Source organism: Triticum urartu, chromosome 5A (genome assembly GCF_056163025.1).
Source record: "Triticum urartu cultivar PI428250 chromosome 5A, HENAU_Tu73, whole genome shotgun sequence".
NCBI lineage: Eukaryota > Viridiplantae > Streptophyta > Magnoliopsida > Poales > Poaceae > Triticum > Triticum urartu.
Genome location: NC_141877.1, coordinates 617,369,037 through 617,441,125, shown reverse-complemented (window position 1 = coordinate 617,441,125; position 72,089 = coordinate 617,369,037). Strand labels below are relative to the sequence as shown.

The 72,089-nt window shown below is 46.3% G+C and overlaps 3 protein-coding genes across 3 annotated transcripts; all 3 read right to left on the bottom strand.

Moving 5' to 3' along the window:
• Window positions 1-47,586: 47,586 nt before the first annotated feature.
• On the bottom strand, window positions 47,587-48,539 carry LOC147973396 (photosynthetic NDH subunit of lumenal location 3, chloroplastic-like). The gene is made up of 2 exons (XM_087522066.1): window positions 48,205-48,539; window positions 47,587-48,125 (listed from the first exon to the last, which is right to left on the bottom strand). The coding sequence occupies exons 1-2, from the start codon at window positions 48,482-48,484 to the stop codon at window positions 47,731-47,733; spliced, it is 675 nt and encodes a 224-aa protein (XP_087378192.1). The 5' UTR covers window positions 48,485-48,539; the 3' UTR covers window positions 47,587-47,730.
• Window positions 48,540-49,227: 688 nt separating this feature from the next.
• On the bottom strand, window positions 49,228-53,031 carry LOC125527925 (uncharacterized). The gene is made up of 4 exons (XM_048692426.2): window positions 52,817-53,031; window positions 50,865-51,491; window positions 50,378-50,553; window positions 49,228-50,285 (listed from the first exon to the last, which is right to left on the bottom strand). Exons 1-4 carry the CDS (start codon window positions 52,819-52,821, stop codon window positions 49,684-49,686), a joined length of 1,410 nt encoding a protein of 469 aa, XP_048548383.2. The 5' UTR covers window positions 52,822-53,031; the 3' UTR covers window positions 49,228-49,683.
• A 1,866-nt stretch (window positions 53,032-54,897) lies between these two features.
• Window positions 54,898-58,043, bottom strand: LOC125527924 (purple acid phosphatase 2). The gene is made up of 5 exons (XM_048692425.2): window positions 57,487-58,043; window positions 57,187-57,387; window positions 56,965-57,076; window positions 55,460-56,165; window positions 54,898-55,363 (listed from the first exon to the last, which is right to left on the bottom strand). The coding sequence occupies exons 1-5, from the start codon at window positions 57,664-57,666 to the stop codon at window positions 55,177-55,179; spliced, it is 1,386 nt and encodes a 461-aa protein (XP_048548382.2). The 5' UTR covers window positions 57,667-58,043; the 3' UTR covers window positions 54,898-55,176.
• Window positions 58,044-72,089: the final 14,046 nt, after the last annotated feature.

Here is a 72,089-nt window from a genome sequence, read left to right as displayed (position 1 = left end):
GTTGCGTAGAGGGCACCGTACTATCAAGAGGGAGTCCGCTGGGGTATTGCATGGGTGGAATCATCACGTACACATCAGCTTCTCACCCTCCGAGCATCTCCATTCCATTGAAGAGATCTCTCCTCTCTTCCTTGTCCTGTCTGGGTCCAAGCGGTAGTACCGCGCAACCCAGCGATAGTATCGCTGAGGAGCCAAGCGCCAGTACCGCTCCACAGCGGTAGTACCGCCCGTGGCTCCACAGCAGTAGTACCGCTGGGGTGCCTGGCACCTCCGCCTTGTCCTCAACATCTTTGAGAGATTCTCTCTCTCGCGCGCGCGCCCCAGCGGTAGTACCGCACTGCCAACGGTAGTACGGCCGAAGGGTCACAAGCGGCAGTACCGCTCCACAGCGGTAGTACCGCCCGTGATCCCGATGCCGTAGTACCGCTGGGCAGTCTGGCTCCTACCGCCTCAATTCGAGAGGTCTTTTTCTCGTGTCAGGTTTTGCGGCACTAGTTGCGGTTGTAGAGGCGGTAGTACCGTTCCAGGAGCGGTAGTACCGCCCCTACCACCGCGGTAGTACCGCGTTTGGGCACTTTCCCTACTAGTCTCCTCAGCGCGGCAGTACCGCTGGCTGGCGCGGCAGTACCGCTGTCCTGGCGGTAGTACCGCCCCCTCTCAGCAGTAGTACCGCCCTGTGCGGGGCTGGTTGGTGGGGGGGGCAACGGTTGGATTGTTGCCCCCACTATAAAAGGGAGTCCCCTTCTTCTCTTTGACTTACCTCTTCCTCCCCCAATCTCCATTTATTGCTCAAGCTCCATTAAATGCTCCAAGCTTCATTTTTGCCCGATCTATCTCTCTAGCCAATCAAACTTGTTGATTTTCTCGGGAGTGGTTGAGAAGGCATCGATCTACACTTCCACCAAGGGATTTTCGATTCCCCCACTCATCCCTAGCGGATCTTGTTACTCTTGGGTGTTTGAGCACCCTAGACGGTTGAGGTCACCACGGAGCCATAGTCCATTGTGGTGAAGCTTCGTGGTCTTATTGGGAGCCTTCGATTAAGTTGTGGAGATTGCCCCAATCTTGTTTGTAAAGGTTCGGTCGCCGCCTTCAAGGGCACCAATAGTGGAATCACGGCATCTCGCATTGTGTGAGGGCGTGAGGAGAATACGGTGGCCCTAGTGGCTTCTTGGGGAGCATTGTGCCTCCACACCGCTCTAACGGAGACGTACTTCCCTTCAAAAGGAAGGAACTTCGGTAACACATCCTCGTCTTCACCGGATCCACTCTTGGTTATCTCTTACCTTTACTTGTGCAAGCTCTTTATGTTTCTTCCCTTGCTTGCTTGTATGCTTGTTGTTATTGCATCATATAGGTTGCTCACCTAGTTGCACATCTAGACAACCTACTTTGATGCAAAGTTTAATTTGGTAAAGAAAAGTAAAAATTGGTAGTTGCCTATTCACCCCCCTCTAGTCAACCATATCGATCCTTTCAATTGGTATCAGAGCCTCGTCTCTTTATTAAGGACTTTACCGTTCAAAGAGTATGGTTGATACCGTAGACGGTGTGGAGGAACACTCCGGTGTGAATCCGATCTCGTCTACAGGAGATGGGGGAACCTCGGTCTCTCGTGAGGAGTTCAATGTGGCCTTGGAGACATTGAAAATCTCCAAGACGACCGAAGTTGAAAGCATGTTTACTAAATTTCTTGAGAGGCTTAAACTATCCACCGCACCGTTGAAAGTGGGTGACCCCGCCAACAAGGTGACGGATGCTATCCCCGACAAGGGGGAAGCTAGTAGTGAAAAGGCTCCTTCTTCTAGTGGTAAGAATGGCACCGACATCTTTGCCCATGTGGAACCACCACTTGTTTATGGTGGACCGGTTCCTTCCACTCATTTGAATCATGCCGGTCCTCCCCCTAAGATTGTGAAAAATGAGGATTTTGATTCTTGGGTTTACCACTTTAAACGTCATTTAAATCATGTGAAACACTAACCTTTGGAGAATCATTGAAGAAGGTTTCTATCCACATGATCCAAGCAACTTCACTCCTCAAGAAGCCGCGGACAATCAATTCAATGAGAATGCTCTCTTCATCATTCAAGATGCAATTCCACCCGAAGACCTACCTCATCTTCGTCCCTTCGCCTTGGCCAAAGATGCATGGCATTGTGTTGTCTCTCTCTACCAGGGAAGCGCAAGTATTCAACGCTCCAACTATGAAGTGGTACAAGATGAGGCCGATGAGTTTGCAATGAAAGAAGATTAAGAACCTCGTGAGCTTTATCGGAGAGTAACCAAACTCGCGGTCTCACTACGAGATCACGGGAGCAAGGACACGGATGACAATTGGATCAAGCGCAAATTCCTCAAGGCAATGATGCCCTATCACAAGGCCATGTCCTCCGTCATTCGTCAAAGACCGGACTTCCACACTTTGACCTCAAGCGAAGTGTTGGATGAGTTCGTGGCCATGAACATTTTTGACAAGACCGCCGACAATGCGGTGCTCCGGTCTCAACGGGCAAAGAAGCCTAACCTTGCATTGAAGGCCAAGCTCACCGTTGAAGAAGAAGAAGAGGAAGAAGAGGAGAGCAACCCCGAAGATACGAAGTATGCATATCATGAACACATGGCACTTGCTTTAAGGCAATTTTGGAGCAAGAAAAACTCGAGGCCAAACTTTAGCAAAAACAACTCGAGTGGCACGAGGGGCAAGCAACGTGTAAGGACGTGCTATAATTGCGGCAACGTGAGTCATTTTGTTGCGGAATGCCCGTATGAGAAGAGGGAAGACAATGGTGGCAAGCTCATCCGAAAGGAAAAGGCCAAGTCGTTCCCCAACAAGAACAACTTCACCAAGAAGACTCCTCCCAAGGCATTGGTTGTACAAGAAGAGTACAATGAGGATGATGACGATGATGAAGATGATGAGTCAGTTGCCATGGCCTCCGTTGCCATTGCGACGACTTCACGTGTATCTCTCTTCAACTCACCCAATGAGAGCATCACCGCCAAGTGCCTCATGGCTAAAGCCACCAACAAGGTAACCCCCAATATCAAAACTACCATCATTAATCATCCTTCTCCGACGGATAGCATTAATGAACTTGAGGGAGCTAATGTGGAGGCTAACGAGTTTGAGGCCTTTATGGGCAAACTCAAGGGAAAATCCAAGAAGCACTTTGTTGCTCTCTTGGAACAACTTGGTGAAGCCAATGACATGATTGAGGCTCACGAAGACACCATCTCTAAGATGGAAGGGCATAGTCATGACTATGCCGATGAGATTTCGGATCTTTCCAATGCTCTTGAGGAAGAGCGTGGTCTTCGTTTGGCTCTTGAGGAGTCACACAACATTGATCATGCTAAGTTAAAGAAAGATTATGATCATGTCCTCATTGTTTCTCGTGTGCTAAATTCCGAGAAGGCCAAACTCAGGGTTGATCTTGCTAGACTCAAAGAGGAGTTTGATATACTTGACAAGGCCCACAAGGCCTTGAAGGGTATTCACGCTAGTCTCAAGGAGTCTCATGATCAACTTCAAGTGAAGCTAACTAAGGAGAAAGCAAATTTTCCTCATATGGTTTTAATTGATAATGCAAATGCTACTAACCCGTGTTGTGAGTATATACATCTTGTTGAGGAAAATGCTAAGTTGAAGGAGCAACTTGAGAGAGGTCTTGCGACTTGCATACAAGGCAAGAAGAACCTCAACGATCTCTTGATCAAACAAAAGGGAGTTGTGGCCAAGGAAGGGGTTGGGTACGTGCCCGACTCCAAGAACAAGAAGAAGAATGACAAGACCAAACGACCTCCTCCTCTCATGCAAACCTTTGTGAGGGAGGGAGAGAGTGCCCCCGAGGAGAAGAAGAAGAACAATGTCAAGAAGGGCAATGTCACCCCTCTCAACAAAGCCGGCGATTTTAACCCTTCTTATGTGTTATGACGTGCTAGTGATGGGCATGTTTATGCCAAATTTGTTGGTTCTCTTCATGAGTACATTGAATGGTCTATTTGGGTTCCTAAGACCCTTGTTACTAACATCAAAGGACCCATTATAAAATGGGTACCTAAAACCAAGCATTGATCTCTTGTAGGTGTTTGCTTCCGGTGGTGGATCGTGGTTGCTCGATAGCGGAGCTACAAATCATATGACCAGAAGCAAGGACTTGGTGGTGGACGTGCACAAAGTTCCATCTATGCCCACCAATGTCGAGTGGGGTGACGCCTCATCTTCTAAGGTATTGGGACTTGGCAAGTGAAGGAAATATGCCCTAGATGCAATAATAAAGTTATTATTTATTTCCTTATATCATGATAAATGTTTATTATTCATGCTAGAATTGTATTAACCGGAAACATAATACATGTGTGAATACATAGACAAACTTAGTGTCACTAGTATGCCTCTACTTGACTAGCTCGTTAATCAAAGATGGTTATGTTTCCTAACCATGAACAAAGTGTTGTTATTTGATTAACGAGGTCACATCATTAGTTGAATGATCTGATTGACATGACCCATTCCATTAGCTTAGCACCCGATCGTTTAGTATGTTGCTATTGCTTTCTTCATGACTTATACATGTTCCTATGACTATGAGATTATGCAACTCCCGTTTACCGGAGGAACACTTTGTGTGCTACCAAACGTCACAACGTAACTGGGTGATTATAAAGGAGCTCTACAGGTGTCTCCAAAGGTAGATGTTGGGTTGGCGTATTTCGAGATTAGGATTTGTCACTCCGATTGTCGGAGAGGTATCTCTGGGCCCTCTCGGTAATGCACATCACATAAGCCTTGCAAGCATTGCAACCAATGAGTTAGTTGCGGGATGATGTATTACAGAACGAGTAAAGAGACTTGCCGGTAACGAGATTGAACTAGGTATTGGATACCGACGATCGAATCTCAGGCAAGTAACATACCGATGACAAAGGGAACAACGTATGTTGTTATGCGGTCTGACCGATAAAGATCTTCGTAGAATATGTAGGAGCCAATATGGGCATCCAGGTCCCGCTATTGGTTATTGACCGGAGATGTGTCTCAGTCATGTCTGCATTGTTCTCGAACCGTAGGGTCCGCACGCTTAACGTTACGATGACAGTTATTATGAGTTTATGCATTTTGATGTACCGAAGTTAGTTCGGAGTCCCGGATGTGATCACGGACATGACGAGGAGTCTCGAAATGGTCGAGACATAAAGATTGATATATTGGAAGCCTATGTTTGGATATCGGAAGTGTTCCGGGTGAAATCGGTATTTTACCGGAGTACCGGGAGGTTACCGGAACCCCCCGGGAGCTGTATGAGCCTTAGTGGGCTTTAGTGGAAAGGAGAAGGGGCAGCCCAAGATGGGCCGCGCGCCTCCCCCCTCCCCTAGTCCTATTAGGACAAGGAGAGGTGGCTGGCCCCCCTCTCTCTCTTTCCCCCTCAGCGAATCCTATTCCAACTAGGATTGGGGGGAGGAATCCCACTCCCAGAGGGAGTAGGACTCCCTTGGCGTGCCCTCCTTGGCCGGCCGGCCCCCTCCCCTTGGCTCCTTTATATACGGAGGCAGGGGGGCACCCTAGGACACACAAGTTGATCCACGTGATCGTTCCTTAGCCGTGTGCGGTGCCCCCTGCCACCATATTCCACCTCGATCATATCGTTGTAGTGCTTAGGCGAAGCCCTGCGTCGGTAGAACATCATCATCGTCACCACGCCGTTGTGTTGATGGAACTCATCCCCGAAGCTTTGCTGGATCGGAGCCCGGGGATCATCATCGAGCTGTACGTGTGCTAAGAACTCGGAGGTGCCGGAGTAACGGTGCTTGGATCGGTCGGATCGGGAAGACGTACGACTACTTCCTCTACGTTGTGTCAACGCTTCCGCAGTCGGTCTGCGTGGGTACGTAGACAACACTCTCCCCTCTCGTTGCTATGCATCACCATGATCTTGCGTGTGCGTAGGAATTTTTTTGAAATTACTACGTTCCCCAACAGTGGTATCCGAGCCTAGGTTTTATATGTTGATGTTATATGCACGAGTAGAACACAAGTGAGTTGTGGGCGATATAAGTCATACTGCCTACCAGCATGTCATACTTTGGTTCGGCGGTATTGTTGGACGAGACGACCCGGACCAACATTACGCGTACGCTTACGCGAGACCGGTTCCCCCGACGTGCTTTGCACATAGGTGGCTTGCGGGCGACTGTCTCTCCGACTTTAGTTGAACCAAGTGTGGCTACGCCCGGTCCTTGCGAAGGTTAAAACGGAGTCAAATTGACAAACTATCGTTGTGGTTTTGATGCGTAGGTGAGATTGGTTCTTGCTTAAGCCCGTAGCAGCCACGTAAAACTTGCAACAACAAAGTAGAGGATGTCTAACTTGTTTTTGCAGGGCATGTTGTGATGTGATATGGTCAAGGCATGATGCTGAATTTTATTGTATGAGATGATCATGTTTTGTAACCGAGTTATCGGCAACTGGCAGGAGCCATATGGTTGTCGCTTTATTGTATGCAATGCAGTCGCGCTGTAATGCTTTACTTTATCACTAAGCAGTAGCGATAGTCGTGGAAGCATAAGATTGGCGAGACGACAACGATGCTACGATGGAGATCAAGGTGTCGCGCCGGTGACGATGGTGATCATGACGGTGCTTCGGAGATGGAGATCACAAGCACAAGATGATGATGGCCATATCATATCACTTATATTGATTGCATGTGATGTTTATCTTTTTATGCATCTTATCTTGCTTTGATTGACGGTAGCATTATAAGATGATCTCTCACTAAATTATCAAGAAGTGTTCTCCCTGAGTATGCACCATTGCCAAAGTTCGTCATTCCCAGACACCACGTGATGATCGGGTGTGATAAGCTCTACATCCATCTACAACGGGTGCAGGCCAGTTTTTGCACACGCAGAATACTCAGGTTAAACTTGACAAGCCTAGCATATGCAGATATGGCCTCGGAACACGGAGACCGAAAGGTCGAGCGTGAATCATATAGTAGATATGATCAACATAACGATGTTCACCATTGAAAACTACTCCATCTCACGTGATGATCGGTTATGGTTTAGTTGATTTGGATCACGTGATCACTTAGAGGATTAGAGGGATATCTATCTAAGTGGGAGTTCTTAAGTAATTTGATTAATTGAACTTAAAATTATCATGAACTTAGTACCTGATAGTATCTTGCTTGTTTATGTTTGATTGTAGATAGATGGCTCGTGCTGTTGTTCCGTTGAATTTTAATGCGTTCCTTGAGAAAGCAAAGTTGAAAGATGATGGTAGCAATTACACGGACTGGGTCCGTAACTTGAGGGTTATCCTCATTGCTGCTCAGAAGAATTACGTCCTGGAAGCACCGCTGGGTGCCAGGCCTGCTGCTGGAGCAACACCAGATGTTATGAACGTCTAGCAGAGCAAAGCTGATGACTACTCGATAGTTCAGTGTGCCATGCTTTACGGCTTAGAATCGGGACTTCAACGACGTTTTGAACGTCATGGAGCATATGAGATGTTCCAGGAGTTGAAGTTAATATTTCAAGCAAATGCCCGGATTGAGAGATATGAAGTCTCCAATAAGTTCTATAGCTGCAAGATGGAGGAGAACAGTTCTGTCAGTGAGCATATACTCAAAATGTCTGGGTATAATAATCACTTGATTCAGATGGGAGTTAATCTTCCAGATGATTGCGTCATTGACAGAATTCTCCAATCACTGCCACCAAGCTACAAGAGCTTCGTGATGAACTATAATATGCAAGGGATGAACAAGACTATTCCCGAGCTCTTCGCAATGCTGAAAGCTGCGGAGGTAGAAATCAAGAAGGAGCATCAAGTGTTGATGGTTAACAAGACCACTAGTTTCAAGAAAAAGGGCAAAGGGAAGAAGAAGGGGAACTTCAAGAAGAACGGCAAGCAAGTTGCTGCTCAGGAGAAGAAACCCAAGTCTGGACCTAAGCCTGAAACTGAGTGCTTCTACTGCAAGCAGACTGGTCACTGGAAGCGGAACTGCCCCAAGTATTTGGCGGATAAGAAGGATGGCAAGGTGAACAAAGGTATATGTGATATACATGTTATTGATGTGTACTTTACTAGAGCTCGCAGTAGCACCTGGGTATTTGATACCGGTTCTGTTGCTAATATTTGCAACTCGAAACAGGGACTACGGATTAAGCGAACACTGGTGAAGGACGAGGTGACGATGCGCGTGGGAAACGGTTCCAAAGTCGATGTGATGGCGGTCGGCACGCTACCTCTACATCTACCTTTGGGATTAATATTAGACCTAAATAATTGTTATTTGGTGCCAGCGTTGAGCATGAACATTATATCTGGATCTTGTTTGATGCAAGACGGTTATTCATTTAAATCAGAGAATAATGGTTGTTCTATTTATATGAGTAATATCTTTTATGGTCATGCACCTTTGAAGAGTGGCCTATTTTTGATGAATCTCGATAGTAGTAACACACATATTCATAATGTTGAAGCCAAAAGATGCAGAGTTGATAATGATAGTGCAACTTATTTGTGGCACTGCCGTTTAGGTCATATCGGTATAAAGCGCATGAAGAAACTCCATACTGATGGACTTTTGGAACCACTTGATTATGAATCACTTGGTACTTGCAAACCGTGCCTCATGGGCAAGATGACTAAAACGCCGTTCTCCGGTACAATGGAGAGTGCAACAGATTTGTTGGAAATCATACATACCGATGTATGTGGTCCAATGAATATTGAGGCTCGTGGCGGATATCGTTATTTTCTCACCTTCACAGATGACTTAAGCAGATATGGGTATATCTACTTAATGAAACACAAGTCTGAAACATTTGAAAGGTTCAAAGAATTTCAGAGTGAAGTTGAAAATCATCGTAACAAGAAAATAAAGTTTCTACGATCTGATCGTGGAGGAGCATATTTGAGTTACGAGTTTGGTGTACATTTGAAAAATTGTGGAATAGTTTCGCAACTCACGCCACCCAGAACACCACAGCGCAATGGTGTGTCCGAACGTCGTAATCATACTTTACTAGATATGGTGCGATCTATGATGTCACTTACTGATTTACCGCTATCGTTTTGGGGATATGCTTTAGAGACGGCCGCATTCACGTTAAATAGGGCACCATCAAAATCCGTTGAGACGACGCCTTATGAACTATGGTTTGGCAAGAAACCAAAGTTGTCGTTTCTTAAAGTTTGGGGCTGCGATGCTTATGTGAAAAAGCTTCAACCTGATAAGCTCGAACCCAAATCGGAAAAATGTGTCTTCATAGGATACCCAAAGGAGACTGTTGGGTACACCTTCTATCACAGATCCGAATGCAAGACATTCGTTGCTAAGAATGGATCCTTTCTAGAGAAGGAGTTTCTCTCGAAAGAAGTGAGTGGGAGGAAAGTAGAACTTGACGAGGTAACTGTACCTGCTCCCTTATTGGAAAGTAGTACATCACAGAAAACTGTTTCTGCGACACCTATACCAATTAGTGAGGAAGCTAATGATGATGATCATGAAACTTCAGGACAAGATACTACTGAACCACGTAGATCAACCAGAGCGAGATCCGCACCAGAGTGGTACGGTAATCCTGTTCTGGAAATCATGCTGCTAGATCATGATGAACCTACAAACTATGAAGAAGCGATGGTGAGCCCAGATTCCGCAAAATGGCTTGAAGCCATGAAATCTGAGATGGGATCCATGTATGAGAACAAAGTATGGACTTTGGTTGACTTGCCCAATGATCGACAAGCAATTGAGAATAAATGGATCTTCAAGAAGAAGACTGACGCTGATGGTAATGTTACCGTCTACAAAGCTCGACTTGTCGCAAAAGGTTTTCGACAAGTTCAAGGGGTTGACTACGATGAGACCTTCTCACCCGTAGCGATGCTTAAGTCTGTCCAAATCATGTTAGCAATTGCCGCATTTTATGATTATGAAATTTGGCAGATGGATGTCAAAACTGCATTCCTGAATGGATTTCTGGAAGAAGAGTTGTATATGATGCAACTGGAAGGTTTTGTCGATCCAAAGGGAGCTAACAAAGTGTGCAAGCTCCAGCGATCCATTTATGGACTGGTGCAAGCCTCTCGGAGTTGGAATAAACGCTTTGATAGTGTGATCAAAGCATTTGGTTTTATACAGACTTTCGGAGAAGCCTGTATTTACAAGAAAGTGAGTGGGAGCTCTGTAGCATTTCTGATATTATATGTGGATGACATATTACTGATTGGAAATGATATAGAATTTCTGGATAGCATAAAGGGATTCTTGAATAAGAGTTTTTCAATGAAAGACCTCGGTGAAGCTGCTTACATATTAGGCATAAAGATCTATAGAGATAGATCAAGACGCTTAATTGGACTTTCACAAAGCACATACCTTGACAAGATTTTGAAGAAGTTCAAAATGGATCAAGCAAAGAAAGGGTTCTTGCCTGTGTTACAAGGTGTGAAGTTGAGTCAGACTCAATGCTCGACCACTGCAGAAGATAGAGAGAAAATGAAAGATGTTCCCTATGCTTCAGCCATAGGCTCTATCATGTATGCAATGCTGTGTACCAGACCTGATGTGTGCCTTGCTATAAGTCTAGCAGGGAGGTACCAAAGTAATCCAGGAGTGGATCACTGGACAACGGTCAAGAACATCCTGAAATACCTGAAAAGGACTAAGGATATGTTTCTCGTATATGGAAGTGACAAAGAGCTCATTGTAAACGGTTACGTTGATGCAAGCTTTGACACTGATCCGGACGATTCTAAATCGCAAACCGGATACGTATTTACATTAAACGGTGGAGCTGTCAGTTGGTGCAGTTCTAAACAAAGCGTCGTAGTGGGATCTACATGTGAAGCGGAGTACATAGCTGCTTCGGAAGCAGCGAATGAAGGAGTCTGGATGAAGGAGTTCATATCCGATCTAGGTGTCATACCTAGTGCATCGGGTCCAATGAAAATCTTTTGTGACAATACTGGTGCAATTGCCTTGGCAAAGGAATCCAGATTTCACAAGAGGACCAAGCACATCAATAGACGCTTCAATTCCATCCGGGATCTAGTCCAGGTGGGAGACATAGAGATTTGCAAGATACATACGGATCTGAATGTTGCAGACCCGTTGAATAAGCCTCTTCCACGAGCAAAACATGATCAGCACCAAGACTCCATGGGTGTTAGAATCATTACTGTGTAATCTAGATTATTGACTCTAGTGCAAGTGGGAGACTGAAGGAAATATGCCCTAGAGGCAATAATAAAGTTATTATTTATTTCCTTATATCATGATAAATGTTTATTATTCATGCTAGAATTGTATTAACCGGAAACATAATACATGTGTGAATACATAGACAAACTTAGTGTCACTAGTATGCCTCTACTTGACTAGCTCGTCAATCAAAGATGGTTATGTTTCCTAACCATGAACAAAGTGTTGTTATTTGATTAACGAGGTCACATCATTAGTTGAATGATCTGATTGACATGACCCATTCCATTAGCTTAGCACCCGATCGTTTAGTATGTTGCTATTGCTTTCTTCATGACTTATACATGTTCCTATGACTATGAGATTATGCAACTCCCGTTTACCGGAGGAACACTTTGTGTGCTACCAAATGTCACAACGTAACTGGGTGATTATAAAGGAGCTCTACAGGTGTCTCCAAAGGTAGATGTTGGGTTGGCGTATTTCGAGATTAGGATTTGTCACTCCGATTGTCGGAGAGGTATCTCTGGGCCCTCTCGGTAATGCACATCACATAAGCCTTGCAAGCATTGCAACTAATGAGTTAGTTGCGGGATGATGTATTACAGAACGAGTAAAGAGACTTGCCGGTAACGAGATTGAACTAGGTATTGGATACCGACGATCGAATCTCGGGCAAGTAACATACCGATGACAAAGGGAACAACGTATGTTGTTATGCGGTCTGACCGATAAAGATCTTCGTAGAATATGTAGGAGCCAATATGGGCATCCAGGTCCCGCTATTGGTTATTGACCGGAGATGTGTCTCAGTCATGTCTGCATTGTTCTCGAACCGTAGGGTCCGCACGCTTAACATTACGATGACAGTTATTATGAGTTTATGCATTTTGATGTACCGAAGTTAGTTCGGAGTCCCGGATGTGATCACGGACATGACGAGGAGTCTCGAAATGGTCGAGACATAAAGATTGATATATTGGAAGCCTATGTTTGGATATCGGAAGTGTTCCGGGTGAAATCGGTATTTTACCGGAGTACCGGGAGGTTACCGGAACCCCCCGGGAGCTGTATGGGCCTTAGTGGGCTTTAGTGGAAAGGAGAAGGGGCATCCCAAGATGGGCCGCACGCCTCCCCCCTCCTCTAGTCCTATTAGGACAAGGAGAGGTGGCCGGCCCCCCTCTCTCTCTTTCCCCCTCAGCGAATCCTATTCCAACTAGGATTGGGGGGAGGAATCCTACTCCCAGAGGGAGTAGGACTCCCTTGGCGCGCCCTCCTTGGCCGGCCGGCCCCCTCCCCTTGTCTCCTTTATATACGGAGGCAGGGGGCACCCTAGGACACACAAGTTGATCCACGTGGTCGTTCCTTAGCCGTGTGCGGTGCCCCCTGCCACCATATTCCACCTCGATCATATCGTTGTAGTGCTTAGGCGAAGCCCTGCGTCGGTAGAACATCATCATCGTCACCACGCCGTTGTGCTGACGGAACTCATCCCCGAAGCTTTGCTGGATCGGAGCCCGGGGATCGTCATCGAGCTGTACGTGTGCTAAGAACTCGGAGGTGCCGGAGTAACGGTGCTTGGATCGGTCGGATCGGGAAGACGTACGACTACTTCCTCTACGTTGTGTCAACGCTTCCGCAGTCGGTCTGCGTGGGTACGTAGACAACACTCTCCCCTCTCGTTGCTATGCATCACCATGATCTTGCGTGTGCGTAGGAATTTTTTTGAAATTACTACGTTCCCCAACAGCAAGGTGGTCATCTCTCATGATCTCACGATCGAGAAGGTCATGCTTGTTGAGTCCCTTGCATACAATTTACTTTCCGTTCGTCAACTTGCAATCATGGGCTTTGCCACTTTCTTTGATATCGATACCGTGGCCCTCTTGTGGAGCAAGACTCCTAAAGTAGCTTTTGTTGGGCATGTCGAGAACGGTCTATATGTGATTAACTTTTCGGAGCGACCCACTAAGACCGCGACATGCCTAATGGCTAAAGTTGATGTGGGATGGCTTTGGCATCGCCGTTTAGCCCATGTCAATATGAGATCTTTGCAAAGTCTCCTCAAGGGGGACCATGTCCGTGGACTAACGAATGTTAGTTTTGCTAAAGATCGTGCTTGCAGTGCCTGTATCGAAGGAAAGCTACATGAGAAGGCTCACCCTCCCACGACTATCATTTATTCAAAGAGGCCCTTGGAGCTCCTTCACATGGATCTCTTTGGGCCCCCATCCTTCGATAGTCTTGGAGGTAGGAAGTATTGCTTGGTGATTGTGGATGACTACTCAAGGTACACGTGGGTGTATTTCTTCAAGAGGAAGAGCGAGACCCAACAAACCATCATTGACTTTGCAAATGAAGCACAACGTCAACACAATGCAAAGATCTTGACAATAAGAAGTGACAACGGCACCGAGTTCAAGAACTACACCTTAGATGAATTTCTTAGTGATGAGGGAATCAAGCATCAATATTCCGCACCATACACCCCTCAACAAAACGGTGTTGCGGAGAGGAAGAACCGGACGTTGATGGATGCGGCAAGGACTATGATGGCGGAGTTCAAGTCTCCGTACAACTTTTGGGCCGAAGCCATCAACACCGCGTGTCATGCATCCAATCGGCTCTACCTCCGCAAGGGCTTGAACAAGACTCCATACGAGATACTCACCGGTAATAAGCCCAACCTCAAGTACTTCCGGGTATTCGGGTGTAAGTGTTTCATTCTCAAGAAAGGTGTTCGGTTGTCTAAATTTGAGGCTAGAGCTTATGAGGGCATATTTTTTGGCTATGCTACAAACTCTCATGCTTACCGTGTCCTCAATAAATCCACGGGACTTATTGAGGAGACGTGTAACGTGGAGTTTGATGAGAATAACGGCTCCCAAGTGGAGCAAAGTGGCACTTGTGATATAGGTGATGAAATTCCTCCCCAAGCCATAAGAAGAATGGGTGTTGGCTTTATCCTACCCATTGAGGAACCCCTTGTGGCCGAAGGAGAAGGACAAAGCTCCACTCAGGTGGAGCCATCACCAACCCAAGGCCCACACGCTTCCGAAGAACTACATGAAGGCTCTCATCCTCAAGAACATGACCAAGGGCAAGATCACGCTCAAGACGGTGTTGACACATCAAGTGATGCCCAAGGTCAAGTTCTCTCCTCCGAGCAAGTTCAAGAACAAGAACAAGCCCAAGACGACGCTCAAGATGATCAAGTGACCACTCCTCGTCTCACCCCCAAGGAGGAATTAGAGCGTCGTGCCACCAAGGTTGCTTCCAAGCTCTCCACCAAGGATCATCTCATGACAAATGTGCTTGGAAGCTTAAGAAAGGGGGTAAGCACTCGTAGACAATTAGCAAATTATTGTGGGCATCACGCGTTTATCTCTTGTGTGGAACCCCACAAGGTCTATGAAGCGCTAGAAGATCCGGATTGGCTCAATGCCATGCATGAAGAACTCAACAACTTTGAGCGCAACAAAGTGTGGAGATTGGTGCCAAGACCAACCGGGAATCACAATGTCATTGGAACCAAGTGGATATTTAAGAACAAGCAAGATGCCCATGGGATTATCATTCGCAACAAGGCTCGTTTGGTAGCACAAGGCTACTCCCAAGTTGAGGGTATCGACTACGGTGAAACCTTTGCTCCCGTTGCTCGTCTCGAATCCATTCGCATGTTGATTGCATATGCTTCTCATCATAACTTTAAGTTACAACAAATGGATGTGAAGAGTGCTTTTTTTAATGGTCCTATTAATGAATTGGTTTACGTCAAGCAACCCCCCGGGTTCGAGGATCCCTACTTTCCCGATCATGTGTATCAACTCGATAAGGCGCTCTATGGCCTTATACAAGCCCCACATGCGTGGTATGACCACCTTACCGAGTTGTTACAAGACCATGGTTTTGAAGTTGGGCTAATCGACCCCACTCTTTTTACTAAGAAGTTCAAAGGGGAGTTATTTGTGTGCCAATTATATGTTGATGATATTATCTTTGGTTCTCCTAACAAAGCTTTCAATGAAGAATTTGCCGCTCTCATGACCTCAAAGTTTGAGATGTCCTCCATGGGAGAGTTTAAGTTCTTTCTAGGGTTCGAAGTGAAGCAAAGAAGAGAAGGAACCTTCATCAATCAATCCAAATACACTCAAGACATGCTCAAGAGATTCAAGCTAAGTGACGTCAAGCCGGCTTCCACTCCAATGCCCACCAAGTGCCAACTTGACTTAGATCACAATGGTAAAGTGGTGGATCAAAAGGTATATCGTTCCATGATTGGATCCTTGCTTTACCTTTGTGCATCTAGACCGGACATCATGTTGAGTGTGGGAATTTGTGCACGGTTTCAAGCCGCACCTAAGGAAAGTCACTATGTGGCGGTCAAATGAATCTTTTGATATTTGGCTCATACCCCAAACTTTGGCTTATGGTACCCAAGAGGATCAAACTTCAAGCTTGTAGGGTACTCGGATTCCGATTGGGCGGGAGACAAAGTGGATAGGAAGTCCACTTCCGGAGGGTGCCAATTCCTTGGTTGCTCTTTGGTAAGTTGGTCTTCCAAAAAGCAAAGTTGTGTGTCTTTCTCATCCACTGAGGCGGAGTATGTTGCCGCCGGTAGTTGTTGTGCCCAACTCCTATGGATGAGGCAAACTTTGAAGGATTATGGTGTCACTTGTGACAAAGTGCCTCTTTGGTGTGACAATGAAAGTGCCATCAAGATCTCTCTCAAACCGGTGCAACACTTCAAGACGAAGCATATTGAGATTCGGTATCACTTCATCCGGGATCACATTAGGCGAGGAGAGATCGAGCTCAACTATGTCAACACTCATGACAACCTTGCAGATATTTTCACGAAGCCCTTGGATGAAGCAAGATTTCGTGAGTTAAGGCATGAGCTAAATATCATTGATTCGAGCAATGTGGCATGAACCCTTGCATACCCCACCACGCTCATTTTGTTGTCTAGTTTAGGTGTAGGCATGGACATAGGGGGAGTGTTGTTCTCTCAATGAACTCTCCCTCCCCCCCATTATGCATAAATTGATCAAGTCTTTCACTTTGGCCATTGTTGATGGTACTTGTGCTTCAAAGACGAGTTTTGGTCATGGGCCCAAGGTTAAAATCTTCGTGGCGCCATACCTTTTGACTCAAACATAGGTGGCCTCGGCCACCGCCCTCTTTTGAAGAGGTGTGTCTTGGTCGTTTGCTGGTGTGCTCTTTCTCTTGCCGTTTTTGTTGTTCCGTCGAGCAAAAGCCGTGTTTGTTTAGTTGCCGTGGCGTGCTGGGCGGTACTGCCGCTGGTGGTGCGCGGTACTACCGCTCGTAAGCGGTACTACCGCCCCCCAGCACGGTACTACCGCTGAGGGACGAGACCAGGGGGTTAAGTCGGGGCAGGGGGAGGTTTCTTCTCCCCCATACCCATTCACTTCGCCCCCTCTTTTCTCTTCCTCTCTCCAGCCTCCACTCGCCGCGTGAGGGCTCTGGCGGATCCCCGTCTCCGGGGCGTCCCTCTCCATTTCCTTTGGTGGAGTCGATCCCCACCTCGTTCTCTTGCCATGGATGCCGGTATTGCCCCAGTTCCTTCTTTCGTTTTGTCTCGTTTTCAGATCTTGTTTCTTAGGGGCAATGGTGGTTGCATCTCTAGATTTTTGGCCAAATCTAGGCTTGAGTTGGTTGGAGAAGGCAACTAGACTATCTCGATTAGAGTTTGGTAGGAATATTTTTGAATTTGGTAGGCCGGTACTGCCGGATCTGACCACGGTAGTAGGAAACCGTTGTTTCACCGCCTCGTGCTGTAGGAAACTGCTGTTTCTCCGCCTCGAGCAGTACTACCGCTCTCTTTGAGGCGGTACTACCGCTTGGGGCGGTACTACCGCGGGCATGTCACGGTACTACCGCTGCATGCCAAATTCCATCATTTTCCTGCCTTACCTTGATCACTTTTGTTGAGTTTGTTGGCTTATGCTCGTTCTTTCTGGTTGTTTTGCGTGTTCTTGTGTTTGGCTCCAGGTGATGACCATTCCGAGCAGCAAGGTCGCCATATCAACCCCGAGCATGCTACATCAAAACGCTACCGCACCTCAGAGCCAGCCGGTGGTTCCTCGAGCACCCAACCGCCTCCAGCAAGTGCATCTGCAAGTGTTCCTCCACCTCCTCAGCAATCGAAGCGATCCGCCAACAAGCCCAAGGGGAAGACTGTGACTGAGATTATCAACAAGGAGTTTTGGGAGAAGCGTCGCCGCAACCCCTATGCGGTGGACCAAGAACCTGTTGGAAATATGCCCTAGAGGCAATAATAAATTAGTTATTATTATATTTCCTTGTTCATGATAATCGTTTATTATCCATGCTAGAATTGTATTGATAGGAAACTCAGATACATGTGTGGATACATAGACAACACCATGTCCCTAGTAAGCCTCTAGTTGACTAGCTCGTTGATCAATAGATGGTTACAGTTTCCTGACCATGGACATTGGATTTCATTGATAACGGGATCACATCATTAGGAGAATGATGTGATGGACAAAGACCCAATCCTAAGCCTAGCACAAGATCATGAAGTTCGTATGCTAAAGCTTTTCTAATGTCAAGTATCATTTCCTTAGACCATGAGATTGTGCAACTCCCGGATACCGTAGGAGTGCTTTGGGTGTGCCAAACGTCACAACGTAACTGGGTGGCTATAAAGGTACACTACAGGTATCTCCGAAAGTGTCTGTTGGGTTGGCACGAATCGAGACTGGGATTTGTCACTCCGTGTAAACGGAGAGGTATCTCTGGGCCCACTCGGTAGGATATCATCATAATGTGCACAATGTGATCAAGGAGTTGATCACGGGATGATGTGTTACGAAACGAGTAAAGAGACTTGCCGGTAACGAGATTGAACAAGGTATCGGGATACCGACGATCGAATCTCGGGCAAGTATCGTACCGATAGACAAAGGGAATTGTATACGGGATTGATTAAGTCCTTGACATCGTGGTTCATTCGATGAGATTATCGTGGAACATGTGGGAGCCAACATGGGTATCCAGATCTCGCTGTTGGTTATTGACCGGAGAGCGATCTCGGTCATGTCTACATGTCTCCCGAACCCGTAGGGTCTACACACTTAAGGTTCGGTGACGCTAGGGTTGTAGGGATATGTATATGCAGTAATCCGAATTTTGTTCGGAGTCCCGGATGAGATCCCGGACGTCACGAGGAGTTCCGGAATGGTCCGGAGGTAAAGAATTATATATAGGAAGTGCTATTTCGGCCATCGGGACAAGTTTCGGGGTCACCGGTATTGTACCGGGACCACCGGAAGGGTCCCGGGGGTCCACCGGGTGGGGCCACCTGCCCCGGGGGGGCACATGGGCTGTAGGGGGTGCACCTTGGCCTATATGGGCCAAGGGCACCAGCCCCAAGAGGCCCATGCGCCTAGGGTTCAAGGAAGGGAAGAGTCCCAAAGGGGGAAGGCACCTCCTAGGTGCCTTGGGGAGGAGGGATTCCTCCCTTGGCTGCACCCCCCCTAGGAGATTGGATCTCCTAGGGCCGGCGGCCCCCCTTGGACTCCCTATATATAGTGGGGAAAGGAGGGCCTCTCAGGACACGCCTTTGGTGCCTCCCTCTCCCTCTCCAACACATCCTCCTCCTCCATAGTGCTTAGCGAAGCCCTGCCGGAGTACTGCAGCTCCATCACCACCACGCCGTCGTGCTGCTGCTGGAGCCATCTCCATCAACCTCTCCTCCCCCCTTGCTGGATCAAGAAGGAGGAGACGTCGCTGCTCCGTACGTGTGTTGAACGCGGAGGTGCCATCCGTTCGGCGCTAGGATCATCGGTGATTTGGATCACGACGAGTACGACTCCATCAACCCCGTTCTCTTGAACGCTTCCGCGCGTGATCTACAAGGGTATGTAGATCCACTCCTCCCTCGTAGCTAGATGACTCCATAGATAGATCTTGGTGACACGTAGGAAAATTTTGAATTTTGCTACGTTCCCAACAGTGGCATCATGAGCTAGGTCTATGCGTAGTTTCTATGCACGAGTAGAACACAAAGTAGTTGTGGGCGTTGATTTTGTTCAATATGCTTACCGTTACTAGTCCAATCTTGATTCGGCGGCATTGTGGGATGAAGCGGCCCGGACCAACCTTACACGTACGCTTACGTGAGACCGGTTCCACCGACTGACATGCACTAGTTGCATAAGGTGGCTGGCGGGTGTCTGTCTCTCCCACTTTAGTCGGATCGGATTCGATGAAAAGGGTCGTTATGAAGGGTAAATAGCAATTGGCATATCACGTTGTGGTCTTTGCGTAGGTAAGAAACGTTCTTGCTAGAAACCCATAGCAGCCACGTAAAACATGCAAACAACAATTAGAGGACGTCTAACTTGTTTTTGCAGGGTATGCTATGTGATGTGATATGGCCAAAGGATGTGATGAATGATATATGTGATGTATGAGATTGATCATGTTCTTGTAATAGGAATCACGACTTGCATGTCGATGAGTATGACAACCGGCAGGAGCCATAGGAGTTGTCTTAATTTATTTATGACCTGCGTGTCAACATAAACGTCATGTAATTACTTTACTTTATTGCTAACCGTTAGCTGTAGAAGTAGAAGTAATAGTTGGCGAGACAAGTTCATGAAGACACGATGATGGAGATCATGGTGTCATGCCGGTGACGATGATGATTATGGAGCCCCGAAGATGGAGATCAAAAGGAGAAATATGATATTGGCCATATCATGTCACTATTTGATTGCATGTGATGTTTATCATGTTTATACATCTTATTTGCTTAGAATGACGGTAGTAAATAAGATGATCCCTCATTAAAATTTCAAGAAAGTGTTCCCCCTAACTGTGCACCGTTGCGAAAGTTCGTCGTTTCGAAGCACCACGTGATGATCGGGTGTGATAGATTCTTACGTTCGAATACAACGGGTGTTGACGAGCCTAGCATGTACAGACATGGCCTCGGAACACATGCAAAACACTTAGGTTGACTTGACGAGCCTAGCATGTACAAACATGGCCTCGGAACACAAGAGACCGAAAGGTCGAGCATGAGTCGTATGGTAGATACGATCAACATGAGGATGTTCACCGATGATGACTAGTCCGTCTCACGTGATGATCGGACACGGCCTAGTTGACTCGGATCATGTAATCACTTAGATGACTAGAGGGATGTCTATCTGAGTGGGAGTTCATAAGATGAACTTAATTATCTTGAACATAGTCAGAAGGTCTTCGCAAATTATGTCGTAGCTCGCGCTTCTGTTCTACTGTTTAGATATGTTCCTAGAGAAAATTTAGTTGAAAGTTGATAGTAGCAATTATGCGGACTAGGTCCGTAAACTGAGGATTGTCCTCATTGCTTCATAGAAGGCTTATGTCCTTAATGCACCGCTCAGTGTGCTGAACCTCGAACGTCGTCTATGGATGTTGCGAACATCTGACATACACATTTTGATAACTACGTGATAGTTCAGTTAAACGGTTTAGAGTTGAGGCACCAAAGACGTTTTGAAACGTCGCGAAACATATGAGATGTTTCGAGGGCTGAAATTGGGATTTCAGGCTCATGCCCACGTCAAGAGGTATAAGACCTCCGACGATTTTCTTAGCTTGCAAACTAAGGGAGAAAAGCTCAATTGTTGAACTTGTGCTCAGATTGTCTGAGTACAACAATCATTTGAATCGAGTGGGAGTTGATCTTCCAGATGAGAAAGTGATGTTTCTCCGAAGTCATTACCACCAAGCTACTAGAGCTTCATGATGAACTATAATGTATCGGGGACATATATGATGATCCTTGAGATATTCGCGATGTTTGACCCCACAAAAGTAGAAATCAAGAAGGAGCATCAATTGTTGATGGTTGGTGAAACCACTAGTTTCAAGAAGGGCAAGGGCACGAAGGGATACTTCATGAAACGGCAATTCAGCTGCTGCTCTAGTGAAGAAACCCAAGGTTGAACCCAAACCCGAGACTAAGTGCTTCTGTAATAAGGGGAACAGCCACTGGAGCAGAATTACCCTAGATACTTGGTAGATGAGAAGGCTGGTGTAAGTGCATCTAGTGCCACCCCTAGTTGGTTTTGGAGTATTGACGACAAACCTAGTTGAGGGACTAATGTGTTTGTGAGAAGTGCAGGAAAACACAGGTAGAAGTTCCTCATTGATTCGGTTTTACTATCAGAGATGACCCCTAAAAATGTACGAAGACATTGAAGACAATGGTGGTTTATGAAGATATTCATATTGAAGACAATGACATGAGAAGACTCCCTATGAAGCTTTTGGAACTCGAAGACCTAGATCCTTCGTAGTTTTATTTCATTCATGTTGTGTCATAGGAACCACCGTACTGTTAAGTGGGGTCGAAGAGAACCAGTCAGAATGACTGAAGTGATGCCTAATCCAAATCCTATGTCTTCGAGCGAAGCCTATGAGAGAAAATCTTGTCCAGAGTCAGACAAGTCAGCCTTACTTGTAGCATAAGTAAAGTTGCCATGTGAGTTCGAAATCCGACCGTTGGTACACGTGTCAGTTCCTTAGTGACCCAGGGTCATTTCGGACAGATCAGGTCGGGTTGCCAAGTGGCTATAAATAGTCCACCCCCCACAACCTTAAACGGTTGGCTGCTCAGATTTCAGTGCACGGCTTTTGTCGTTTAAGAGCAACCCACCTCGAAGCCTTTGAAAGAAAAATTCCCAGTGAGGAGAAAAGCCCTAACCACCCAGAGCCAGAGTAAATTGGGCATCACTTAAGTCTTCGTGTCTGTGTGATTTGAAGACTTATTACACTTGAGGACTGTGCATCCTCCAGACGGTTAGGCGTCGCGTTCAGAGCATCCAAGAGAAATTGTGGATTGCCAGTGAACGAAGTCTGTGAAGGTTTGGGAGTCTACCTTGAAGACTTACCAGAGTGATTGGGCGAGGTCTGTGTGACCTTAGCTCAAGGAGAAAACGGTGAGGACTGGGTGTCTTGGACTAAGTGTCCTTGACTGGGTGTCCGGGACTGTGTGTCCTTTGGTTTAAATACCTAGCCGCTCCAACCAGACGTACAGTTGTCACAGCAACTGGAACTGGTCCAACAAATCATTGTCTTCAACGAGTCACTGGTTTCATCTTCACTCCTTTTTCCTTACAGTTATTCATTGTGAAGCCATTACATGCCTGCTTTACCGTTTGTCTTCACAACATGAATGTATGATCTGTTTGGCTTCATAACTTCTTCCTACCTGATCCTTATTACACTGAAGCTGTTTGTCACTGCGATTTCACTCTATTGAATACATGACCATGGCTGGACTAGTGTAATCTAACTTCCGCTGCATAGTAATAGGCATAATCTTCACTGTTTGTCTTCATAACTCTCAAGTTTTGAAGACTTTCATAAAAATCGCCTATTCACCCCCCCTCTAGTCGATATAACGCACTTTCAATTGGTATCAGAGCAAGGTGCTCCCTTGTTCTGTGTGATTCGGTTTAACCACCTGGAGTTTTAGCTATGTCGACTGCAGGGATAATCAAAGTCTCCGCTGCTTGTCCCGTCTTCGATGGAACTGAATATCCCTACTGGAAGAATAAGATGCGCATGCATCTTGAAGCCATTGACGTCGACCTATGGTATGTCGTCGAAAACGGCGTTCCCAAGGCTGGAGAAGGTGTCACTGCTGCTGATGTCAAGAAGTTCGTTCAACTGGACTCTACTGCCAAGAATATCATCTGTGGTCATCTGACCAAAGGACAGTATGGCCGTGTGAGTGCCTTGAAGACATCCAAACTGGTCTGGGATTGGCTCTCCAAAGTTAATGAAGGCATATCAACCCAGAGAGATCAAAGAATCAGTGTCCTTCGCAATCTCTTCAACCGCTTCAAACGAAATGACAATGAGAATGTTCAGCACACCTTTGATCGGCTCACTGACATCACAAATGAGCTTCAAGCCCTCGGCGCTACTGAGATCACCAAACATGAAATCGTCAAGACACTGCTGAGATCACTTGATAGTTCGTTTGACATTCTGGCCCTGATGATTCAAGAACGTCCTGATTTCAAGACACTCGATCCGTCCGACATACTTGAGAGGCTCAACACACATGAGTTTCAGCTTTCTGAGAAAAGAGATATCTACGGTCCAAACTATGGGCGAACTCGTGCCTTGAAGGCAAAAGCTGTCTCCTCATCTGATGAAGAATCTGACTGCAGTTCTGATGATCCTGAAGACATTGGAAGAGAACTTGCAATGGTAGTGAAGAAGTTTCAAAAATTCACCAAGAAGAAAGGCTTCAGAAAATCTTCATGATCAAGCTCAAGGAATGATGAAGCTTCTGCTCATGACTACAAGAAGAAAACATGTCACAAGTGCAAGAAAACTGGGCATTTCATCTCTGAGTGTCCACAGTGGGACAATGAGAACAGAAGGAAGAAGAAGAGCAAGGAATATGATTCTGACGACAAGAAGAAGAAGAAATACTCAAAGTCTTCTTCCAAAACTTCATCAAGATCTTCATCACACAAGAAGAGCTCATCTGGCAAGGCACGTGCGTTTGTTGGAAAGGAGATGGATTCAGAGGAGGAGTCCGCATCTGAGGAGGCAGAGGTGGAGTCTGAGGAGGAGTCTGATTCTGGCATTGCGAGTCTGGCTACAGCATACGTCGCCAAGTCCATCTTCAATACTGAAGACAATGACTGCATCACCGACACCGACGCAAATGACAAGAACGACTCCACTCCTACCTACTGCTTCATGGCACACGGTGCCAAGGTAAACACACGCACAACTCGCTATGAAACTTCTAGTGATGATGACTCTGAATGTGATTCAAAACCTAGCTACAAAACACTTGCTAAAATTGCAACTGAACAACAGAAAGCTATGGAACATGTTCAAAAATTGTTAGACAGAAGCGATGATCTGTTGGGTGCAGAAATGACTCGATCTGAATCCTTAATTGAAGACATAAAAAACCTTCACGTTAAGTATCAGGAACTTGAAGATCGTCATGATACTCTCTCAACAACTCATGAAAAGCTTTCCTATGATTATCTTCAAAGGAAGCAAGAACTTGAGAAATTGAGGGTGGCTCATGAAGATCTTCAAAAGGAAAACGAGTCACTTCGCGCTGAACAGATCAGTCCCGCTCAGGAAGGATTTGAACCACCATGTCTTAAATGCATTGAGCGTGATAATGCTGCTTCTGTTGCTGAATGTTCCACTGCTACTACAGTTTCAATATCTTCAACTGTTGATGTGGTAACTAACCCCTCTACTGAGGATACCACTGCTATTGCTGATGAGAATGCTAGGTTGAAGACATTGCTTGAAACAGGGATGTACAAAAGTCTGAAAGGGCATCAGACATTATGTGATGTCCTTAAGAAGCAGATTCTGAACCGAAACCCTAGGAAAGAGGGTGTTGGGTTCGTGAGGAAAATTAATGCAGATGGGTCTTACTGGAAACCTGAGCAGTACCCCAAAACCACATGGGTTGCTACAAAGGAATCCTCAGCAGATCCATCCAATCTGTCTGGCTTCACTTGTGCTAACCCAATTATCATTGATGAATCCTTTGATGCAAACTATAAACTGTTTAAGAATCAGAATGATGAAGTGTTTGCCAGGTACATTGGTACTAACTGCAGGAATGGACCGCCTATGAAGAAGATCTGGGTTCCGAAAACATGTCTGGAAAATCTTCCTGTGAATGTCTTCATGACACCTCACTTGAAGAAGACAAACCTCAGACCAAAGGCTTCATATGGTCCAAAAGCTTCATACAAACAGGGGACTCACCTGAGTCGCACTAACGCAAATGTTTTGCAGGGAAACCATACTCAGGCATATGAATATGAGAGTGGTTCATCGAACCGTCATGTTCATATGACCAAAAATTATTCTGCTTATTCCTATGAGTATTATTGTCCACCTGCTAGACTGTTTGCTAAGGTTTCAAAGCCAAAATTCTCAGATGCTGCTCTTAGACTCATAGCTTGTAAGCCACCCTTGATGTGGGTGGTTAAGAAAGCTTAACTTTTTTTTGCAGGGAAAGGTCTCCAGCACAAAAACAAAATCTTCTGATGCTATTGCTGGGGACCATAAAAATCTTGTGGGGCGCAAGATAAAATGCCCAAATGGCATCATTATGTACTTGGTTCCTGAATCGCATGATACTCTCCCCATTAGTCCTAATCTGGATCTAAGTTTTCATAACCCACTGGTTCGTCAAATGTTTATGCTTCACAACACTCTTCGTGAAGCCTATCCCCCTAACTGCACTGTAGGGTACGATACCAGCGACTTCAAAGTCTTCAGAATGGATTATTGACAGTGGGTGTACAAATCACATGACTGGCAGAAGAAGCCTTCTTATGGACTCAACTTTACGTCCATCCGACAAGAGCCACATTACATTCGCTGACACTGGTAAAAGTAAGGTATTGGGTCTAGGCAGAGTTGCCATCTCAAAGGATCAACACATGGATAAAGTCATGCTTGTTGAATCCCTTGGCTTCAACTTAATGTCTGTCTCAATGCTTTGCGATTTGAATATGATTGTAATGTTTGGCAAATATCGCTGCCTGGTGCTAATGGAATCTGACAAATCTCTAGTGTTTGAAGGGTATAGGAAAGGTGATTTGTATGTGGTAGATTTCTCAGCAGGACCACAACTTGCAGTATGTCTTCTTGCAAAAGCTTCAGAATGCTAGCTTTGGCATCGAAGGCTTGGGCATGCTGGCATGAGGAACCTCCACACCCTTGCGAAGAAAAAGCACGTCATAGGCATCGAAGGCGTCAAGTTCAAGAAAGATCACTTATGCGGTGCCTGTGAAGCAGGGAAGATGACAAGGGCAAAACATCCTTCGAAGACAATCATGACCACTACTCAACCCTTCGAACTGCTTCACATGGATCTTTTCGGTCCCACTCACTACTCAACTTTTACTACTTCTGCATGCCTCTATGGCTTCGTAATTGTTGATGATTATTCTAGATATACTTGGGTGCACATAATCCTTTACAAGACTGAAGTGCAGGATGTCTTCAGACGCTTCGCAAATCGAGCTATGAACAATTTTGGCGCCAAGATAAAGCACATCAGAAGTGACAATGGCACTGAATTCAAGAACACTGGTCTTGATACATATCTGGACACCTTGGGCATCACACATGAATTCTCAGCTCCATACACGCCACAGCAGAATGGCGTCGTCGAACGCAAGAACAGAACACTCATTGAGATGGCCAGAACAATGCTAGATGAATACAAGACTCCAAGAAAATTCTGGACTGAAGCCATTGATACTGCATGCCATACAATCAACCGTGTTTATCTTCACAAGCTTCTGAACAAAACATCCTATGAACTCCTAACTGGCAAGAAGCCAAATGTCAGTTATTTCAGAGTATTTGGCGCAAAATGCTGGATCAAGGACCCACACCACACCTCAAAGTTTGCACCAAAAGCACATGAGGGCTTCATGCTTGGATATGGAAAGGATTCGCACTCCTACAGAGTCTTCAATCTCTTCCACTACAAAGTGGTTGAAACAGTGGATGTGCGGTTTGATGAAACCAATGGATCACAAAGAGAGCAATTGCCAAATGTGCTAGATGAAATTCCAGCAAATGAATCAATCAAGCTTATGGGAACTGGAGAAATTGTACCTTCTAAAGCTCAACCTGAAGAAGAACTTATCATCTCAGCACCTGATCCACATGAAGACAATGCTCAGCCTGAAGATATACCTTCAAATGACCACATAGATCAGCAAGAGCAAAGTCTTCGCCCCACACACCCTCGTGTTGCAAATGAAGTACAAACTGACAAAATACTGGACAACATCAATGCACCTGGTCCACTCACTCGTTCAAGGGCAACTCAGCTAACAAACTTCTGTGGGCATTTCGCATTCGTCTCAATATCAGAACCCAAGAAAGTTGAAGAAGCCTTCATGGAACCTGAATGGATTCAAGCTATGCAAGAAGAGCTTCAACAGTTTGAGCTGAATAATGTATGGGAACTGGTTAAACGTCCTGATCCACGGAAGCACAACATAATAGGCACCAAATGGATATACCGCAACAAGCAAGATGAGCATGGTCAAGTTGTCAGAAACAAAGCTCGTCTAGTTGCTCAAGGATATACTCAAGTGGAGGGCATTGACTTCGATGAAACATTTGCTCCTGTGGCTAGGCTTGAAGCCATACGCATACTGCTGGCCTATGCAAATCATCATAACATACTTCTCTATCAGATGGATGTGAAAAGTGCCTTTCTCAATGGCAAAATTGAAGAAGAAGTGTATGTTGCACAACCACCTGGCTTTGAAAATCCAAAACATCCTGATATGGTATACAAGCTCAACAAGGCACTGTATGGCCTCAAACAAGCCCCCAGGGCCTGGTATGATACACTCAAGTACTTTCTGAAGAGCAAAGGCTTCATACCTGGTTCCCTGGATCCCACTCTTTTCACGAAGACATATGATGGTGAACTGTTTGTGTGCCAAATATATGTGGATGACATTATCTTCGGCTGCACCAATCAGAAGTATAGTGAAGAGTTTGGATATATGATGCAAGAGCAATATCAGATGTCCATGATGGGTGAGCTGAAGTTCTTCCTCGGTCTTCAAATACGGCAACAACGCAACGGCATCTTCATATCTCAAGAGAAATATCTTAAGGAGTGCCTGAAGAAGTTCGGTATGCAAGACTGCAAAGGCTTCACAACACCTATGCCAGCCAAGCATCATCTGGGTCCCGACGACAATGGTAAAGAGTTCGATCAAAAGGTATACCGCTCCATGATTGGGTCTTTGCTTTATTTATGTGCATCTAGGCCAGATATCATGCTTAGTGTTTGCATGTGTGCTCGATTTCAAGCGACACCAAAGGAGTCGCATCACTTAGCTGTGAAGCGAATTCTTCGATATTTGGCTCACACCCCAACTCTAGGGTTATGGTATCCAAAGGGCTCAGAGTTTGATTTAGTTGGATTTTCGGATGCTGATTATGCTGGTGACAAAGTTGATCGCAAGTCTACATCAGGCACATGTCACTTTCTGGGACGATCACTTGTATGTTGGTCTTCAAAGAAGCAGAACTGTGTATCACTCTCCACTGCTGAATCTGAATACATTGCTGCTGGATCTTGCTGCGCTCAGCTTCTGTGGATGAAGCAAACACTCAAGGATTATGGCATTCATCTGAAGCAAGTGCCACTTTACTGCGATAATGAAAGCGCCATCAAGATTGCCAACAACCCAGTTCAGCACTCGAAGACAAAGCACATTGAAATTCGTCATCACTTTCTCAGAGATCATGTTGTGAAGGAAGACATTGATATCATACACGTCAACACTGAAGAGCAATTGGCAGATATCTTCACAAAGCCCTTGGATGAGAAGAGATTTTGCAAGTTACGGTGTGAGCTAAATATCTTGGAATCCTCAAATGTCCTGTGATCAGGCACACATCCTAACACTTAAGCATATTGATGACTTAGATGTGCAACACACGAAGTAGCGTATATCTTCAAACAATGAAGACATACATTCTAAGTGTGAATACATTAATGTGGAATTTGACTTCGGAGCGCCACGATAATTGTGCGCCGTGTCTGGGTCTAATACTTCCTATACGGTGGGTAACGCCACCACCAAACGTTCCATTTTGAAGTGTTTCTCTCATGGCGTTACCTCTCAATGTCTTCACAATTGGTTTGGTTTCATTTTCAATATGTCTTCATGATTATTTTCACTGCGTTGATTATATGGATATATATATGTACTGATGTTCTGTCCTCTATAGCATTCACTTATAGCTATGTCTTCTTGTTTGAATCTTTTGAACTAAGTGAATGTGATCGGACCCTAACCTCTATATGCTTTCTATCTCAAATTCTATCTCTCCAAGTCATATGCATTCTGTTGAAACTGTCAAATGTCTTCACTGTGTCCTTGTCAGCTGAAGACATAATGACAACCATAAAAGTCTGTTTTTGATGCTCATTCCTCCACATAAGATCCGGAGAAGAGGGAACGACCGCCCGACAATTTAGGCGTGCGTGGGACATGGAACAAATCCCAATCTTCCTCTAACTGGCCACGCGTGCCTCAAATGCGAACCGCCAGGGGTACCTGCGTAATAGCGCAGTGCCGCCTCTATCCCTATAAATACACGATTCACTGCGGTCATTATCTCCTTCTTCCACCCTCGCACGAACCCTAGCGCCACCGCTAGCACTCGACGACGCCGGCGACGAAGCGCTTCACTGCCGCAACCTCTCCGACGCCGTTTTCACGCCGACAGCGGACATCGCTCTCTCCGCCGTCGCCGTAGGTGTCTTCCGTCGCCAAGTTAGGGCACGGAGGATCGAACTGCTCGGCCTCAATTCTCACTTCGTCCAGCAGTTCCAAGTGTGGTAAATAAAACCTCTTTTTACAGCTTCCTTTGATCCTACAGTTCAGTCACGTTCTACCATAAGAAGTTTCTCTTCACACAAGTTAAATCTCTCGCTGCATCTCATAACATGCCTAGTATATTCACTTGTGCTTCATAAAGTAGTTAGATTCCTCACTTGTACTGATCTATGGGTTCGTACAAATCTGGAACCAACTTCTTATCTATAAGTGAATGTCTTCGCATAATGAGGTCAATGTCTTCTAAACCGATTTATCTTCAAAATCTTCTGAGAATGCATATGACCTCTTCCCCTTCCCTCGCACCTTAATGCTGTCACAGGTACATGTCCGTGGGAGAATCCTTTGGTTCTCATAGTATGCATTCATTTGCAGAGTACTTGCAGCATCACATCAACTCGCCTGAAGCCAGTTCTTGCAAAAGAAAGCCTTTGAAGCCTTTGAACATCTTGAAGCCTTCCAAGTTATTCATGGCTTCAGAAACGGCAGCAAGGAAGGGAGGCAGACAGCGACGTGGTGAAACGTCCAAAGATCTTCCTGATGAATTGGCAGAGATGTACAAAACTGATCCTGAAGAAAGCTATGGTCAGCGCAAGACACGAATCCAATGGATTCGAAGATATTGGGCAGAGCAATGGTTCCACTAGCGCTTCGTCACTCAGGAATATGCGGAGAAGTGCGCCATCAAGAGACCGTGGGGAGATGTATTATACAAAAATCTCGTACCCAGGTCCAGAGACGAAGCCATTGCTCAAGGCTTCTATCCATGCATGGTGAGAGGACCACAGCCAGCTGAGGCACATCCGTCATCACTTCTCTGGTGCCGCGATGATAATCTCTTCAAGCGCAACTTTTAGTTTGCACAACAGTCAGCGAAGATAAACAAGAAGAAATTTGGGCTTGACTTCAACCCTGGTCCCTCCTCACCAAGGGCAGATGGCACACGCAACGTCGATCCCAATATCATCGGGCCGTATGCCAATCTTGCAGGCCTCATCACTCGCATCCTAGTCCAAGGGACTGCTGTGAATGACCCTCCAGCAGATACTGAGTCAGATGACGCCCCTGCTGCTCTGAAGCCAAAGCAGAAGAAGCCAAAAGCTCCAAAAGCTTCAAAGCCAGCCGCTTCTCCCAAGATCGCAAGAGTGAAGCCTTTAGCAACTGCACCTCCTGAAGCCAGTGTGCAGTCAGAAGGCTTATCACGAGTGTCCAAGCCCCAAAAAGCCAAGAAGCCTCAGCCACACACAGGCAAAGCGCTCACAGCTGTTGACATTCTGCGCTGCGAAGCCATAGATCTCTCAAGCGATGAAGATCTTGGAGATGATGCTCTTGAGCAGCTCATCAAGAGCAAGGAGGAGGCTGAAATCTTCAACAATCTGCCTCTGTTTGACGTCGCCATCATCCACAACTTCATCGATGAATGGTTTGACACACTAGACATAAGCTTCAATGATCTGCAGCTACCCATAGGCCTCAGCGTTGCCTTTCAAGGTGCAATCACTTCAGAACTTGCAATAGCCCAGCGAATTGTAGAACTGAAGCAGAAAATTGATCATGAAAAGGCTCAGTTCAAGAAGCACATGGCCAAGCTCAGTGTGCAAGAAGTGAAAAACTTCAAAATCATGTTGCACGAGCTGAAAGAAAACTTCCTGAAGACACGTGCCGAATCTCAAGGCTCGCGAGAACGCATGAAGACTTTGGCTGATCGCTGCGTGCAAGCCTACAATGAGGCAGAAAAGCGCAAGGAACTTGGGCGTCCCGGCATTGACCCCAGGATGGCCGCGAAGAAGAAAAAGAAGGCGGCTGTGCCCGAACCTGAAGCGCCAAGGTCAGAACCTGATGCTCCGATTGTCTTCCCCGCTGCAACGACTGGCTCGAAGCCAAAGAGTCAATCAACCGCCTCACAGCACAAGAAGACACGGACTGCAGAGGCTAAAGCTAAGAAGAGAAAACATTCTGAAGCCTCTCCTTCTGAACCCATTATCAAGAAGCGCAAGACCAAGAAATCTCGGGCTGCTCCCACAGAGCCCCTGATAGTTGAACCCCTCTGCGTTCGCTATCCTGACGCAGATCGTCAGTTGACAGTGCATGAGCCTGCTTACATAGAGGCTCCGCACGCTGAAGACATTCCAGCAGCCAACCCCAATGCTGCTGAAGACATTGGTCCCCAAGACAATGTACAAGGTGATGCAGCCCTTCCTCAGCTTGAGACAAGCGAACAGATCAGTATTGGTCGTCCATTGACGCCAATCACACAAGATGCGTCGTGGGCAGATCGCCCACAGGAGGAAGATGAGCCCCAACCCACTGCAACTCCACCGGCGCCTACACTCCATAGGCTTCGCAGAGGGCCAAGGGCTCAGGCTGCTGAAGACATTCCGGCTGCATCAGCCGAAGAGCAAGCTGAAATACCACAAGCTCCAACTCCCCCGCACCAACAAGAAGCAGTTCTCAAGGAGAACGAGCCTGAAGCTGAAAATGTTGAGGCTGCCACAAACAACGCCGAAGCAAATGTGGAGCCCTCCCCAACAACAGCTTCAGAAGACACCGAAGCTACTGCTCCTGAACATTCTGTGCCTGAGTCTGCTGCCGGACCACAATTCAACTATCATATTGCGCACAGGCCCAAGGTCCAGAAGCCGATCCCACGACTACCAAGGTTCCCAGGTCCTGCATCAGCTCCTGGTTCCTTCAACATCAACGGCTTCAGGGCAGATAACACGTTTTTCGACCGCTCCAAGAACCCTTATTCAAGGGAACGGATTGTATCAGATAGGTTCTGGAGCCATCAACAGCGCAGCTATTATTCATGCATCCTCTACAACCAAGGCCGCATCTTTCCTCACAAGCGCCTTGAGGTTGAAGCTGTTGCAGGTCTGCCTGGTCTGGAAGAAGCACTGGATTGCTTCAAGCAAGTGGGTTTGCTGCCATTTATCACTGACGAAGAGCACTGGAACGAAGAGCTTCTGCTCCAGTTCTATGCCACTTTGCATATCAAAGGCTATAACAGAGATCCGAAGACATGGATCCTGGAGTGGATGACAGGCAATATCCATCATGAAGCCAATGCTTTCGACCTGATTGAGCTTACCGGCCTTCCCACTCCTGGCGAATTCTTTGAAGAAGGGTGCCAACTCCATGCTGAAGCAATTGAGAGCATATTCCAGCGTCCTGAGCCAGATATGAGTCAGATGCTCTCAATGATGAAGCCATTTCCTCCAAATGCACCCTATCCAACTAGGTTCTTCGTTGAAGACTTAGAGTACCTGCCCAGAACAATATATCACATCATAAGGCGGACTCTCTGGCCAGTCAAGGGACACTCTCGATATGCAACGATTGATGGTGCAATGAAGACTCTCATCTTCTGCATTCTTCATGGCAAATGCTTCAATGCACAGGATCTCTTCATCCGTCAATTTGCAGCGTCTGCTTCAGAACTGTTTGGACTAAAGTTTTATGCTCCTTGGGTTATGAGGCTGATCAAGCTTCACTCTGCAATCTCCTATCAACCCTCAGCCCGCAATCATAGGATATTTTTGCCAGATGTGGACACATCTGCTGAAGCCATATATCCAGAGCCGGCCAAGCAACCACTAAGTCTTCAGAATGCAGAACACCAGAGCTTCACTCAACATATTGAAGGTGTTGAAGCTCTCTCTCGCGTGTATCCAATGGCTGGCACCACACGTGCCCCTGCATCAACTGAAGCCACCAACAGCACAGCTGCAAAGAGACCCAAGAAGCGCGCTCGTGCACTCAATGACAGAGAGCTTCTTGTGGCTCTTCACCAAAAGCAAGATAGGCATCACGACTGGCTCAAGAGGCAGATGAGAAGCATCATGCAAGACGTCAATCGCCTCAGAAATATGGCAACCAAGAATGCATTTGTCACACACGAGACCTGTCGCCGCACTTGGAAGGGCCTCACCATGATGTGCCCTGAAGCTGAACTGCATGAGGATGGCTTCACAGAGCACTTCAAATTTGACTCCACGCCTCCAAGAAGAACGGTGATGCGCAGCACACCATCACTTGAAGAGTCAGAGTTCTCTTCTTCTGCTACCACCGTGTCTGCTCGGATTATAGAAGAAGAAGATGACGCGACATCATCTCCACCTGCTTCAACGCGCGTCGAATCTGCACCAAGCTCGTCTGCACCACCGCCAAACAACTCCACCGACCCTGCTGCGCCTGGCAACGCGTAGAAACCTCTATGTCTTCAAACCTTTTTGGTCATCACTGACAAAAGGGGGAGAAGCATATGATGGTTATAGTCTTCAAGCGGGTCACTTTGGGCGGGTGCCACTATATTTTGCTACAATTTTGCTTCGTGCTTACAACTCCCGTTTTTGCTACATTTGCTTCTTTGAGTTGTAACACTTAGCCTTGATGGCCGTCTGCTACCTGCTAGTCACTCCGTTATGCGAAGATAAATTCCGCATGTGCGACGATAAATTCCGCACTCATCTCCCACTGCAGACGTCCATTTTCCATTATGCATGACATTATCTTCATATACTTTCACATGCATAATGGATTGTCATCATAAGTTGAAGTGGATCTCCACAAGTACAACCTGCCATGTGCATTTGCATTCAAAAGGCAAATTACTTATATGCACATCTTCAGGGGGAGCCCTTGCAACTTATGAAGACAAATTCCTTTACTATTTCACAAATTATGTTCCCCGTTGAAAACTTCAACTAGTTTGTCATCAATCACCAAAAAGGGGGAGATTGTAAGTGCATCTAGTGCCACCCCTAGTTGGTTTTGGAGTATTGACGACAAACCTAGTTGAGGGACTAATGTGTTTGTGAGAAGTGCAGGAAAACACAGGTAGAAGTTCCTCATTGATTCGGTTTTACTATCAGAGATGACCCCTAAAAATGTACGAAGACATTGAAGACAATGGTGGTTTATGAAGATATTCATATTGAAGACAATGACATGATAAGACTCCCTATGAAGCTTTTGGAACTCGAAGACCTAGATCCTTCGTAGTTTTATTTCATTCATGTTGTGTCATAGGAACCACCGTACTGTTAAGTGGGGTCGAAGAGAACCAGTCAGAATGACTGAAGTGATGCCTAATCCAAATCCTATGTCTTCGAGCGAAGCCTATGAGAGAAAATCTTGTCCAGAGTCAGACAAGTCATCCTTACTTGTAGCACAAGTAAAGTTGCCATGTGAGTTCGAAATCCGACCGTTGGTACACGTGTCAGTTCCTTAGTGACCCAGGGTCATTTCGGACAGATCAGGTCGGGTTGCCAAGTGGCTATAAATAGTCCACCCCCCACAACCTTAAACGGTTGGCTGCTCAGATTTCAGTGCACGGCTTTTGTCGTTTAAGAGCAACCCACCTCGAAGCCTTTGAAAGAAAAATTCCCAGTGAGGAGAAAAGCCCTAACCACCCAGAGCCAGAGTAAATTGGGCATCACTTAAGTCTTCGTGTCTGTGTGATTTGAAGACTTATTACACTTGAGGACTGTGCATCCTCCAGACGGTTAGGCGTCGCGTTCAGAGCATCCAAGAGAAATTGTGGATTGCCAGTGAACGAAGTCTGTGAAGGTTTGGGAGTCTACCTTGAAGACTTACCAGAGTGATTGGGCGAGGTCTGTGTGACCTTAGCTCAAGGAGAAAACGGTGAGGACTGGGTGTCTTGGACTAAGTGTCCTTGACTGGGTGTCCGGGACTGTGTGTCATTTGGTTTAAATACCTAGCCGCTCCAACCAGACGTACAGTTGTCACAGCAACTGGAACTGGTCCAACAAATCATTGTCTTCAACGAGTCACTGGTTTCATCTTCACTTCTTTTTCCTTACAGTTATTCATTGTGAAGCCATTACATGCCTGCTTTACCGTTTGTCTTCACAACATGAATGTATGATCTGTTTGGCTTCATAACTTCTTCCTACCTGATCCTTATTACACTGAAGCTGTTTGTCACTGCGATTTCACTCTATTGAATACATGACCATGGCTGGACTAGTGTAATCTAACTTCCGCTGCATAGTAATAGGCATAATCTTCACTGTTTGTCTTCATAACTCTCAAGTTTTGAAGACTTTCATAAAAATCGCCTATTCACCCCCCTCTAGTCGATATAACGCACTTTCAGCTGGCAAGGTCGATAGAAGTATATTGGATATACATTGTGTTGATGTGTACTTTACTAGTACTCCTAGTAGCACCAGGGTATTAGATACCGGTTCGGTTGCTAAGTGTTAGTAACTCGAAATAAAAGCTACGGAATAAACGGAGACTAGCTAAAGGTGAGCTGACGATATGTGTTGGAAGTGTTTCCAATGTTGATATGATCAAGCATCGCACGCTCCCTCTACCATCGAGATTGGTGTTTGCGTTGAGCATAGACATGATTGGATTATGTCTATCGCAATACGGTTATTCATTTAAGGAGAATAACGGTTACTCTGTTTATTTGAATAATACCTTCAATGGTCTTGCACCTAAAATGAATGGTTCATTGAATCTCGATCATAGTGATACACATGTTCATGCCAAAAGATATAAGATAGTAATGATAGTACCACCTACTTGTGGCACTGCCACATAAGTCATATCGGTATAAAACGCATGAAGAAGCTCCATGTTGATGGATCTTTGGGCTCACTCATTTTTGAAAAATTTGAGGCATGCGAACCATGTCTATTGGTGTATATGCATGAAGAAACTCCATGCAAATGGACCGTTTGGACTCACTTGATTTTGAATCACTTGAGACATGCAAATCATACCACATGGGCAAGATGACTGAAAGCCTCGTTTTCAGTAAAATGGAACTAGAAAGCAACTTGTTGGAAGTAATACATTTTGATGTGTGCAGTCCAATGAGTGGTGAGGCGTGTAGTGGATATCGTTATGTTCTTACTTCACAGATGATTTGAGAAGATGTTGAGTATATTTACTTGATGAATCACGAGTCTGAATTATTGAAAGGTTCAAGTAATTTCAGGGTGAAGTTGAAAGATCGTCGTGACAGGAGGATAAAATATCTATGATATGATCGTAGAGATGAATATCTGAATTACGAGTTTGGCACAGAATTAAGACATTGTGGAAATTGTTTCACAACTAATACAGCCTGGAACACCATAGTGTGATGGTGTATCCGAACATCATAATTGCACCCTATTGGATATGATGCATACCATGATGTCTCTTATCGAATTACCACAATAGTTCGTGGGTTAGGCATTAGAGACAACCACATTCACTTTAAATAGGGCACCACGTAATTCCGATGAGATGACACCATATGAACTATGGTTTAGAGAAACCTAAGTTGTCATTTCTTAAAAGTTTGGGGCTGCGACGCTTATGCGAAAAGTTTCAGGCTGATAAGCTCGAACCCAAAGCGGATAAATGCATCTTCATAGGACACCCAAAGCAGTTGGGTATACCTCCTGTCTCAGATTCGAAAGCAATAAGGGATAGTTTCTAGAATCGGGTCCTTTCTCGAGGAAAAGTTTCTCTCGAAAGAATTGAGTGGGAGGGTGGTGGAGACTTGATGAGGTTATTGAACCATCTCTTCAACTAGTGTGTGGCAGGGCACAGGAAGTTGTTCCTGTGGCACCTACACCAATTGAAGTGGAAGCTTATGATAGTGATCATGAAACTTCAGATCAAGTCACTACCAAACCTCGTGGGATGACAAGGATGCGTACTACTTCAGAGTGGTACGTAATCCTGTCTTGGAAGTCATGTTGCTAGACAACAATGAACCTACGAGCTATGGAGAAGCGATGGTGGGCCCGGATTCCGATAAATGGCTCGAGGCCATAAAATCCGAGAGAGGATCCATATATGAAAACAAAGTGTAGACTTTGGAAGAACTACTTGATGGTCGTAAGGCTGTTAGGTACATATGGATTTTAAAAGGAAGACGGACAATGATGGTAAGTATCACCATTAAGAAAGCTCGACTTGTCGTTAATATGTTTTCCGACAAGTTCAAGGAGTTGACTACGATGAGACTTTCTCACTCGTAGCGATGCTAAGAGTCTGTTGGAATTATATTAGCGATTACTGCATTATTTATGAAATCTTGCAGATAGGATGTCAAAACATTGTTTCCTCGACGATTTTCTTGAGGAAAGGTTGTATGTGATACAACCGGAAGGTTTTGTCAATCCTGAAAGATGCTAATAAGTATGCAAAGCTCCAGCAATCCTTCTAAGGACTGGAGTAAGCATCTCGGAGTTGGAATGTATGCTTTGATGAGATGATCAAAGATTTTGGGTGTATACAAAGTTTATGAGAAACTTGTATTTCCAAAGAAGTGAGTGGGAGCACTATAGAATTTCTGATGAATATATGTTGTTGACATGTTGTTAATCAGAAATGACGTAGAATTTCTGGAAAGCATATAGGGTTATTTGGAAAGTGTTTTTCAATGGAAAGCCTGGATCAAGCTACTTGAACATTGAGCATCAAGATCTATAAGGATAGATCAAAACGCTTAATGGTACTTTCAAATGAGCACATACCTTGACATGATCTTGAAGGTGTTCAAGATGGATCAGTCAAAGAAGGAGTTCTTGCCTGAGTTGTAAGGTATGAAGTTAAGACTTAAAGCTCGACCACGGCAGAATAGAGAGAAAGGACGAAGGTCGTCCCCTATGCTTAAGACATAGGCCCTACAGTATGCTATGCTGTGTACCGCACCTGAAATGTGCCTTGCCATGAGTCAGTCAAGGGGTACAAGAGTGATCCAAGAATGGATCACAAGACAGCGGTCAAAGTTATCCTTATAACTAATGGACTTAGGAATTTTCTCGATTATGGAGGTGGTAAAAGAGTTCGCCGTAAAGGGTTACGCCGATGCAAACTTTGACACTAATCCAGATTATTCTGAGTAGTAAACTGGATTCGTATAGTAGAACAGTTATTTGGAATAGCTCCGAATATAGCGTAGTAGCTGCATCTACAAGATGAAATAGAGATTTGCGAAGTACATACGGATCTGAAAGATTCAGACCCGTTGACTATAACATCTCTCACAAGCATAACATGTTCAAACCCAGAACTCATCGAGTGTTAATCACATGGTAATGTGAACTAGATTATTGACTCTAGTAAACTCTTTGGGTGTTAGTCACATGGGGATGTGACCTTGAGTGTTAATCACATATCGATGTGAACTGGATTATTGACTCTAGTGCAAGTGGGAGACTGTTGGAAATATGCCCTAGAGGCAATAATAAATTAGTTATTATTATATTTCCTTGTTCATGATAATCGTTTATTATCCATGCTAGAATTGTATTGATAGGAAACTCAGATACATGTGTGGATACATAGACAACACCATGTCCCTAGTAAGCCTCTAGTTGACTAGCTCGTTGATCAATAGATGGTTATAGTTTCCTGACCATGGACATTGGATTTCATTGATAACGGGATCACATCATTAGGAGAATGATGTGATGGACAAAGACCCAATCCTAAGCCTAGCACAAGATCATGAAGTTCGTATGCTAAAGCTTTTCTAATGTCAAGTATCATTTCCTTAGACCATGAGATTGTGCAACTCCCGGATACCGTAGGAGTGCTTTGGGTGTGCCAAACGTCACAACGTAACTGGGTGGCTATAAAGGTACACTACAGGTATCTCCGAAAGTGTCTGTTGGGTTGGCACGAATCGAGACTGGGATTTGTCACTCCGTGTAAACGGAGAGGTATCTCTGGGCCCACTCGGTAGGATATCATCATAATGTGCACAATGTGATCAAGGAGTTGATCACGGGATGATGTGTTACGAAACGAGTAAAGAGACTTGCCGGTAACGAGATTGAACAAGGTATCGGGATACCGACGATCGAATCTCGGGCAAGTATCGTACCGATAGACAAAGGGAATTGTATACGGGATTGATTAAGTCCTTGACATCGTGGTTCATCCGATGAGATCATCGTGGAACATGTGGGAGCCAACATGGGTATCCAGATCCCGCTGTTGGTTATTGACCAGAGAGCGATCTCGGTCATGTCTACATGTCTCCCGAACCCGTAGGGTCTACACACTTAAGGTTCGGTGACGCTAGGGTTGTAGGGATATGTATATGCAGTAACCCGAATGTTGTTCGGAGTCCCGGATGAGATCCCGGATGTCACGAGGAGTTCCGGAATGGTCCGGAGGTAAAGAATTATATATAGGAAGTGCTATTTCGGCCATCGGGACAAGTTTCGGGGTCACCGGTATTGTACCGGGACCACCGGAAGGGTCCCGGGGGTCCACCGGGTGGGGCCACCTGCCCCGGGGGGGCACATGGGCTGTAGGGGTTGCGCCTTAGCCTATATGGGCCAAGGGCACCATCCCCAAGAGGCCCATGCGCCTAGGGTTCAAGGAAGGGAGGAGTCCCAAAGGGGGAAGGCACCTCCTAGGTGCCTTGGGCAGGAGGGATTCCTCCCTTGGCCACACCCCCCCTAGGAGATTGGATCTCCTAGGGCCGGCGCCCCCCCTTGGACTCCCTATATATAGTGGGGAAAGGAGGGCCTCCCAAGACACGCCTTTGGTGCCTCCCTCTCCCTCTCCAACACATCCTCCTCCTCCATAGTGCTTAGCGAAGCCCTGCCGGAGTACTGCAGCTCCATCACCACCACGCCGTCGTGCTGCTGCTGGAGCCATCTCCATCAACCTCTCCTCCCCCCTTGCTGGATCAAGAAGGAGGAGACGTCGCTGCTCCTTACGTGTGTTGAACGCGGAGGTGCCGTCCGTTCGGCGCTAGGATCATCGGTGATTTGGATCACGACGAGTACGACTCCATCAACCCCGTTCTCTTGAATGCTTCCGCGCGCGATCTACAAGGGTATGTAGATCCACTCCTCCCTCGTAGCTAGATGACTCCATAGATAGATCTTGGTGACACGTAGGAAAATTTTGAATTTTGCTACGTTCCCAACAGAACCCACTTTGGTCAACCGCCCGTTCTGGAACCGTTTTCAGTTTGCCATCTACTTTGATGTGATCAAGGCCAAGAAGAATCTTTTTGTTGATGTTCGCTCCATTGACACTGATGCTATGGAGAAGGACCCGGAGTACTTTGGCGAAGCCCTTCAGATGTGCACTCAGCTGAACATTCTCAGGATCATGCAATTCAACAAGGATTTCGATGCGGATTTAGTGGCTCAATTCTATGGCACCGTCCATCTTGGGACGGATGTCGACAGGACTCTGACATGGATGACCAATGGCAAGCTGCTTTCTGTCAAGTGGAAGGCTTTCATGGAGTTACTTGATGTGGTGGATCACGGGCTTGAGACTCCTGTCGGTTTTCGCCCTCACTGCAATGCTACATCCATCCACAAGCAAGCCCTTTGGCCCTACTGTACTGTGAAAGTTCACCCAGTAACTGAGAAGAAGACCTATGAGCTGTCTCTGTATCTGGACATTCTTCATCGCATCTTCGTGAGACTCTCTTCCCTCGGATCGAGAATCTGGATATGGTCCACTCTTACCTCGTGGACATGCTCCTTTTCTATCAGCATGAGAAGGAAGCAAGCACTGGAGAGAGCCTGGATATTTCTCATGTCATGTGGTCTGAACTTCTCTCTGCCGTGTCTGAGCGCAAGTGCCCTATATATGGTCCATTCATCATGAGGCTCATTGAGAGGGCCTGGGCACAGACTTATCCCAGAGTGTTGCTAGAAACTGGAGACTTGGTTTCTCATGAGATCAAGCGTCTAAGGAAGAAGGACAATTGGACAGCGCCTCACACAGGGGGTCCATCTACTACTGCTGCCACAGGGGGTCCGTCTGCTGCTGCTGCCATGGGGGATCCGTCTGCTGCTGCTGCTGCCATGGGGACCGAGGGTGGGGCTGCTATTGATGATCATGAGGAGGACTTTGGCCCCTCTAGTACAGAACTATCGTGGGCACAGAAGCTTAAGCGCAAGATGAAAAAGCTTTTCTGCATGGAGTCTCATGGTCAGTACATGACTCATGTGGCGGAGAAGCATGCCAGGACGCGCCACAAGGAGCTCATGCGTCAGATGGGAGCAACAGTTGCCAGTGGGTCTGAGGGTCAGATCACTGAAGAGGAGGACTGGATTCATCAGAATTGCCATTGGACCGACTCCGATGCCGAGCAGTTTTCGACCCACAATGAAGATGCAGAGATGTGATGTTCGAGATCTTCATCTTCCCATCACCTGGAGTCGTAGCGTCACTCTTTGCCCTTTTTGGTGTCTCGCTGCCAAAGGGGGAGAGAGTGTAGGGATTTATGTTTTTGCCGTGCTTTGAGTCGTTGAGTCGTCTTATGGTTTCTTGTGTGTTCTCTTGGTGTTTTATTTGGTTTGGCTTGGTGTGAGACATAAGTTCTAGACATATGGTGTGAGACATATGCTCCCTATCGCTACCTTATTACTTATGTCTATTCAGACTACTATAGTTTATTATGAGATGCATGCTTGTCCTGTTTATTCTCTTCTCTCATATATCTTGTGCTTAGTATTGTTGGACTATAAAATATAGGGGGAGTGTTGATCCGAATGTGTGTGTCGTGCCATATCTAGGTGCACACATTCTGGGGGAGCCCATCTATATTTTGTTGTTCTTAGTTTTCTTCGTTTTATTTCTTTTCCTTGCGCAAATCCCTAGTTGTCATCAATCCACCAAAAAGGGGGAGATTGTTACGGCATATCTCTCTTAAGGTAGTTTTGGTGATTGATGACAACATGTTTGCGGACTAATCTTGTGCTTTGAATAATTCACAGATTCTCCCCTGGCACGAGACGCTTTCTTCCCCTCGGAGTGTATTTCAAGACGGTGTAGCTCTTTCGTTTCTTTCTCGGTGGACTAGTTGCGTAGAGGGCACCGTACTATCAAGAGGGGGTCCGCTAGGGTATTGCATGGGTGGAATCATCACGTACACATCAGCTTCTCACCCTCCGAGCATCTCCATTCCATTGAAGAGATCTCCCCTCTCTTCCTTGTCATGTCTGGGTCCAAGCGGTAGTACCGCGCAACCCAGCGGTAGTACCGCTGAGGAGCCAAGCGCCAGTACCGCTCCACAGCGGTAGTACCGCCCGTGGCTCCACAGCAGTAGTACCGCTGGGGTGCCTGGCACCTCCGCCTTGTCCTCAGCATCTTTGAGAGATTCTCTCTCTCGCGCGTGCCCCAGCGGTAGTACCGCACTGCCAGCGGTAGTACGGCCGAAGGGTCACAAGCGGCAGTACCGCTCCACAGCGGTAGTACCGCCCGTGACCCCGATGCCGTAGTACCGCTGGGCAGTCTGGCTCCTACCGCCTCAATTCGAGAGGTCTTTTTCTCGTGTCGGGTTTTGCGGCACTAGTTGCGGTTGTAGAGGCGGTAGTACCGTTCCAGGAGCGGTAGTACCGCCCCTACCACCACGGTAGTACCGCGTTTGGGCACTTTTCCTACTAGTCTCCTCAGCACGGCAGTACCGCTGGCTGGCGCGGCAGTACCGTTGTCCTGGCGGTAGTACCGCCCCCTCTCAGCGGTAGTACCGCCCTGTGCGGGGCTGGTTGGTGGGGGGCAACGGTTGGATTGTTGCCCCCACTATAAAAGGGAGTCCCCTTCTTCTCTTTGACTTACCTCTTCCTCCCCCAATCTCCATTTATTGCTCAAGCTCCATTAAATGCTCCAAGCTCCATTTTCGCCCGATCTATCTCTCTAGCCAATCAAACTTGTTGATTTGCTCAGGAGTGGTTGAGAAGGCATCGATCTACACTTCCACCAAGGGATTTTCGATTCCCCCACTCATCTCTAGCGGATCTTATTACTCTTGGGTGTTTGAGCACCCTAGACGGTTGAGGTCACCACGGAGCCATAGTCCATTGTGGTGAAGCTTCGTGGTCTTGTTGGGAGCCTCCGATTAAGTTGTGGAGATTGCCCCAACCTTATTTGTAAAGGTTCGGTCGCCGCGTTCAAGGGCACCAATAGTGGAATCACGGCATCTCGCATTGTGTGAGGGCGTGAGGAGAATACGGTGGCCCTAGTGGCTTCTTGGGGAGCATTGTGCCTCCACACCGCTCTAATGGAGACGTACTTCCCTTCAAAAGGAAGGAACTTCGGTAACACATCCTCGTCTTCACCGGATCCACTCTTGGTTATCTCTTACCTTTACTTGTGCAAGCTCTTTAGTGTTTTTTCCCTTGCTTGCTTGTATGCTTGTTGTTATTGCATCATATAGGTTGCTCACCTAGTTGCACATCTAGACAACCTACTTTGATGCAAAGTAAAAATTGGTAGTTGCCTATTCACCCCCCCTCTAGTCAACCATATCGATCCTTTCAGTCGTCCTTGAGCTGGAGCACCCTCGAGAGAGATCCCCCACTAGTGCATAACCGGGCTATAGCACCGGTTCGTAAGGGCCTTTAGTCCCGGTTCTGCAACCGGCACTAAAAGGGGACCTCTGCACGAACCGTCACTAAAAACCCACCACGTGGCTTGAGCCCGCGCCGTGGTTTGGGGGACCTAACACCAAGCGGTACTAAAGGTTTTTTTGAATTTTTTGGAAAAAAAATTGATTTTTTTTCTGATTTTCAATTTTCTAAATTATTTGACGATTTAGTCTCTAATCACCCCTCTTAACTGCTCAAGTGTGAATCATTCATTCTAAATCATCTAACTTCCCGGCCAGTCACTCATCCTCTCACTACTCCAGCCTGAGCATGCTTAACTTCGAAGTTCTATTTTTCCTAGTTTCCAAGTCTGCACTTGTTGTTTGGCTGACAATAGTAAGTTGTCAATCCTATTAACCCTCGGGAGTTTAGCTTGAGCATTAGGTCACATGTTTCACCGTTTGAATTTGAAACTATTATTCTAAAAAACAATAATTATTTAGTAACACTAATATTTCTTGAATAAGTAGTTTGACTAGATTTGACCAAAATTCAAGAAACTGAAATAATTATTTAGTAACACTAATATTCTTGAATAATTATTTAGTAACATTAATATTTCTTGAATAAGTAGTTTGATCACAATTTGACCAAAATTCAAAAAAACTAAAATTTGAGCATATCTTTTTTTCCTTTTAGAATTTGAGGATTCTAAAAATTTGCAAATAGACCTATGGCTATCAAAATCGGATGCGAATTTTCGTGCTGAACATTTTGATATATTATATCATTTGCAAGATATAGTCGTTTTACTTCATCACACTTTTTTGCAAAACATGTCCAAATTTAAGTTTTTAAATTCTCCTAACTAGTAGATGTAGTAACATAACTACATCTGGAAGGATTTAAATTTTTAAAGTTTTTATCATTTTTTTTGTTTTTTTCAAAACTGAAATGGCGATTGGGGGGGGGGGGAGGGGGTAGAGTTTGAAAATTGGCCTATAGTGCCTGTTTGTGTCTCCAACCGGGACTATAGGTTAAGACTCCTTTAGTGCCAGCTTGTGACACAAACCGGTACTAAACCGGCACTAAAGGGGCTTGTGGGGCCCTGGCCTGACGGCAGCCTGCCACCACCCCTTTAGTACCGGTTCATGGCACGAACCGGTACTAAAGGTTCAACACGAACCGGCACTAATGCATAGTCGTTCGAACCGGCACTAATGGTCACATTAGTGCCGGTTCAGTTACAAACCGGGACTAATGTGCTTCACATTAGGTCCTTTTTCTACTAGTGCCCCATGAGCTCCGGACCGACTACTACGACAAGTATGGCTCGGCCAACGTCGTCCCCGTCGAGATTGTCAGGGTTTGGCACCGCTCACACTCCTACGACGCCAATGGACAGTACGTGCCTCTCTTCCATGCCCCGGTTGAGGCCAAAAATATATATTAGAGCACATGCACCCAGGCCCTCTCTATCTAGCCATCCATCTTCTGCTTTAAGATTCGTGCAAATACATTTCTCTTTTTTGTTTCTCCCACATAAAACATATCTTGAAGTTCAAACCTATGTAGCGTGGCAAAGCTTTCTAAGTAGAATCTAGGATAAATCTTTCAGATTTTTTTGCCAAATATAAATATACAAAATACATATTGTTTGATTAAAAAAATCATATTTTTAGTATTTATGTCGGACAAAAAATTCTGAAAGATTTATCCTAGATTCTAGTTAGAAAGCTTTGCCACGCTGCATAGGTTTGAACTTCAAGATATGTTCTATGTGAGAGAAACAAAAAAGAGAAAATTTCATATATAAAGTTAGTTGTGTTGCACGGATCTTAAAGCGGTATTGGACAGCTAGGATAGCAGGACCTGGGTGCAAGTGCTCTAAAAATCCATGTCTGGTTGAGGCCGCTTGATGAATCTCAAGCTTGCTGCTTTTAATTAGAGCCATAGCCGGTTAGTTCTTCAGTTCTTCAGGGAATGTGATGCATGTCTAGCACTATAGTTGGGCCTAATCTGTGGTGGGAGCTATCTTAGCTGCAAATCTGGGTTGGGGAGAGACAATTAACAAGGTTGGAACTTGAAACATTAAAATGTCGCAAGAGCAAGTCAATCCATATGATCATGTCTTTCTCTGTGAAGCAAGTAGAACGGTAGCCAGCTTAGTTCTTTATTTAGTCTCCAAAGCTACTCCTTAATTAGCTGCTAGCCTGCTAGTGTGTCCGTGTGAATGATTTGATGAATACTTTTGGTAAGGTGATGCAAGCTTGGTGTTTGGGGCTTAATCAGTGGTCGAAGCTACTGTACCTTAACTGTAGCCATGCATGGTTTTGGTATGAATTTGGATTGGAGAGAGGCAATTAAGAAGGCTTGAACTTGAAACAGTTTGCAGGAGCAGGTCAATCCATACGATCCTGTCTTTCTCTATGCTTCTCTGAACTTACACGCTATAACAACATATACTGGAGTTATTCTGCAAATAGAGCTACTTTAGGTGGCAAACCAAATGAGTATATATAGCTGTTTACATACTCTGCAAATAGTATCAGCATTTGTCAGTGTGGATGTTTCTCTTTCAGTCTTGCTTAGTCCACGCTTTCAGACAACAACAGAAAATATATCCTGGAGTTATTTGGGTAAAGGGTAATTTTTATTGGGAGATTTAGTATATGTAGTTAAAATTACCAAAAGTTTGACAGCAAAGCAACAAGACACATGCTATGTTATTTGGGTATAAGGGTATTTTTATTGGGAGTTTTTGTATAATGTAGTTACAACTTACAACTAGAGATGAGGTGACACTAGTCCAAACCAAAGTGATTCAAACTTCAAATCCAATTGACAATTCTTCGAATATACTCCCTCCGTCCCAAAATTCTTGTCTTAAATTTGTCTAGATACGGATGTATCTAATACTAAGACGTGACTTGATACATCCGTATTTAGACAAATCTAAGACAAGAATTGGGACGGAGGGAGTATATAATAGTATAGTTAGGTTGAAATTTCATGGTGCAATCTTTGATTGGTCATTTAACTATTTCTGATCTAATAAAAGTTAACTTTTAATGTCATTTTTTTTTACCAAAACTCTCTTGAGAAATACTCCCAAACTACAGTGACCCTGAGGGGGTTTATTTGTTTATCTACACAATACATTAGTAGAATTTATCCTCTCTAATTGTACAAAAAAAAGATGTATTTTCCATCTGTCTGAAGTAGGTGGTCTGTGCTCGTGTACTTTTCATCTGTCTGAAGTCTGAACTGAAGAAGGTGGTGTGTATCATGTACTTTTCATCTACTCCCTCCTTTCACAAATATAAGATGTTTTAACTTTTTCCTGAATAGAATGTATATCGACACGTTTTAGTGTGTTTATTCACTGATTTCAGTATTTATGTAGTCCATAGTAAAATATCCAAAACATCTTATATTTGTGAGCGGAGGGAGTATCTGAAGAAGGTGAAACCTGTTCTCTGTCTTCAACCCCAAACTGAATCAATTAACCAGTTAACGCACACTGCAACTGAAACAAGAAACTGTTAAAAAAATCTGCGGAGCATTCACATAATTAACTCTGACTAATTGCTCGGAAGAAGCATTCCATTAACTGTGTGGTATCTCTACCAATTGTTCAAGACTAAAATCGTGGTATTTCTCAGTATCATTACTAAATGTACATTCAGAGAAAATTAAAGAGGTGTTTGTCCTAGCAAGCAAGCTAGCTAGCTAGGCCATTCTTGTCATGACTTCCTGCAGGATGAGCTTGGTATCAGCATAGCAGGACCCGATGTCGGCGTCGTCCTTGGTGGTGACGGCGGCCTGCAGCCTCTCGAAGCTGTCGAAGAGGCGGTTGGCGAGGCCGAGGAGCGGCGGCCTGGCGTCGGGGTCGGCGGCGGTGATGAGCTTGTCGAAGTCGTAGTAGATGAAGGTGGCCTTGAGGCGGAGGTACTTGTTGACGTAGTTGGAGGCCTCCTTGCCGAGCAGGTCCTCCAGCGCCAGCAGGTCGAAGGCGGAGCTGCGTATCCGGTAGGCGTGCGCCGCGAAGCTCGGCCCGATGTCGGCCATGTAGATGCCGTTCTTCACGAAGGACCGCGTCCCCGACTCGCCATTGTTGATCTCCTCTGCACCATGAAAATCTTTGAGCATGATCGAGGTGCTATATATGGTAGGAGTGTGTATGGGAAGGTTGGCGGTACGTACTGTTGCGGATCTTGGGCACCGGCAAGGGGAACTCGGTGAGCCACCAGCCGTTGTTGGCCGGCTCCGGCTCCGGGTCCTCGTCGGTGGCGTGGGCGGGCGCTGTGTGGAGCACGGCGGCGGTGGCGAGGCTGATGCCGAGGCGGAGGCAAACTGATCGCCTGCCCGACGGCTCGGAGGCGTGGCATGTCACCGCTCTTGGCCTCGGCCTCGGTGACGCGCCGGCGCCGCCGCCGGTGGCGGTGGGGGCAGCCTGGAAGCTTGAGAGGTAGGCGCTTGCCATGTGCGCCGTGGGCGTGGGACTGGATGAAAGACGAGTGGTGTGCGTTACAAAAGGATGAGGAACGGAGCTCTGAAAATAAATGATTATCCTTTTTTGTTCAGAGGTTGTATTTTTACCAATACTCTCGTGAGAAATACCCCACAAACTACACTGATCCTAGGCAGGATAATAAAAGGAGATGGATGCCATTTCTTCATCTACAATTTATATTCTCTCTAATTCTACAGTTCATCTACCTGAAGGTGGAACATGAATTTCTCAACTAGATGGAAATCTAAACTGAATTAACCATTGTTAGTTGGGAAGCAGAGTTACAGAATGCAGCAAGGCATGTTTTAAAGTTGTCCAGTTTATATATTCTCAAAAATATGATTTTGGTCCTGCATGCCTCCAAGATTTAGTTCATGGACTGATTCTCCATTTGAAAGCATGAGCATCCTACATTTGTTTTAGGCGTATAAACAATTGTAGGTTAAGCTTCTTGCAAGTAGAAGTGCTCAAGCTCTTCGCCAACTGTGTGCATTGTTTACAAGTTTGAATCAGCGGTTTTTGCTCATTGTTTACAAGATTTATTGTACAATTTTGTTGGAAATGTAAACATTGAACAAATAATTTCCTAATCTGGTGTTTTTGGCAACATGAGAAACTGCACTACAAAGTTGTGGTGGATGCTTGTTTTGGTTGTCCGAACTCAAAAGATGCAGCTTCTGTACAAGAAAACATAATGCCGGAGGCACCATACAGGAGGCAAATACAAATTCAATTAGAGTGTCAAATTGGTCAAAGTGAATGTTGCACATGCTGAACCAAGTTTAGTTCATTACTTCAGGATCAGGGGCAATGCCATCTTCATCCAAAAATTCAGCTCAGGATTACAGGCGACAAAAGAAAAAATAAATCCTAATTGCGGTGAGATTGAACATGACAGCTGCCATTTATTTACCTACACAATGTATTAGTACAATATATATCCTCTCTAATTGACAAAATTAAAATCACCGACTCTACCCGTGTATATCTTGTCATCTGTCTGAAGGTGTACTCGTGTATTTCTTTTCATTTGTCTGAAGGTGTACTTCTCATCTGTCTGAAGAAGGTGAAACCTGTAGTATTCTGTCAACTGCACCATTTCAACCCCAAGCTGAATCAACTAACCGCATTAACGAACACTGCAGCTGATAAAAAAAAACCGCGGAGCATCACATTAGCTCCAGATCCTTGGCACTGGCCGCCAACCTCGCGTTCTCACGGTCGCGCTTGAACACAAAGTACAGCGGGGTGTAGAACAGGCAGCACAGACCAAAAGGAACAATCATCATGGTCAGCAGCCCTCTCGAGAGCGCATACGCCCCTGCCACCGACCCGTCCGCTAGATTCACCGTCTTTGCGTTGTAGCCATATACCCTCTCAGTCACCATGCCGACGGCAGGAGCGGCCAGCGAGGAGAAGGAGCCCTCGAACGCGCGGTCAAACGCGTAGATCATGGTGCGGTGCTTGGGAGGGACCACCTCCGCGAACATCGGGTTGTTTGCGCAGGTGGCGCACCAACTTATGGTGAGCCCCATCAGGAACAGCGTGACGGCGTAGCTGTACCAGTAGTCGACCGACTGCGGGATGACCGTGAGGAGGATCCATGTGAAAGGGATGCCCATGAAGGCACTGAACTGAGCACACATGATGCGGCCTGAATCCGGGTAGTGTCTTGACACGCGGTCTGCGATTACTCCACCAAGAAATGACCCACTCGCGCAGCCGATGGCGAATAGGCTGTTTAACCCCGCCGAGCTTTTGTTGTCGAAACCTACGAGGTTTCAAGACTTTGTTAATGTTTAATCCCGAAAGACGTTATTGTCAGTTCAAATATTGAAAATTTCCGTTTGTCTGTCCTCGTACCAATTAGCTCAAACCACATTGTGAAGAAAACAACAGCGGTCCATGGCAAGGAGCCGACTATGCCTTGCAGGACGATGATTTGAAATGTCCGCACTTTCATGACAGATCTTGCTGTTATCCATGAATCCTTCCAGATGGACAGTGGAGGAAAAACACTGTTACCAACCAAACGTGACCTGCCATTTACATGAGATAGCAACATTATGCTTCAAGGACAGATACACATACTGTTATATGGAAAGTTAATGTAGAATCAAACACATCAGCTTAGAAAAGAAAACAAGGTGCACTACAAAATTCCAACTCAGCTGAAAAGTTGAATGAGAAAAGTTGCAAGCATGATGTTGGATATAGTGAAAACAGAAAATAAATGTCAGCACTTGATCACCAGCAATACTACTATTACATGCTAATTATGTTTTCATGATTCATCAAAACTACTAAAAGTCTATCAAAGAATTTATCAAAAATCAGAGGAAAACCGTACCTCTCATGGGTGTCGTCATCACCAAAATTTCCTGGAGATGTTTTTCTAGGATCAACGGTGTAAAAGTAAACAAGAAGCCCAATCAACAAGCTTGCAAACGCGACCACAATAAATGCAAACCGCCATCCAGGGAATCCCCAATAATCCCTTCCAGCCATGACTGTTGCCACAATACTTCCTCCTATACCACCTATTGAGCCAATGAGACTCAACAAACCAAATCCGGCGCCACGGGTGCCCTCTCTGTAGCTATCAGCAATGAAGGACTGAAGTGATGGTATGACAATGGCAAGTCCAACACCATTTACACCTCTCCAGAATGCAACCTGCTGAAAATACTGGCTGACACCAACGGCCCCTGTTGATAGAGCCCAGAAGATAGTTCCGACCGCAAGAATAGTGGGGCGATCATACTGAAGAGCAAGGACACCTGCCAAGGGAGATGCTATGGACTTCAGAAAGTTCATTATAAACGTAAGGTACCCCAGATCAGTAGGACCAGCATCGAAGGCGGCACTGACTTCCTTGTAAACAGCGGGGAGGAGATTCTCATCAGCCCGCTCCATTATGGAAGCCAGGTTGATGAGGATAAGGGAGATGGAGAATCCATATATCATCTTTTTTCCCCTGAAAGAAGGCAGAATAATAATTAGGTAAACATTCCATATACCCCTATGGATGCCACATGACAGTAACAGAATCCTGGGGATATTTCTGTGACACAACAGAGTAAACATGTTTCAATCCACTATTCACATCATCAGTGCAATTAAGCTTAAATTCACTCCTTAAGTCCTTAGCAAGGATCTATAGGGTGTCTCACATGTGCACAGTATGTTTTGAGGCGTGGCCAATGGGTGCAAAAGATCTAGAATGAAACGGTTGTAATGAATGAATACTGAAGTATGCTCCAAAAAGTTAATTGCATTCACACCACATAGGAATTGTAGACATAATACCTAGAAGAGTTCCTGTTTTTCATGCTTTGGACTGTACGCATAATATTTGGTGAATTTGTCACTATAAATTGGAAGGGTGTGATGAGGAAACGTTCAAAGATTTCCATGCAAAACTGCAAAGTAGAGTATCTGAACTGCTATACTACTAGTTGGTTTAAACGAACGAAATGTCTCCCCTGGAACTGAAGCTTAGGACCTAGTACTAGTTAACAAGCCAATCCATCTAAAACAAAGCTATATATGCCGATCGCATGATGCTTAAGGTGGTCTCACAGAGGTACCAAGAGTCTGCCGTGGTGGTTGTCATGAGATCCTCGCTTTCAGGCTACATCAGCATCCGAAAAGGGAAGGGGTGACAATGGAAGAACAAGAATATTCCTGTTTCCCCTGTTTCACTCAAGGATCTGAGAACCGGACCGAGAATGATAACGTTCCTCCGTCTCACTTGAATCTCTAGCATTCTGCAAGTGCAGGGAGCTGAGCGCAGCCTCACAGCCACAGATACTACCACCAGATTCGTGTGGCTTGCACTTAGTGGAGCAGGCAACCGGCCATCGTTAGCAACCAGACCACACGGCTAAGGTCAACGGGATTACGGGATCGAGCTTGCGGCTGGCGTCCCTGGATCAGATTCACCCCGGCCATCAATCAAAATGGCATTCCCCAAACGCACATCCGAGTCGCTCGCTCGGGCACCTGAAGGCATTGCTCGAACACACATCTACGCATCTGCCTTTGCTGGATACAGAGCCTGATCCACTAATTAATCCTGCTCCATCCCGCCTCATTCGGCCGGGTAACGCATACAATCAGTGGGAAATCCCCTGTCTTGGCCTAATTAACTCGAGATGGGCGCCAGATGAGCACCATTCACGCATAGAGCTAGCATAAAAGAAAGAAAATTCCCCATTGGCCTGACGAAGCTATCTATGCAGCAGTGCTGGAATCCAAGGTAGAAGAGAGGAACCAGCGCGTGTGGAGCCAGGAGCTTACCTCATGCTGGAGGAGCGGAAGGCCAAGGCCTCGCCCGGTCTGCGCGCCCTGGTAGGCTGGTAGATCCGCGCCTGGGAGGAGAGCCCTCGGTTTCTTGCTTCGCTCCCCGGGTGTTTTGCCCCGGATTGTGGGTGGAAAATCGGAGCAAGCAACGACTAGCGACGAGGGAGGGGCAGGACGGGAAACTGTCGGCCTGCGTCCGTGGGCGCGGCCAATGGAAGGAGCGGTGACGAGGTGGCCTGCGTCCCGGGTCTTGCGTCCCCGTCAGGCCGTCACCTCCAGTCTTGGCGGTAATACCCTTGTCTCAAGGATTGTCTACGCTCGAGATGTCTATAAAGTTAGGTTTTTTCTCCAAAAGAATCATATCTATCATGAAGATTCACCGGAAGTACAAAGCACTTCAAACATAGTAAAAACTACATCGAGATTCATGGACCACCGAACGACCACTATCACCACCAGAACGAGTCACCGACGCGCCGCTGTCGCCGCTCCCGTACCGAAGCCGGCCTGACCTTGTCGATGTCAGATTGGATCCGGGAGCTGTCGAGAGAAGTCGATTTTTTAAAGGTTTTTTAGTCTTAAGGGGGCTGCTGTCCCTACGACCCATTTTGCACTGTTTTTTTTTTCTATATGTAAACTATAATCGTGTACTATAAACAAAAATCTTGCAAAACAAAATGAACAGGTACATAATTATTTTATTAAAAGCAAGAACATTTTAAACTTATATAAGCATTTATTCAAATATAGAAAAATATAAACTTTCTTAAAGCTTGAACACTTTTGTATACTGCACAGATATTTTGTTAAAACTGTTAAGATTTTCAAACTTCTATAAACATTTCTTCAAATATATAGATGAACAAAAACCTTTGTAAAGCCTGAACACTTAAATATACTACATGAATATTTTGCTTTGAACTTTGAACAATTTCAAATTTCTATAAGCATTTACTAAAATACATAGAAGCATATAAAATTACTTTGATGTATTATATATTGCATGAATAGTTTTGTATTTTATAATTTAAATATATGGATAAATGTTAAATTATAAAACTTGATTATTTTTGTAATGCAATTAATTTTATTTACATGTGTATTATTTATATCACATGATTATAATTTACATATTTTCTATAAGATTTAAAGAAGTGCAAAATGGGCCTCATGGACCGCGGCCCACTTAAGACTCAAAGAATATATTTCAGATGTATCCATATAGGACATGAAATGCTCCTGTGGAACCGAGTTGACACGTGAACCCATGCGGCCAACTACTATTCAAATTGACTCGCGCGAGTTTTTATTAGAAAATAAATATGAGGGAGTTTTCAAACAATAGTAGGCCACACGCCTTACCTCCGTCATTTGGTTGCTGACCGCGGGCCCCATGCCATGCTGGTGCGCCTCGTTAGTGTTGATTTTGTATCCAAACATAATTTGCACCATACATGTATGCCTGAGCCAACTTGTGGCACCAGTTCAATATATGCTGCAAGTTTTAGCAGTAAAATGAATTTTCTTACCAAGTTTAAGCATTAGTGGTGTAATTGACTCTTTTCTTTGTTTTTTTTCTTTTTACGTTGTTATTGAACTACTTGTACTCCTTTTCCCGGGGAGTACACAAAATAGGTACGTTTCATTGTTTTACACATCCTCCGTCCTAAAATGTAAGACCATTAATGTCAAAAATGATTTTATATTTTGGGATGGAGGGAGTAGAAGATAGCAACAACCATTACAAGACCTCGACACTACATGTTACAACTCCAAAGCACGCTACTAGTAGTACGAGCTTCCCTTCATTTTACTTGTCGAAATAGGCGGAGGGACGCGGTAGGAGACGTTTCCCCCAGCAGAGTTCATTTCATTTTCCTGGAGTTTGATGTTCCCAATTACCCTAGCATATCTCTGTTATACTCTGACCATCTGATTACCTGCCAGGAAAGAAATCAGGAGCGTGGAGCACGTTTGAATATTATATTTAGAAGAAATGATGCTCTCTGCACATGATCTGATTATCATGCACAGTTTCAGTCAACACATATGTATATAGTGGAATGCAGATCAGGTGCTTGAGAAGAACCTCCCAAATCTCTTTTGTTATTTTATTTCAAACGAGACTACGCGCAAGAGCTTTACCCTTAAGGTTACATGACTAATTGCACTAACTACGGCTCGAGCTCAAGAGATTCACAATGTCGGAGACATGAGATGAAAGAAGCAGCCGTGTAGCAACCATTTGCAGCTGCCCAAGATGTCTTCTCTTCTGTCCCATCGCAGCCAGATGGATCAACATGTAAGAAAAACCCCACGTTGCTCAAGTAAAGGGGCAGATGATCCGTCCGGCCACTTCACTTGGAGTCGTCGGTGGGGAGGTGGTGTCTGTTGGTGAGCCAGACGGAGTCGGCTGTGGCCTTGGCGCCGTCGTGGTTGCGGTGCCACGCGTAGTAGGCGTGCGTCCGGTTCTTGATCTCCAGCGTCGCGTGCCCGAAGCTCGCCTCCCTGAAGGCCGAGTAGGACGGCTGCGGCTCCGTGAAGCTGCATCCATTCATTCATTTTGTCATGTCAGCAATGCATGGCCGGAGCAGAGCAGAGCACCCTGCATATAAATTCAAGCAAGCAACGTATACGTACTTGTTGGCGATGCCCTCGATGTTGCCGCCGTCGCCGATGGTGACGTAGACGGGCGCGTCCAAGTCGCGCACGGGCGTGGCCTTGCCGTTGACGATGTTGTAGGCGACGTTGGAGAAGCGGCGGCTGCGCTCGTACGAGTGGACGTGGCCGGCGAGGACGAGGTCCACCTTGGCGGCCACCAGCCAGCTCTCGAACTGCACCCGCATCGTCTCCCCCTCCATGTAGTGGTAGTTGTTGCTGTTGTACCATGGCGAGTGCATGAGCACGATGAGCCACGGCGTGGCCTTGCGGTCGACGCGGCCCAGCTCGTCCGACAGCCACGTCCACTGCGGCGTGTACTTGCCGTAGGAGGAGTAGGAGGAGAGCACGATGATGTGGGCGGAGGCGACCTTGACCGAGTACCAGAGCGGCTCCGTGCTGCCGGCGGCGCGGTACGGCGTGCGGTAGCGGCGGGTGAAGGGCTTGAAGGGCACCGTCTCGCCGATCTCCGGCGCGTAGTCCAGCTCGTGGTTGCCGGCGGTCCAGATCCAGGGCTGGTACGCCACGCTGCGCTCCACGAAGCGCGCCCAGCTGTCCCAGCGCCGGTTGTCGTGCAGCGGGTAGGCGTCGGCGTAGGAGAGGTCGCCCACGAAGAGCACCGCGTCGCCGCCGTTGGCCTCGTAGTGCGACAGCGTGCTGTTGGAGTCGAACGTCTGCCCCAGGTCACCTGCCCGGCAAAATTGATAAATATATTTATTAAAAATCCCCACAAAAAGGATTAATAAACATGAATAAAAGATCCGGCTTGATTATTTATTCCTGCAAATCAAAATAATTACTATACAGCTTGAATATATTCCTCAAAACAAAATAAATATCCAGCTAGCTAACCGAATACTCCTAGTCAATTTATTTTGTTTTGTTTTAAGGATTTTCTTTCCCAATTACTCCTAGTCAATTTTCACTTTCCTTGTTCATTTCAGACAGCTATGAGCCTATGACATTGGCTCACTGGCTCACTGGTCTGGAGCACATTGTTTCCTGCGGCAGTCAACATGGCCATCTTGTCTTGATCGATACTCCCTCCGTTCGGAATTACTTTTTACAGAAATGGATGTATGTAGATGTATTTTAGTTCTAGATACATCCATATTCGAGACAAGTAATTCCGAACGGAGGGAGTACATCCCATGAAATTCAGACCGCAAGGAAGTGGACGTGTCAGCTACTTGCACGCATGACGCCGGCCGAACTACGCACCTAAGATGATTATCATACTGGCATATGGATCTCTGACATGGATCGGATGCTGGCTAACGTCTAGCGACGACAACGATGACTGACGACCGATGCTGGCTCTCGCCAGGCATTCCTCATCTTGTCGTAGATCCTACCGAACCATCTTGTTTATGCCGATCCATGGAGTAATTAACTATACCAACTCGTACATCACGGATCTTATTTTCCAGTGTTCATCAAGCATGACCAAGAAGAGTACAGTACCAACGAACTGATGAACAGCATACCGATGAGGCCGAACTTGAAGGGCACGTCGGGGCCGGGCTTGGGAGGGGCGGTGAAGGAGAAGGTGCGCACCGTGTGGCCGAACCCCATCGCGTAGTAGTACTTCACGCCATGCTGCACGCAGGAGCACACGAAATCAATGGCGGCCGGCGCCCGTTGCGTGCATGATGTGTGCCAGCTCTCGGGTTCTCTGCTCGTTTTCCCGAGGAGGTTCCGCAGGTTACCTTGAGGTTCCTGAGGACGCAGTGGTGGATGAAGCCGGAGGTGTAGTTGAAGTAGTCGTAGCGCGTGTGCGTGCCCTGCGCCGTCATCTCCATCTTGTCCGGCGACGGGCCGTACCGCACCGTGCCGTTGCCCAGCTCGCTCGCCGTCACCCACGACACCGTCATCGCCGTGCCCGTCTGGTCGCCCAGCGTGATGTGCACCTGCGCAACGAACCGCCCGATGAAAACAAGATGAGGAATTATTGCTCCCTGACGGCCGACCCAAGAACCACAGATCGAAAATCAGAGGGACGGACGGACCTGCTGAGGGGCATTGTAGCCCGGCGGCACGCGGAAGACGTCGGCGTCGAACGGCATGTCGGCGGTGGCCTCCAGCTTGCGCCGGTACGCGCTGGTGACGCCGGCGTGGCCCGTGGTGGCCGCCGCCGCGGCGAGGGCCACGGCGAGCGCGAGGAGCGCCAGGCGCCGGCGAGCCCCCATGCCTCCCCTCCCCTGTTTCTTTCTCGTACCGAGGCTAGCGCGGAAACGGAAGCAGAGAGGAGAGGAGGTCGAAAGAGAGGGATCGTTGAGTGCGAGGCCGAGGAAGAAATGAAGGAAGGAGGATGGGGTAATATAGGACAGCGGGAATCTTTTCCCGTTCCGTCATGCTCTAACTAATAGTAAGCCCTAATAACAAATCATCAGAGATTTTTAAGCCCGGGTCGTATGATTTGCGGGGAATATGCGGGGATTGTGCTCGCCGGAGTGGACTGGAGAAGGGAGGCAGCCAAGTCGGACGAACTACTAAACTAGTAGTCCGAAGTACGGGGTGGAGAGTTGACTCGGAGCTGGAGCTGGAGCTGGTTTTGGTTTGTTTGATTTGGCATGGGGGCCGTTCGTTCGTTGGGGAAGAAGAATATGGCGCCCGTGCCGTTCCCACCAGGCCACCGTGTGGGCGCGCCGGAGCGAGATGGGCGGGCTTGTTTGACCAGCGATTGGATTGGCACGCCGACCGCGACGCCACGCACGGCGACCAGGGCTAGAGAGCTAAGATCAACTCTAGCAGACCCCGCATCCTTCCGGTCCATAAATTGCAGTTCGCGCAAAAACATTTCTGCGGGCTGGCGCGGACGGCCGCAGTTACAGATCTCGCATAATGGATCCGTAAAAAAGGATATTTCCGGAATATATTTTTTTACGGGTCGGATTCGCGGCGTCTGATCTGGCGCAACTCCTCTCGGTCCGTAAAACTTAAATTTGCAACTTAAATTGATCTAGTATAATGCATTTCTTTCCTTTTACAACAACATTAGATACAGAAAACATCACCAAATCTTTGCTAGAATAGCAAAACCAAAGAAGACAAGAACCATAAGTATGCATTTCAGAAGATTTTCAACTTCCATAACTGCTCCCATAAGTTGGACTAATATCTTCTCCATGCATTCATTGTTGATATGTGAATTCTTGATTTTGCATTCTTCTTTCTTCATCTTTGATTCGAAAGAAGTAAACGTTGCGTCCCCTCTAGTTGCACATGCAGCCGCATCATTGCCTTCGATTGTACTAAGGAGTGCACCAACATCTATTAAGTTTCTTTCTATCAATAAATCAATGTATTGGCCTTACCAAAACCAAAATGAGTATCCATCGTCCTACACAAAAGAATGAGCAAGCTCGAAGTGAGCTACCGTAATTGAACTACAGAATGAGCCATCAAATGAGCTACCGCAAGTGCACGTACCCCGTCGTTTTCGCATTTGAAGAACACCCGTCCGGGGTGCTTCGGCGTGCTCGAAGTGAGCCGCAACACTTTCCGTGTCCAGTCTGTTGGGGAACGTTGCAGAAAACAAAAATTTTCCTACGGTTTCACCAAGATCCATCTAGGAGTTCATCTAGCAACGAGTGATTGGATTGCATCTACATACCTTTGTAGATCACGCGCGGAAGCGTTCAAAGAATGGGGATGAGGAAGGCGTACTCGACGCGATCCAAATCACCGAAGATCCTAGCGCTGAACGGACGGCACCTCCGCGTTCAACACACGTACGGTCAGCGTAACGTCTCCTTCTTGATCCAGCAAGGGGAAAGGAGAGGTTGAGGAAGATGGCTCCAACAGCAGCACGACGGCGTGGTGGTGGTGGAGCTGCAGTACTCCGGCAGGGCTTCGCTAAGCTCTATGGAGGAGGAGGATGTGTTGGAGAGGGAGAGGGAGGCGCCAAAGATGTCTTATGAGAGGCCCTCCTTCCCCACTATATATAGGGAGTCCAAAGGGGGGGGGGGCGCCGGCCCTAGGAGATCCAATCTCCTAGGGGGGTGCGGCCAAGGGAGGAATCCCTCCTCCCCAAGGCACCTAGGAGGTGCCTTCCCCCTTTGGGACTTTTCCCTTCTTGAACCCTAGGCGCATGGGCCTCTTGGGGCTGGTGCCCTTGGCCCATATAGGCCAAGTCGCACCCCCTACAGCCCATGTGGCCCCCGGGGCAGGTGGCCCCACCCAGTGGACCCCCGGGACCCTTCCGGTGGTCCCGGTACAATACCGGTGTCCCTGAAACTTGTCCCGATGCCCGAAATAGCACTTCCTATATATAATTCTTTACCTCCGGACCATTCCGGAACTCCTCATGATGTCCGGGATCTCATCCGGGACTCCGAACAACATTCGGGTTACTGCATATACATATCCCTACAACCCTAGCGTCACCGAACCTTAAGTGTGTAGACCCTACGGGTTCGGGAGACATGTAGACATGACCGAGATCGCTCTCCGGCCAATAACCAACAGCGGGATCTGGATACCCATGTTGGCTCCCACATGCTCCTCGATGATCTCATCGGATGAACCACGATGTCGAGGATTCAGGCAACCCCGTATACAATTCCCTTTGTCAATCGGTATGCTACTTGCCCGAGATTCGATCGTCGGTATCCCAATACCTCGTTCAATCTCGTTACCGGCAAGTCACTTTACTCGTACCGTAGTGCATGATCCCGTGACCAGACACTTGGTCACTTTGAGCTCATTATGATGATGCATTACCGAGTGGGCCCAGTGATACCTCTCCGTCATACGGAGTGACAAATCCCAATCTTGATCCATGTCAACCCAACAGACACTTTCGGAGATACCCGTAGTATACCTTTATAGTCACCCAGTTACGTTGTGACGTTTGGTACACCCAAAGCACTCCTATGGTATCCGGGAGTTACACGATCTCATGGTCTAAGGAAAGGATACTTGACATTGGAAAACTCTAGCAACCGAACTATACGATCTTATGCTATGTTTAGGATTGGGTCTTGTCCATCACATCATTCTCCTAATGATGTGATCTCGTTATCAATGACATCCAATGTCCATAGTCAGGAAACCATGACTATCTGTTGATCAACGAGCTAGTCAACTAGAGGCTTACTAGGAACATGTTGGTGTCTATTATTCACACATGTATTACGATTTCCGGATAACACAATTATAGCATGAATAAAGACAATTATCATGAACAAGGAAATATAATAATAATGCTTTTATTATTGCCTCTAGGGCATATTTCCAACAGTCTCCCACTTGCACTAGAGTCAATAATCTAGTTACATTGTGATGAATCGAACACCCATGGAATTCTGGTGTTGATCATGTTTTGCTCTACGGAGAGGTTTAGTCAACGGATCTGCTACATTCAGGTCCGTATGTACTTTACAAATATCTATGTCTCCATCTTGAACATTTTCACGAATGGAGTTGAAGCGACGCTTGATGTGCCTTGTCTTCTTGTGAAACCTGGGCTCCTTGGCAAGTGCAATAGCTCCAGTGTTGTCACAGAAGAGCTTGATCGGCCCCGACGCATTGGGTATGACTCCTAGGTCGGTGATGAACTCCTTCACCCAAATTGCTTCATGCGCTGCCTCCGAGGCTGCCATGTACTCCGCTTCACATGTAGATCCCGCCACGACGCTCTGCTTGCAACTGCACCAGCTTACTGCCCCACCATTCAAAATATACACGTATCCGGTTTGTGACTTTGAGTCATCCAGATCTGTGTCGAAACTAGCGTCGACGTAACCTTTTACGACGAGCTCTTCGTCACCTCCATAAACGAGAAACATTTCCTTGGTCCTTTTCAGGCACTTCAGGATATTCTTGACCGCTGTCCAGTGTTCCTTGCCGGGATTACTTTGGTACCTTCCTACCAAACTTACGGCAAGGTTTACATCAGGTCTGGTACACAGCATGGCATACATAATAGAACCTATGGCTGAGGCATAGGGGATGACACTCATCTCTTCTATATCTTCTGCCGTGGTCGGACATTGAGCTGAGCTCAATTTCACACCTTGCAACACAGGCAAGAACCCCTTCTTAGACTGATCCATATTGAACCTTTTTAATATCTTATCAAGGTATGTGCTTTGTGAAAGACCTATGAGGCGTCTTGATCTATCTCTATAGATCTTGATGCCTAATATATATGCAGCTTCTCCAAGGTCCTTAATTGAAAAACTCTTATTCAAGTAGGCCTTAATGCTGTCCAAGAGTTCTATATCATTTCCCATCAAAAGTATGTCATCTACATATAATATGAGAAATGCTACAGAGCTCCCACTCACTTTCTTGTAAACACAGGCTTCTCCATAAGTCTGCGTAAACCCAAACGCTTTGATCATCTCATCAAAGCGAATGTTCCAACTCCGAGATGCTTGCACCAGCCCATAAATCGAGCGTTAGAGCTTGCACACCTTGTCAGCATTCTTAGGATCGACAAAACCTTCCGGCTGCATCATATACAATTCTTCCTTAAGGAAACCATTAAGGAATGCCGTTTTGACGTCCATTTGCCATATTTCATAATCATAGAATGCGGCAATCGCTAACATGATTCGGACGGACTTCAGCTTCGCTACCGGTGAGAAAGTCTCATCGTAGTCAACCCCTTGAACTTGTCGATAACCCTTAGCGACAAGCCGAGCTTTATAGATGGTCACATTACCATCCGCGTCTGTCTTCTTCTTAAAGATCCATTTATTTTCTATGGCTCGCCGCTCTACGGGCAAGTCAGTCAAAGTCCATACTTCGTTTTCATACATGGATCCTATCTCGGATTTCATGGCTTCTAGCCATTTGTCGGAATCCGGGCCCGCCATCGCTTCTTCATAGTTCGAAGGTTCACCGTTGTCTAACAACATGATTTCCAAGACATGGTTGCCGTACCACTCTGGTGCGGAACGTGTCCTTGTGGACCTTCGAATTTCAGTAGGATCTTGATCAGAAGTATCTTGATCATCATCATTAACTTCCTCTCTAGTCGGTGCAGGCACCTCAGGAACATTTTCTTGAGTTGTGCCATTTTCCGGTTCAAGAGGTAATACTTCATCAAGTTCTACTTTCCTCCCACTTACTTCTTTCGAGAGAAACTCTTTCTCTAGAAAGGAGCCATTCTTGGCAACAAAGATCTTGCCTTCGGATCTGAGGTAGAAGGTATACCCAATAGTTTCTTTAGGGTATCCTATGAAGACGAATTTTTCCGATTTGGGTTCGAGCTTTTCAGGTTGAAGTTTCTTGACATAAGCATCGCATTCCCAAACTTTTAGAAACGACAGTTTAGGTTTCTTCCCAAACCATAATTCATACAGTGTCGTCTCAACGGATTTCGACGGAGCCCTATTTAAAGTGAATGCGGCAGTCTCTAAAGCATAGCCCCAAAAAGATAGCGGTAAATCGGCAAGAGACATCATAGATCGCACCATATCTAATAGAGTGCGATTACGACGTTCGGACATACCATTACGCTGAGGTGTTCCAGGCGGCGTGAGTTGTGAAACTATTCCACATTTTCTTAAGTGTGTGCCAAACTCGTGACTCAAGTATTCTCCTCCACGATCTGATCGTAGGAACTTGATTTTCCTGTCACGTTGATTCTCAACCTCACTCTGAAATTCCTTGAACTTTTCAAAAGTCTCAGACTTGTGTTTCATTAAATAGATATAACCATATCTACTCAAGTCACTAGTGAGGGTGAGAACATAACGATAGCCACCGCGAGCCTCAACACTCATTGGACCGCACACATCAGTATGTATGATTTCCAATAAGTTGGTTGCTCGCTCCATTATTCCTGAGAAGGAGTCTTGGTCATTTTACCCATGAGGCATGGTTCGCACGTGTCAAATGATTCATAATCAAGAGACTCTAAAAGTCCATCAGCATGGAGCTTCTTCATGCGTTTGACACCTATGTGACCAAGGCGGCAGTGCCACAAGTATGTGGGACTATCATTATCAATCTTACATCTTTTGGTACTCACACTATGAACATGTGTAGCATTACGCTCGAGCTTCATTAAGAATAAACCATTCACCATTGGAGCATGACCATAAAACATATCTCTCATATAAATAGAACAACCATTATTCTCGGATTTAAATGAGTAGCCATCTCGAATTAAACGAGATCCTGATACAATATTCATGCTCAAAGCTGGCACTAAATAACAATTATTAAGGTTTAAAACTAACCCCGAAGGTAAATGTAGAGGTAGCGTGCCGACGGCGATCACATTGACCTTGGAACCATTCCCGACGCGCATCGTCACCTCATCCTTCGCCAGTCTCCGCTTATTCCGCAGCTCCTTTTTTGAGTTACAAATGTGAGCAACCGCACCGGTATCAAATACCCAGGAGCTACTACGAGTACTGGTAAGGTACACATCAATTACATGTATATCACATATACCTTTCGTTTTGCCGGCCTTCTTGTCCGCTAAGTATTTGGGGCAGTTCCGCTTCCAGTGACCACTTTCCTTGCAATAAAAGCACTCAGTCTCGGGCTTGGGTCCATTCTTTGGCTTCTTCCCGGCAGCTTGCTTGCCGGGCGCGGCAACTCCCTTGCCGTCCTTCTTGAAGGCTTTCTTTCCCTTGCCCTTCTTGAACTTAGTGGTTTTATTCACCATCAACACTTGATGTTCCTTTTTGACTTCTACCTCTGCTGATTTCAGCATTGCAAATACTTCAGGAATGGTCTTTTCCATCCCCTGCATATTGAAGTTCATCACAAAGCTCTTGTAGCTCGGTGGAAGCGACTGAAGGATTCTGTCACTGACCGCGTCATCCGGGAGATTAACTCCCAGCTGAGTCAAGCGGTTATGCAACCCAGACATAGTGAGTATGTGCTCACTGACAGAACTGTTTTCCTCCATCTTACAGCTGAAGAACTTGTCAGAGACTTGATATCTCTCGACCCGGGCATGAGCTTGGAAAACCATTTTCAGCTCTTCGAACATCTCATATGCTCCGTGTCTCTCAAAATGCTTTTGGAGCCCCGGCTCTAAGCTGTAAAGCATGCCGCACTGAACGAGAGAGTAGTCATCGGTACGTGACTGCCAAGCGTTCATAACGTCTTGTTCTGCAGGGAGAACAGGTGCGTCACCTAGCGGTGCTTGTAGGACATAATCTTTCTTGGTAGCTATGAGGATGATCCTCAGGTTCCGGACCCAGTCCGTGTAGTTGCTGCCATCGTCTTTCAGCTTGGTTTTCTCTAGGAACGCGTTGAAGTTGAGGACTACGTTGGCCATTTGATCTACAAGACATATTGTAAAATTTTAGACTAAGTTCATGATAATTAAGTTCATCTAATCAAATTATTCAATGAACTCCCACTTAGATAGACATCCCTCCAGTAATCTAAGTATAACATGATCCGAGTTAACTAGGCCGTGTCCGATCATCACGTGAGACGGTCTAGTCAACATCGGTGAACATCTTCATGTTGATCGTATCTACTATACGACTCATGCTCGACCTTTCGGTCTTCTGTGTTCCGAGGCCATGTCTGTACATGTTAGGCTCGTCAAGTCAACCTAAGTGTTTGCATGTGTAAATCTGTCTTACACCCGTTGTATGTGAACGTTAGAATCTAACACCCGATCATCACGTGGTGCTTCGAAACAACAAACTGTCGCAACGGTGCACAGTTAGGGGGAACACTTTCTTGAAATTATTATGAGGGATCATCTTATTTACTACCGTCGTTCTAAGTAAACAAGATGCAAAAACATCACATGCAATCAAATAGTGACATGATATGGCCAATATCACATAGCTCCTTTGATCTCCATCTTGGGGCTCCATGATCATCTTGTCACCGGCATGACACCATGATCTCCATCATCATGATCTCCATCATCGTGTCTCCATGAAGTTGCTCGCCAACTATTACTTCTACTACTATGGCTAACGCGTTTAGCAATAAAGTAAAGTAATTTACATGGTGTTTCTCAATGACACGCAGGTCATACAAAAATATAGACAACTCCTATGGCTCCTGCCGGTTGTCATACTCATTGACATGCAAGTTGTGATTCCTATTACAATAGCATGAACATCTCATACATCACATATATATCATTCATCATTCATCACAACTTTGGCCATATCATATCACAAAGCACTTGCTGCAAAAACAAGTTAGACGTCCTCTAATTGTTGTTGCAAGTTTTACGTGGCTGAAGTAGGGTTCTAGCAAGAACGTTTTCTTACCTACGTGAAAGCCACAACGTGATCTGTCAACTTCTATTTACCCTTCATAAGGACCTTTTCATCGAATCCGCTCCAACTAAAGTGGGAGAGACAGACACCCGCCAGCCACCTTATGCAACTAGTGCATGTTAGTCGGTGGAACCGGTCTCACGTAAGCGTACGTGTAAGGTTGATCCGGGCCGCTTCATCCCACAATACCGTTGAAGCAAGATAAGACTAGTAGTGGCAAGAAAATTGACAACATCTACGCCCACAACAAATTGTGTTCTACTCGTGCAAGAGAACTATGCATAGACCTAGCTCTGATTCCACTGTTGGGGAACGTTGCAGAAACAAAAATTTTCCTACGGTTTCACCAAGATCCATCTAGGATTTCATCTAGCAACGAGTGATTGGATTGCATCTACATACCTTTGTAGATCATGCGAGGAAGCGTTCAAAGAATGGGGATGAGGAAGGCGTACTCGACGTGATCCAAATCACCGAAGATCCTAGCGCCGAACGGACGACACCTCCGCGTTCAACACACGTACGGTCAGCGTAACGTCTCCTTCTTCTTGATCCAGCAAGGGGAAAGGAGAGGTTGAGGAAGATGGCTCCAACAGCAGCACGACGGCGTGGTGGTGGTGGAGCTGCAGTACTCCGGCAGGGCTTCGCTAAGCTCTATGGAGGAGGAGGATGTGTTGGAGAGGGAGAGGGAGGCACCAAAGATGTCTTATGAGAGGCCCTCCTTCCCCACTATATATAGGGAGTCCAAAGAGGGGGCGCCGGCCCTAGGAGATCCAATCTCCTAGGGGGGTGCGGCCAAGGGAGGAATCCCTCCTCCCCAAGGCACCTAGGAGGTGCCTTCCCCCTTTGGGACTCTTCCCTTCTTGAACCCTAGGCGCATGGGCCTCTTGGGGCTGGTGCCCTTGGCCCATATAGGCCAAGGCGCACCCCCTACAGCCCATGTGCCCCCCCGGGGTAGGTGGCCCCACCCGGTGGACCCCCGGGACCCTTCTGGTGGTCCCGGTATAATACCGGTGTCCCCGAAACTTGCCCCGATGCCCGAAATAGCACTTCCTATATATAATTCTTTACCTCCGGACCATTCCAGAACTCCTCGTGACGTCCGGGATCTCATCCGGGACTCCGAACAACATTCGGGTTACTGCATATACATATCCCTACAACCCTAGCATCATCGAACCTTAAGTGTGTAGACCCTACGGGTTCGGGAGACATGTAGACATGACCGAGATCGCTCTCCGGCCAATAACCAACAGCGGGATCTGGATACCCATGTTGGCTCCGACATGCTCCTCGATGATCTCATCGGATGAACCATGATGTCGAGGATTCAGGCAACCCCGTATACAATTCCCTTTGTCAATCGGTATGCTACTTGCCCGAGATTCGATCGTCGGTATCCCAATACCTCGTTCAATCTCGTTACCGGCAAGTCACTTTACTCGTACCGTAGTGCATGATCCCGTGACCAGACACTTGGTCACTTTGAGCTCATTATGATGATGCATTACCGAGTGGGCCCAGTGATACCTCTCCGTCATACGGAGTGACAAATCCCAATCTTGATCCATGTCAACCCAACAGACACTTTCGGAGATACCCGTAGTATACCTTTATAGTCACCCAGTTACGTTGTGACGTTTGGTACACCCAAAGCACTCCTACGGTATCCGGGAGTTACACGATCTCATGGTCTAAGGAAAGGATACTTGACATTGGAAAACTCTAGCAAACGAACTATACGATCTTATGCTATGTTTAGGATTGGGTCTTGTCCATCACATCATTCTCCTAATGATGTGATCTCGTTATCAATGACATCCAATGTCCATAGTTAGGAAACCATGACTATCTGTTGATCAACGAGCTAGTCAACTAGAGGCTTACTAGGGACATGTTGGTGTCTATTATTCACACATGTATTACGATTTCCGGATAACACAATTATAGCATGAATAAAGACAATTATCATGAACAAGGAAATATAATAATAAAGCTTTTATTATTGCCTCTAGGGCATATTTCCAACACAGTCGTCGCACTGTATGAGTGGCATCGGCAAGCCACAAAGACGCCGCGCGAGCGCCGAGCCCGGTGGACGACCGGACAAATCCATGCCCGCAAACCTTCGGCGGCGGCGGGCGGACGAACCCGTACCTGCATGCGGCGATGCGCCCTTACCTAGGCTGCGGGAGAGGCTCCCCGACCACTCCATCGCTTGGGGCAGCAAGCGGCAGCCGGAAAAGGCCAAATCCGGCTGCCCGCGATGAAGTGCCGCAGATCCGCAAATCCGGCGGCCCGCCGACGTGGGGGGAAGGGAGGGGATGCCTCGTGCGCGTGGCGGCCTTTCGGCGTGCTCCTGCCGGCTGCTTTCGCCGGAATCTTGGGCGGCGGCCGGCGGCGGCGCGAGGGGGGAGAGGAGAGGTGGTTGGTGGGGGAAAGCGCGGGATGAAATGTCCTCCCACCATCCGCTTTCGCTTATATGCAGGGCACCGCAACCGCGAAGGGAAAACCCGCATTTTCCTGGTCGGGGTCGGGATTTTGCCGCGCCCTCCAAAAAGTTTTACGGGTCAGGGCGGGATGCGGGGTCTGACCGTGCTGGTTTTTTCGCCCCGACCGGCATTTTGGCGGTTATTTTACAGGCTGGGGCGGGATGCGGGGTCTGACCGTGCTGGTTTTTTCGTCCCGACCCGCATTTTGGCGGTTATTTTACAGGCCGGGGTGGGATGCGGGGACTGCTAGAGTTGCTCTAATAGTACTTTCTCCATTTGTTCTTAGTTTGCATATAAGATTCGGTCAAGATCAAACTTTGTCTAGCTTTGTAGGAAAAGATATCAACATCCATGCTATGAAATCGATATTATTAGATGTATGATCGAATTAATTTTGATGACATATAACTTTTGTATTGTAGATGTTGATATTTTCCTTTGACTAAATTTTATATGCATACTAAAAAGAAAATTAAAGAGTAAATGAGTGGCTTGTGGCTTGGTTCCAACTCATTAACTACCGAGTCAGCCCAGTTTTAATTTTAGTTTGTTTATGGACAGTGTTTTTCTATCTTGCGAATGTTTGTAAACAGAGCTAAATAAATTGCGTCTGCCTATAGACATAGATTTTTTTTCTCAAAAAAACTTCCAATCTATTTATTAACTGTCAATTCTGATTATTTAATAATTTCGATTCTTCTTCGAATGTACTTTTATGTGTCGAAAAGATAGTACCCCCTCTAAATGCTCTTATATTTTTTTACAGAGTGAGTACAAAGAAAACCAGAAGTAAGAATTACATTCAAGTCCGTTGACCACCTAGCGACGACTGCAAGCACTGGAGCGAGCCGAAGACGCGCCGCCGTAATCGCTCCTCCCTCATCGGAGCCAGGCAAACATCGTTGTAGTCGACAATTGAGAAGTTGTCATGCAAAGACCCCATAGGACCAGCACATCGGAACAACAACCGCCGCCGATGAAGAGAAGCCTTGATCGGAAGAATCCAACATGCAGACACATATACACACACAAGAAGGAAGGCCGGATTCAAGCAGATCCACTGAAGACAAACGCGGCCGGATCTCACGAGATCTGTCGGGGAATCACCTCCACACGCCCTCCAACAACTCTAGAAACATCGTCGGATGGGATCTAGGCGGGGAGGACCTTATTTCATCTTTAAGAAGTTGCCTCCGTCTCGTCTTCCTGAGTATGGCACAAATCCTAACAAAACGCCAAAAGACACCTAAAAATAGAGTCCTCGCCCAGCAAGGGCCAGGATCCACCGCGCCTTCATGACCCGAGGACCATAGGAGGCGAGGCGGGCCGGTGACGGCGCCGACAAGAGGCAGGGAGACCCTAGCTGAGAGGTCGTAGAAGAAAAACCTTAGTCTTGTTGTTTGCTTGTAGAGAGCTTAACCGGCCAGGTTGATGAGTTGCTTATTTAACTTGTTAAACTCGTTAATCAGAAGAAAGATAGAGACAAATACTGTCATTGTGGTCGACTGTTGGGATTTGTAGAGTGTGTTGTGTGCCCGATTGACCTAAATTATTGATGTCATAATTTGTGAAGTTAACCAAGTGTGCATACATATATTTTTATAAATGTTGTTTACAAGTTTCACTATTTTTTATGAAAACAATTTTCACTTTTTAAACTAATAACTAACTCGGGGAGAGCCTCCTAGCACAATGGCGTGTTTCCACTGTAGCCACCTACTCCCTCCGTTTCAAATTACTCGTCATAGAAATGGATGTATTTAGAAGTAAAATACATCTAGATACATCCATTTCCGCGATAAGTAATTCGGAACGAAGGGAGTAGGTTCAAATCTCTTCACCTACCTCACAATGGAAGTTAAGGGGCGGAACTTCCCCGGAGCCGGCTCGACTTCGACTTGGCGCAAATTCCAGGCCCACGACGACAATGGCGAAATCGCCATGTTTTCAACTTTGAGTTGAGACAAGCTCGATGCATTCTTTCCAATCTTGCAGCTATAGCTGAGTCCACTTCAGACGCATGGAGGTACCGTCACTGTTCAGGGACAGTGCAATCCAGCGGAGGTGACCAAAAGGCAAAAGGGGACGACGATATTCACAGCCAGTGGCCGTGGCAGTGGCAATTTGCAAAAGACCAGTTGCCTTTCTCATCATCTATCTATGTAACGTATGGCTTTGCATCTTTCTATCCGCCACTAGGTAGTTCGCCTCGCCGCAAATGATTTGAGGCCATGCATGCACTATCGGACTGGACTGGACTGGACGGTACCCAGCGTTGGTTTTCGAGATTCTGCCCGGCCTTTTGCCCTTTGGCGATCACGATCGAGGAGCGCAGTGCAGTGCTTGGATTTTGCGGCACTCATTTGGCTCTTGACTCGAGGACTTATCACAAAATATATAGAGTATTCTCCTCCACAATATCCACTTTTTTCACTTTTCTAAATGACAGCCGACAGGCGGTATATATACCCTGTTAGCCACCACGCTACGAAAACTGAAGTCCAAGCGCCAATTTTGTCAAAGCTCGAGGGCAGCGAGTTTGTCCAAGACGGCAACATTTTGACTCGAAAACGAAAACTGCCTGCAGAGCTTCCACATAGGCTTCAATAACTTGTTCATGTCATGATTCTGAATTTCTGATCCATTCGTTCCGGCATAGCTTAATTAGCATATGACGAAGTATATTCGGCGTTGCACAAATTGATGCTTAGCTATCTCTACTATACTATATAAGTTTTATTTATTGTGAGACTGGCTTAGGTTGACATGGCCGATTTCTACAATTTTTCTACACCTTGCATTTTCCTTTTATCACTTTAAATATCAAGTTCTTGCTTGTAGAGTAATATTTCTGTCAAGATTCTGTCCGTGTTCTTTCGCAATCATTTGCGGCGAGGCGAACTACCTAGTGGATTCTTGTGGCACTCGTTTAGCTTTGACTCGAGGACTTAGGGCATCTCCTATAATAACCCGCAAATTTGCTCCGGCATCCATCGGCCATCCAAAAACTGTCTAGATACATTTCAACCCGGGTTTCAATTAACCAGACGAAATTCATGCAAACACGATAGATTTTATCAAAGTTTGAATAGAAAATAACACAAATCATTCATACAATTGTTCAAATTCAACGAGATAAATCGAATGTTCAACAAGTTTTTTATGAACAGATCCCGTCGTCCCACATACTGCCCCTTCAGTTTCATCCAACAGTGTATGTAACTAAATGGTCGGCCCTCTATCCTATAGTACATCACGGCCGCGCGCACGGGTTACACAATATGTAGAGCAACATTGAGTGAATGAATGATTCAATCGACAAGTTGAGCAAGAAGAAGCAAAACTTACTATCTCCTGCACTGCCGCGCGCAATAGTCACTTTGCCTCCAGCCGACCAACTGCACCCAATGGCCACCTTGCCTCCACACGACCAACCGCGTAACAAAACTTGGTAATGGAGGTCTGGATGGCGTACCATCGATACGACACATTGCGTTGTTGGATGATGTGCATGTCATAGGGCGCAATGCGCTTTCGCGCTGAAAGAATCATGCATGTGCTGGCAGAAGGTCCCCGTCTGCTCCTGCCTACAAAATCTCCGGATACGGCCAACCACGCATCACACAACAACTCATCCTCCATGGTCGAGTACCCTGTCATCCTTCGTATTCTAAAAAAATGACATGGCGTTTGAAAATGGCGAACGGGAGCGTCGGTGCTGGTTGCGGTGGTCCGGCAATGCCTGTGTGCCGGTCGGAGAGGTCCAGCAGCGACATTGAAAGAGGAGTGTGCAGATGCAAAGAAGGGGGGGGGGGGGGAGAAGGGGTGAAATGGAAGAAAATGGAATAGGGAGTGGGATTTAGTGGGCCGGGAGTGTCGGAATCCTACGTGACT

What these genes read in the sequence shown, in the direction of transcription:
- LOC125527924 (XM_048692425.2), bottom strand. Translation starts at nt 57,666, where the DNA reads ATGGGGGCTCGCCGGCGCCTGGCGCTCCTCGCGCTCGCCGTGGCCCTC. An exon ending in GCTACAATGCCCCTCAGCAG is followed by an intron (nt 57,388 to 57,486) that starts GTCCGTCCGTCC and finishes TTCGTTGCGCAG; the next exon opens with GTGCACATCACGCTGGGCGA. An exon ending in CTTCAAGTTCGGCCTCATCG is followed by an intron (nt 56,166 to 56,964) that starts GTATGCTGTTCA and finishes TTTGCCGGGCAG; the next exon opens with GTGACCTGGGGCAGACGTTC.
- LOC147973396 (XM_087522066.1), bottom strand. Translation starts at nt 48,484, where the DNA reads ATGGCAAGCGCCTACCTCTCAAGCTTCCAGGCTGCCCCCACCGCCACC. An exon ending in GGTGCCCAAGATCCGCAACA is followed by an intron (nt 48,126 to 48,204) that starts GTACGTACCGCC and finishes TTCATGGTGCAG; the next exon opens with AGGAGATCAACAATGGCGAG.
- LOC125527925 (XM_048692426.2), bottom strand. An exon ending in GATGACGACACCCATGAGAG is followed by an intron (nt 50,554 to 50,864) that starts GTACGGTTTTCC and finishes TGTAAATGGCAG; the next exon opens with GTCACGTTTGGTTGGTAACA. An exon ending in AATGTGGTTTGAGCTAATTG is followed by an intron (nt 50,286 to 50,377) that starts GTACGAGGACAG and finishes GAAACCTCGTAG; the next exon opens with GTTTCGACAACAAAAGCTCG.